General features: G+C 34.8%; 4 protein-coding genes, 2 long non-coding RNA genes and 2 other non-coding genes across 11 annotated transcripts; 3 read left to right on the forward strand and 5 right to left on the reverse strand.

Moving 5' to 3' along the window:
* Window positions 1-9,260: 9,260 nt before the first annotated feature.
* On the forward strand, window positions 9,261-16,178 carry LOC110804791 (uncharacterized). Its single transcript, XR_002537827.2, has 6 exons — window positions 9,261-9,547; window positions 10,156-10,512; window positions 10,615-10,825; window positions 11,849-11,928; window positions 13,262-13,350; window positions 15,949-16,178. It is a non-coding gene; the product is annotated as an uncharacterized lncRNA (long non-coding RNA).
* A 5,432-nt stretch (window positions 16,179-21,610) lies between these two features.
* LOC110804780 (uncharacterized protein At5g01610) lies at window positions 21,611-25,456 on the forward strand. Its single transcript, XM_022010389.2, has 3 exons — window positions 21,611-21,870; window positions 24,327-24,381; window positions 24,905-25,456. Exons 1-3 carry the CDS (start codon window positions 21,784-21,786, stop codon window positions 25,273-25,275), a joined length of 513 nt encoding a protein of 170 aa, XP_021866081.1. The 5' UTR covers window positions 21,611-21,783; the 3' UTR covers window positions 25,276-25,456.
* Window positions 25,457-28,315: 2,859 nt separating this feature from the next.
* Window positions 28,316-28,402, reverse strand: TRNAM-CAU (transfer RNA methionine (anticodon CAU)). Its single transcript is given in 2 exon segments — window positions 28,316-28,351; window positions 28,365-28,402. It is a non-coding gene; the product is annotated as a tRNA-Met (tRNA).
* Window positions 28,403-28,481: 79 nt separating this feature from the next.
* Window positions 28,482-28,552, reverse strand: TRNAG-GCC (transfer RNA glycine (anticodon GCC)). The gene has a single exon. It is a non-coding gene; the product is annotated as a tRNA-Gly (tRNA).
* A 576-nt stretch (window positions 28,553-29,128) lies between these two features.
* On the reverse strand, window positions 29,129-35,182 carry LOC110804782 (uncharacterized). Its single transcript, XM_022010392.2, has 3 exons — window positions 34,818-35,182; window positions 29,710-29,920; window positions 29,129-29,571 (listed from the first exon to the last, which is right to left on the reverse strand). The coding sequence occupies exons 1-2, from the start codon at window positions 35,013-35,015 to the stop codon at window positions 29,735-29,737; spliced, it is 384 nt and encodes a 127-aa protein (XP_021866084.1). The 5' UTR covers window positions 35,016-35,182; the 3' UTR covers window positions 29,129-29,571; window positions 29,710-29,734.
* Window positions 35,183-40,412: 5,230 nt separating this feature from the next.
* On the reverse strand, window positions 40,413-44,316 carry LOC110788422 (uncharacterized). 4 transcript variants are annotated; one of them, XR_008923676.1, is made up of 10 exons: window positions 43,424-44,313; window positions 43,000-43,192; window positions 42,400-42,493; window positions 42,158-42,222; window positions 41,988-42,035; window positions 41,649-41,802; window positions 41,305-41,532; window positions 41,155-41,229; window positions 40,987-41,065; window positions 40,413-40,795 (listed from the first exon to the last, which is right to left on the reverse strand). It is a non-coding gene; the product is annotated as an uncharacterized lncRNA (long non-coding RNA). The 4 variants fall into 4 exon arrangements; XR_008923675.1 differs by having other exon boundaries at window positions 41,305-41,379; window positions 43,424-44,310; XR_008923674.1 differs by having other exon boundaries at window positions 41,305-41,802; window positions 43,424-44,316.
* A 1,882-nt stretch (window positions 44,317-46,198) lies between these two features.
* On the reverse strand, window positions 46,199-47,434 carry LOC130463643 (uncharacterized). The gene has a single exon (XM_056832832.1). The coding sequence runs from the start codon at window positions 47,432-47,434 to the stop codon at window positions 46,199-46,201; it is 1,236 nt and encodes a 411-aa protein (XP_056688810.1).
* An 8,504-nt stretch (window positions 47,435-55,938) lies between these two features.
* On the forward strand, window positions 55,939-60,231 carry LOC110804775 (ferritin-4, chloroplastic). The gene is made up of 8 exons (XM_022010383.2): window positions 55,939-56,357; window positions 58,604-58,687; window positions 58,790-58,850; window positions 58,981-59,068; window positions 59,209-59,270; window positions 59,524-59,589; window positions 59,738-59,801; window positions 59,893-60,231. The coding sequence occupies exons 1-8, from the start codon at window positions 56,041-56,043 to the stop codon at window positions 59,925-59,927; spliced, it is 777 nt and encodes a 258-aa protein (XP_021866075.1). The 5' UTR covers window positions 55,939-56,040; the 3' UTR covers window positions 59,928-60,231.
* Window positions 60,232-60,948: the final 717 nt, after the last annotated feature.

Raw genomic sequence — 60,948 nt, forward strand, 5'->3', positions numbered from 1 at the left:
ACAAATCTTTTACATGGTTGACCCTGCCGATCGTAGTTGGTCAGTTGTTCTGGAAGGCAAAAGAAGAATACTTGGCGTTGGGGATGTAGATGATGAAGAAGAGTATGATGAGCAGTTTAATGAGATTCCACCTTCCTCCTGGCATATCCCTCAAATGATTGACGATGTTGACATGAGTTATACGCGCCGAGATCATGATGAAGGATTTTATGTTGAAAAAGAGAAATAGTGAGATAGGTACTATTTTGGCAACTATTTTTTTCACCAAGTTAATTTGTAGATTAGTTAAAAGTTGGGTTCGAAAATGTCATTTTTGCCTAAATATGTACTATAACGACCCAATTAGCCTTAAATGTGGAATAATAGATTAGTACGAGTCTTAGAAAGTTATAACTATGCATATGAGACATGTAGTAAGATTGAAAACATTCCTTAGGTTCTTTAGTTAAAAGTTGGGTTCGAAAATGTCATTTTTGCCTAAATATGTACTATAACGACCCAATTAGCCTTAAATGTGGAATAATAGATTAGTACGAGTCTTAGAAAGTTTATTATTTACCTAAGAAGCAAGTTTTTCAAAATTATAACATACAATGTGATAGAAATTTTACTTGTGTTATTTATTTTAATGCATTTAGTGTGCTCAACAACCGGGATCACTAGATTGTGGCTACTACGTCATGCGTTTTATGTACGACATAATAATGAATCATGGTAATAGTCAAGATCTTACTAAGGTATGTTCTCATAAACTACTTACTTTATATAATAAATTAAAGTACACAAAACTATTATATTGATCGATCGTTGATAAATTGAATTATTTACACTTTTTAGGAGTTTTCAAGAACATTGCCTTATTCACCGGAGGAGATTAATGAGGTGAAAGATTTTTGGGCAGATTACTTCATGAACAATGTCGAATTTTTAGCTTAATTTGTAATATGAACTTGATCTCTAGCTAGCTACGTACCTTTGTTGTAATAATTTTATGTTTGTTGTAACATGTTGGTTGATCTATGACGAATTTAATTGCCTTTTATTGGGAACGTTAATTACGTTGTAAACTTTTGTGACAGGTATTATTTATAAATGTATTCCCAGTATTGGGAATGAAGCGTCTAATTTCAAAGACGATCATGTCGGAATTTCCAACTAAAATATTAAAAAACGAATTTTTTTAAAAAAAAACATAAGTCATTTGCAACTCACGTTAGCTCAATGTGCGAGGCAATGACTTAATTTTTTGGCGCTAAAATTGTCATTTGCGTCGCACATTAAGCTAATGTGCGTGGCAAATGACTTTTTTTTTGGCGCCTAAAAGTCATTTGCGTCGCACATTTAGCTAATGTGCGTGGCAAATGACTTTTCAACATGGTGCCTGAAAAGTTATTTGCCACGCACATTTGCTAATTGTGCGACGCAAATAAGGGTCATTTGCGTCGAGAGCTTTTGCCACGCACGATGTGCGACGCAAATATGCTTAAAAGTGCGATGCAAATGACCCTTTTTCCACTAGTGCTTGATACATAGTTACATTTCTCACTCGTAAAATATGTTAGACTATGCATGTGGTCTTTTAGTATATACGTACAGAGTAGTAGTTATATTAATATTATAAATGTTTTATAATTATAACTAGTTTTTACCCCGTGCGATGCACGGGTTTCTTAATTTAAACATTATGTACATCTTTTATGTAATATAAAGTAGGATACACAAATTTTGAAGTAATAATTAAATTGTGAAGCATTTGGAGTATTAAGAAATTAAATTTATAATGTGAAACAAATAAAATTATTTTTGAAATAAAATGAATATTTAATTAAATAAGGAGGAGATTGAAAAGGATGAATATAAATGATCATTTAACAAAAAATGAATATCTAATTAATTAAGGAGGAGATTGAAAAGGATGAATATAAATGATGATTTGACCAAAAATAAAATAATATAAAAGAGATACCACGTGGCAGAGATGACACGTGGCATCACTTCATGCAAACATTGTGTTTTAAAATATTAGAATAGATATTCTTAGTCTTGTCATTAGTATTACGTAAATATTATTATTCTAGATTCCTGTCATAATATTTGTTATCCTATATAGCCTATATTATTACCATAATATTCTACATAGTATAAAGGCAAATTTGCTAAAAAGAACCTTTTATAGTACCAAATTGGTGAGAAGGAACCTTTTAAAAAAAACTTGTGAAAACACACCTAAAAGTAAAAATTATTTGCGAAAGACAAAAAAAAATAAAACTTTCTGACGTTGACTCATATTTTCCGGTGGTTGACTACCACGTGAGGCTCACGTGTTCCATCTGATTACTATGTACACCCCTTTCCCTCAATCCCTCCTCCAAAATTGGGCTTTAAACACCAAAGCCAAAAAAAAAGTCTCATATTAATTTCTTCCCCCCACTGTTGTTCTTCTACCCCAAACCCAACACTCGAAAAAAAAACTCATCAACAATGGCATTCTTGCTCTAAGATCAGGAGGAATATAAACCCCAGCATTGAAGCTTCGATCTGAATCTAGCTCCGAAAAAAGTCTTTAAACAATGCGTCCTGAATCCTATCAAAGAATGTGGCAACATGGAAATTCATAGCTAAAACCTTAAGCAACAATGTCTTAACCAACCACATCGATGTAGCCACCATAAAGCAGATCAAAATCTTGTTCACATAAGGCAACACTTCACTCTTGGTCTCCTTCTCAACTCTCTTATCCAAAATCAAAACCCAGGCTAATAAAACCCAACCTATCCACAAAAGCTTATGCACAGAACTTTGGTATTTGACCTTCGGAGACGCTCGTTGTCTTCGGAGAGAGAAGTGAGGGCGTCGGCGTAGGACTTTGAGGCTGACAGTGAAGGTAACGATGGCAGAGATCCGGAAGAGGAGTCGAATCACGGTGGTCGTCATCGCACTTACAGACGGGAAGTAATTAGGCGGCGGAAGGGTGGCCGAAGTTTAAATGAGTGGGTAATTGATGTTGTTGACCTGTTTTCCTCCGGTTGCAGAACGATTCAACCTCCTAGATCTTTTATCATTCTCTGGTGGGTCCATTAATCTTGACTTCGTCTTCATCCTCATCAACCCTTTCTTCTGCTGTTGAAAAGACGTGTTTGAGCCGCTATATTGAACCATCTGGCATTTTTTTCGATTATGATGGAGATAATTTGCAGAGGGAATCAAATTTTTTTTTTCTGGGTTTGGGGATGAAGAAAAACAGTAAGGGGGAAGAATTTAATCTAAGATGATTTTTTTTTAGTTTGGTGTTTAAAGCCTCCAATTTTGGAGGAGGGATTGAGGGAAAGGGGCGTAGATAGCAATCAAATGAACACGTGACCCTCACGTGGTAGTCAACCATCGGAAAATATGAGTCAACGCCGGAAAGCCTTATTTTTTTGTCTTTCGCAAATAATTTTTACTTTTAGGTGTGTTTTTACAAGTTTTTTTTAAAAGGCCCCTTCTCGCAAATTTGGGAGTATAAAAGGTCCCTTTTAGCAAATTTGCCTAGTATAAATGAAGGAAATAATTTTCCTTCGGGACAAAAAAAAATCAAGGAAGCACCCCGAGATAACACGTTTCATTTCTGGTGGGTCTTTTTATTATATATTAATAATTGATCATAAAAATAGCATTAGATATTATCTAAAGTAGCTGACATGATAGTAAATATCTCTTACATTAGCACGAGCACAGACTAGTTTTTTTTTGAACTAAAGTTACAGGTCAAGTATTCCGGGACGGAGGGAGTATCGATCATTTAAGCTTCATTCGACTTTCTACCACCATGCCTTTAACAATTAAAAGTAACCAAATTCATATTGATCTTAGCATGGTTGAAAACAACACCACCAACAACAACACCACCATCACAAAGGTTTAAACTGTATGCCCTAGCAATCAAAATCATAAGTTAAATGAATATTTGTGAGGTAAAATTTCAGTTTTTGAACTAAAGTTACAGTAGCAAATAGTACATAATACATGAAAGATTTAAACTTTATAATTTAATGTGGCCATATAACAATCTAAAATATTTTGTTGAAGAAGCATATACCCGTAAAAATGATGAATGTGTGGGAAAAGAATGTAACTGGAAAAGTGGCGACCACGTGTTGTCGGATATCCTCAACAGTAACAACAGGTTCCTGTTGCTTAGTAAAGTAAAGTAAGTAAGATACAATTGACGACATTGAATCTAAACCAAAAATACTCGTTGTTTATTTTATATGTTTATTTTGTGTAGTTATAGAAATACTAACTTATAACCCGTGCAACGCACAAATGTTACTAAATTTGTTTACGGATAATATTAATTAATCGTAAACAATAATTTATGAATTAGAAATATTTTTAATGAAATAAAATTTATTTGGATTTTGTTATGTTTGATTGAGAAAAATATGACAAACAAATGAAAAATAATGACATACTCCGTTGTAAAACTAAATATTTTGTATAAATGTAATTAGTTCAAGCTGACCAATTAAGCATGGTGTTATCTTCCGTACGTACAATAAAAATTTAGAACTTGTTGTTTTCACTATTTTTAGGGATTTTTTTTTACAGAAAATGAAAAATTGAAGCAATTTTAAAAAAAATACATACTACCTCCGTCCCAAAATATAGTTACCATTTGACTAAAAGAAAAGGAATTAAGGAAAAGGATAACATAGATAATAAACAATAAATATTTGTACTTTCAAGATAAAGTACATGTTAATTGGCTTCTAGATAGAGAGAAATTAGGGATTAAATGTGTGTACATAATTAGAGGTAGCAATCGGGCGGGTCGAGTTGGTTTAGGGTCGAGTCGTATTGTCTTCGGGTCGTCACGGATCTGGGTCATTCGGATACAAAATCTAGTCAAATCGGATCGGGTCGAGTCGAGTTAGAGTAATTATGTTGTGGTGTTGGGTTCCGGTTGCCAATTGTCGGGATACTCGGGTTTTTAATTAATCGGTTTCGGTTTATTTCGGATTTCGGTTCGTATCAGGTCGGATAAATTCAAGCTTTAATTTAAGTCCGACCCGAGACCCGACCCGAACCGACCCGAGACCCGACCCGGAACCGACCCGACCCGACTCATGCGCGTAGATTCACCCAATCGTGGAAAGATTTATGAATCGGAGCTAAACCCGAAATGACCTAAATCATGCGCGCAAATCATGACCCGACCCAAATCATGCGCGCAGATTGACCCAACTGTGAAAAGATTTATTTATCCGTTTATTAGTTCATTTTAGTTTTAGCTCAAAACAACTAATTTTTAATTAATTTTCAATTTTTTGATTCAGCTCAACTCATCTTAGGGGCTTATGAGGTCAAATATTTACATTGGAGGATGTGAAATTGAAAGAGTAAAATTAAATGGAAATATATTTAAAGAAATCGTATTATACAAGTAACTTTGAATTAGTTATCTTAACTTATTTTAATTTATCATAACTTACCTTAACTTATGAGAACTCATTTAAACTTATTTATCACAACTATTCAACTATTTTTTTGGACTTATTTTTCAGTTTTTCAATTCATTTGAGCTTAGGACAACTCATCTAAGCTAAGTTAGACTTTCTTTTTTGTCTTATCACGTTATCAGCTCATATCGTCGCATCGCTCACATCAGTTTAGCACAACACAACTCATCTCAACTCATCTCATCTTAGCGTACCAGCTCACCCTGGATCAGGGCCTCGCTGGTCAACTTTTAACATTAATAAATGTAAAATTGAAATCATAACAGTTTAATGAAATTGAAATACAAAATCGTATTATAAAAATAAATTTGACTTAGGCATCTCAACTTATCTAGTTTATGATAATTTATCTAAACTCATTTAAATTTATCTGACATCACTATCGAACTGTTCGTTTGACTAATGTTTCATCTTTTCAGTTCATTTAGTTTGGCCCAACTTATGATTTAGACCTATTTTTTTAGCATTTCAGTTCATCTTGTCTCATTTCGGCTCATCTTGACTTAACGAAACTCATCTTAGCTTAGCACAACAATTGAGCTCAACTCAGGGCCTTGATGGTCAAAGCTTAACATTTGCAAACATGAAATTGAAATCCCGACAATTAAATGGAAATAATATATTTAAATAAATCGTATTAAATAAGTAAATTTGACTTAGATATCTCAACTTATATTAATTGATCATAACTTATCCGAACTCGTTTAAGTTTATCTAGCATCACATTCATCAATCATCACTACTTAACTGTTCGTTTTTTAATTAGATCAACTCATATGATTTGGACTTATTTTTCATCTTTTTAGTTCATCTAGATCTCGTCTCATCTTAGTTCGTCGATCTCATCATATCTTGGCTTAGTGAAGCGCACATCTCATCTCATCTCATCTCAAGTCAGCTCAGCCTCAGCTCAGCTTAAGGCCTTAAGGCGTCAAATATTTACGTTTACGTATGTAAAATTAAACTCGTAATGATTAAAGGAAACCAAAAGGGTATATTAAAAGAAATCGTATTATTTAAGTACATTTTGACTTAGATATTTTAACGTATCTAATTTATTATAATTTATTATAACTATTTAAATGTATCTATCATCACTATTCAACTGTCTGTTTGGCATTTCCCAATTTTCAGTTCATTTGAGCTTAGCTTGATTAACTGATTTGATTTAACTTATTTTTTAGCTTTCCAGTTCATCTTTTCTTGTCTCATTTCAGCTCAACACAGCTCAGGTCATTGCCTTAGTGGTCGTTATTAGTTGACATCGTTATTGTATCATGTATGACATCATTGACAATTTAACACGAGGTCATTATTTTGAAAATAATCAGTACGAGTAGTTCACTAGTATTCTAATACTCCCTCCGTCCCTAAAAGATTGCCCCACGTGGCATTTGGATGTAAAATATTCACATGAGTTGTTAAAGTGAACCCTTGAGAGAGTGAAAAAGTTATTATATAAGGTATGAGCAATAAATAGGGACTCCCAAAAATGAAATATGGGACAATTTTTTAGGAAAGGGGGTGTATTTAATTTTTGGTAGTATAATACGGTCATACAAAGTACTCCCTCCGTCTCTTTATGTTTTTCACGTTTTTCTTTTCGGGTATTTCAAAATGTTCTTTACATTGTCTTTTATATTATCACATAAATGACTTAGTATTCTATCAAAATTTATGTCCAATTATTATTTTAACCAATTAAATTCATTGGGTCATTTAATTTCTCACACTTTTCCATTATGACATTAAATTTTTTTCATTTCCCAATATCAAAATTTTGATAAAAGTAAAAATATTATAAATAAAGAAGATACATAAGGCAGGATTTTGTTATCTTTAGATAAGAATCAGTTATAATATCTTTGTCTTCTCAAAGGCACTTTTTTTTAATATTTAGACTCTTAGTAGTTTTGTTGTTAGTTACTTGTTTTTAGAATTTTCTTAATCTGGGTGTGATTAGGATCTAGAACTCACTCTTGTTAGTGTTGTCACTTCCCCCCAAAATCTTCTACTTCATTTTTATGTTGTTTTTCATTTTCATTTTCATTTTCATTTTCATTTAATTTTATTAAGTTATGACTTATGTTTATGATTAATGAGAGTTGTTTATAATTTACATTTCTCAGAACTGATTGCCCCTTTCCTTTGTCTCTGCTTCCATTCATTTGATTTTCCTTTGATATATGACGGAAGGTGACAACAAAGAGAAATATGCTTCTCGGGGATGGTTATATTTTATGTCCCTCATATTCTTTGCTTTATCTGTATGGGTCAAAGTTGGAACATGCATCTATGCAAAGTGATAGATTATTCAGAAGAGTCAGCCAGACACTAAGAGGAGAGGAGTATGCTTTGGTTAATTTAATTCCATGAATTGAGATACCCTTAATTAATTTTTATTTACTTTGTCGTACTGTAGAGTGTAGAGTAAACATCAATACTGGATTGGTTATTCTATACACCTTGGATTTGGTTTGGTATCTTGGTAAATTTATTGTGAGTTGTTGTCAACTTGTCATGCGGTGAGCATTTGGGATATAAAATATGTCGTATAGCATAGTTCTAAATCTAATGATATATCAGCACAAATGATCAATATGTTTATGACTGTCACTCGATCTGTAATTTTAGTCTTTGTTTGTAAGTATTAAGTGACAAGTAGACCTGGTTATTGGACAGGGTAGTCCAATGGATATAGGGATAGGGTCAAGTTAATAGGGCTTTTATTGGGCAGGGCTCTTATTGGACAAGGCTTTTATTGGACAGGGTCATTATAGGGTCAAACTTATACTACAATTATTTTGAAAATTAAAATAGTAATGATACAAAAAATTACGTGTATAGCTTCGTATTTACTTGTACTTGCACATGGCTCTTTTGTTTTTCATTTTTCATTGCTCGTTTATTGACCCGCCCACTAATGACCCGCTATTGACCCGCGACCCGCTTTTGACCCGTCCATTATCGACCCGCTAAAAATGACCCTTTCAATACCCGACCCTCTTTTGACCCGCACCGACCCTGACCCGCCCCGCCCGATAACCAGGTGTAGTGACAAGTGACAGTAAGATGGCTCGGGCTGATGCGAAGAATAATATATTTGTGATTTTCCATTGATGCAACACCATATTTTTAGTTTTTTCCCCACCTTATGGATATGGAAAAGCCCCGAGGTTCAGAATGCCAATGCGATATGGCCCTTATTAGTAAATATATGGTTGACTTTGTTTAGAACATATATTATGATGCCCTCTTATCATCAATCTTCGTCAGACTTGGTGATTCTTTTGGTCTTTTAGGAACTCTCTAAGAAACTTTTAGATAGCAGCAACAATGAATTTGATGATCAATAATGTAATTATGCATTTGAGCTTTTGAGGATGATATAATTTATGATATTTATCCTAAAAAAACTCTTAGTATAAGATAAATCCACTACCACAAGACATTCCTAAGTCGTAACGTAGTTCATGTAATACAATAACTAACATGTTCTTTCAGACATTTAAACTAGTATATTATGACTATAATCCCAGACGAAAAAGTCAAGAAACACTAGAGGAAAAATCAGCATGTGCTTCCCTTCAAGTGCGGCTCATTTAGTAAATTGGCAGCACTTGAAAGTAGTAAAAAAAATAAAAAAAAATTACATTTTCACAAGTGCGGGTCATTTTAGAAAATTGGCAGCACTTGAGTTCAAGTGCGGGCCTTAAACTCAAGTGCGGCTCATTACACAAAGAGCCGCACAAAATATTTCTAAAAAAAGTTTCCCAAAAAAATCAGTTCCCGCTTCTCTCCTCCTTCCCCTTCTCTGGTTCTCTTTTCCCTAAAAATGAACATTTTTTTTTCCATTTTCCCTCTTCTCCCCCTTCCTCTGGTTCTCTGGTTTCTAATACATCCTTTGCCAGATACAATCCTCCAAAATCCACACTTTTCATCTCAGTTTCTACGGAAGACTTTCATATAATGCAACCCTAGATTTCTCTGGTTCTATGGTTTCCTGGATTCGTCAAATTTGCCGCCGTAATCCGGAGGTAATTGAGGTAAGCATTTTTCCGAATTTCAAAATTCAGATGCCCAATTGTGTTTTCGAAACTGCATCATTGGTAGACATGAAAATGTGTTATAATATCCAGATGCCCAATTGTGATGGAAATTCGTTTATTAATCTTCCTAACTTGAAGAAGCTTGACCTGTATCTTTATGATTCACATCGTTATTTGTTGGGTACCCTTTTTAAGTGTTTTCCTATATTGGAAGATTTGGATTTATCGTTGGATTTGACCGAGAATGACCACCGTATTGGTATATCTGCCCCCAATTTAAAGCGTTTGTTTATACTAATGAAGGATCATGCTCCGAAAAACTGTAGATTTTCGATTGATGCCCCTAAATTGGAGTACTTTGACACAGAGGGTTATTTTTATCATTTTGTTTATAGCCCAAGTTCTTTACAAGAAGTGGTACTTATCCTAAGTGACAACGATGAGTATTAGTATCTGGACCCGATACCAGGGCTGATTAATGGGATACCTTGTGTTAGGACCCTTCACTTAGCTGAGAATGTTGGTCATCTGTTGAGGTATCTTAATAATTTGGATAGAATCCACATGCCAGTCTTCCGTAATTTGACGCATCTTAGTTTTTGCAGTGATGTCGATGCTTTGAGGGACAAATTACCAGATTGTATGTTAGGCAACCTTAAGAGGCTAGAGATAGATAACCTGAAGCTGATTGACTACGATTGTGAAATGGAGTGGATAGAACACACTCTAAACAATGCTCCACTTTTGGAGGACCTTTATGTTACTATGGATATCAATGGCCAAGGTGATCCTGATTATGAACAGAAGGAATTCAATTTCTGTAAAACTTTCTTCAGGAGATCCTGGAGTTGTCGGATTGAGTTCTCCGGCCAGATGATCAATGCTTCAAGTTCTAACTTGAGAAAGGCCGACTTACTTGTGAAATGTTGCTTTGATATACCATTGGCAAGCTTCAAAATCAGGTACACTTTTTTGTCCGCTATATGTGTATCTAGGCTCTCATTTTGCTTACCTCTTATAGTCATATGTTAGTTACTTACTGTGTTTTTATCTCTTTCATCTAGTTTTAGGCCCTTGTGAGTATGTATGTGGGGGTAGGGATGAAAAATCACAGCACATACACCGTGACAAGCCGCGACGCCGCTGCTCTTAGGATTTCTGAGTGTGCGTTTCCGACGTCGAGTCATTCGTATTGTTGAGATGGGTTGGCCAATTGTCGAATCTTCCGATTTCAAGATTAGTGGAGAAGATGTGTTTCTCATTAACAAAGCTGATGTAATCTCTCTTTCTCTCAATCTCCATTGTTTCATTGGTTAAAATTGCTGGAATTTGAAATGGGTTTGCTCTATTCTTTTGATTTTGCTGGGTTTTTCTTTTGAATTTCGTCTGAACATTATGCACGTATTATTTTTGAACTATTAATTGGCCTGCTTACAGGTTGCAACTGCCTGCAATTTATTTCCTTTGTGTCTGTGTTAGGGTTTAATTGGATTTTACAAATTGTTGTTGAATAGTTAAATTGTTGGTTAAAATTGCTGAAATTTGAATTGGATTTTACTGTATTTTTTATAAGAAATTATGTTGGTGTTATTGAATTGAATCGGAATTTAATTCATGCCTGCTTACAACGGCTGCAATATGTTCAATGAATACTGTTAGGGTTTCTTCTATTGGGCTGAGTGATTGAAAACAATCTGTAAGATACTACTGATTTTCTAGTGAAATTGCTTCTCCACTACCTGCCGCGCTGCCATTGCATTTTAATTCTAGGTGTTGATAGCTGGATAAGTCTTGAATTAGCTCTTCAGTCGGGGTGTTCTGGGCACTAGATGGTTATCTCATTACTAATTAGCCTTTTCTTCAAATTATACTTCTGTATTTTAATTAAAAAGATTTGGGGTTTAGTCAATAATTATGATGAATTACTGATATTTGGTTTATAGCAAAACATGCTTAAATTAGGCAATATCCCGTATCAAATTGCTGCAAAATAGGAGAGATTCTCAGCTCAATCAGATGCGATAGGATCGAGATAGCTCAGTTTTTGCGGATTTTAACTCATGTATAGGGAGTATAAGGCTTCAGAGTAAAGATATATTGATGATTTTATATCTTCCCCAAGAAAATGTTTCCAACTCATCAGGAACAAATTTGAGATCTTCCTACATTGAAATGAGATCTTCCTAAAACTGTAATTTCCCCTTCAATAGTGCTAAACGGGTACTATGTTTCTTGGTCAAATGACTTATTCAATGGCCGCTAGATTTACATTCTACATTTTTTTGCTTGTAATTTCAGGTTTCACCTGTTACTTATCAACCTAGAATGTAAGATGCAGGCACTCTGGTGATTCAGATGATGATAAAGGCAGTGTCTTGGTGAGTAGCTTCCTTTTTTTCTTGGGGTTTCCGCTTCATTTGTTTCTTCTGCTTATATCTTGTATGTGAATATTTCTGATGTTTCTTGGAAGCGCAGTCTGGGGCTGGGTTCATTTTATCCTGTAGGACGTGCCTGAGAAGTTGCTACCACTTTAAAATTATTCAAAAAAGTGGTTCAATGCTTGATTGTTTTTGTTCGATTTGTTTGGGCAATTGATGCTGGTAATTAAATCAACATGTCTAGTCCTCTGTTTTGTTGGTTAAACATTTACAGTAAACATGTTAATTGTTGATGTAGACTTATTTTGCTGTCTGCTTTGTGTGTTGTGCGAATTCCATATGTCGGTCATAGAGACCCCCTCCCCCACGGGCCGTTTTAAAAATATCCTTGAAAGGATACCAGGCATATTGGCATATATTCTGTGTTAGATGTAATTCATATGCATTTAGTGTTCAACTTGGTAGTTATTTACAACTGGACCATTCAGCAATGTACAATTTCTCCCTCAATTTTATGATTAGTTCTCTCTCTACATTACTACTGGTGGTCTTAATCAAAAGCGGGTCGGGGTTTGTTCTCTCTCTCTCTTCACTCTCTCCCTCCCCCGGAACAGTTCTAATCATATCATTTATTTTGACTGAGTCTATAACAAACAAGTTATAAGAGTTTTCAGCATCTAGTAGAATATTTTATAGGGAAAATTTAAGGTTTACTGGGTACAGTCAGGTACCATCCAATTTCAATAGCTTATTCATATATTTATTTAATTCTTCAGATGTTCTGTGTTGATGGACAATTTGATCAACTAGCATATGTTTAGTCTTGAAATTCACAGTTCATCTGCTATATGTTTTCTTCTGTTGACCAACTGTTTTGCTTAACACTTAGTCGTCAGTCGTCACTTCTATTATAACAATGGTGGAACAAATCCTACAATCTGAAGTATATTTTATTCAGGATACTCTGTGATCCTATTGGAACTATGTCTCACAATATATCAAGTTATGTCTCCACTTATGATGGTTTTTTGCAAATAAATCTGAACATGTAGTCGTCTTGCTAACAATTACCATATTATACTACACTCCATAGAACATTTATTATATCTTTCACACCATCGCAATGGGGACCTTCGAGATGTTATGTTTGTAATATTGCTTATTCATTGGGATTCGGTTTGGTAAACATCTTTGCTCTATGATTTTACTATTTCTTCCGTGGAATGTTACACCTTGTTGTCACTAATAATGAGGATAGGTAAGTATGCCATTTTTACTTTTTGGGTTGGCAAAATGAATGATTGAAATCCACCACTTTCTGTTTTGAATGCAGATATGTGATATTGTGACTGTGGCCCGGATCATTAATGCGACTCTTGTGATCCCTGAACTTGACAAGAGGTTATTTTGGCAAGACTCAAGGTATACATTGTCTTTTCTTTTCACTTGACATGAAATAGGGTGACCTGAGATTGGAATTATCTATCTCTTATTCTAATCTCTCAGAAAATTGGTTGCAACAACTTTGCAGATGTTTTCGTAGTTGTCTGGGTAAAATCAAATGTGGGAATTAGAATAACATTAGGAATCTGTTTTGCTAACTACTCTTACCAAATTAGATGCATGTAAAAAAGCCATGAGTATGTAGGTTGGGTATCATTCGTATCAATGATTCAAAACTCTAGTTTTCTCTATTATGCCAATTTCTTGTTTTTGCTGTTAATTTTGCTTGATTTGATTTGGTTTACGGGGTTAAATTTATTTTATTAACATGTAAGAGTTTAAAACACTTATTTAGGTTTATTAGCTGAAAGCTAGGAGCGAAATAAGCCATTTTAGTCAAAATGTGACCTATAATGATCAAACAAGCATTAAATGTACATAACTTGAAAATGATTACTAATAAGCTATCTTGTTATTAGATAGGACTTTTTTATGCATTGTTGAGTCTTAATACAAAAGGTCTTGCGCGCACAAGGTGTACAATAAATTTATTGTACACCAAGATAACTTTTACCCATTTTTTTATAACTTTAACCTAGTTTTGATTAACTTTTATATTAGTAAAAAAAAAGTTGATAGATAAATATTTTAAAGGGTTAAATTATTAATTTTATACATTATTATTGATTTTGAAGAAATAAGTTTTACTAAAATGAAAAAAATTATCACTAATAAATAGATAACTTTTACCTATATAAGCTTAACTTTTAAACATTTTAAGTTAACTTTTACTACGGTGTACAATAAATATTGTATACCCTTTGTAAATAAGAATTTGTGGTCTTAATATCATAAAACTAAGAATATTAAACATGAATAGGTTCATTATTAAAAGTTAGGAGCGAAATAAGCATTTTTGGTCAAAATATAACCTACTATGATCAAACGAGCCTTAAATGTGTGTAACTTGACCAAAGTACGTGAGAATGAGTCTTAGAACATTAAACTAAGTCTAATAAACATATAGGGGTTTTAAAATAATTATTTATGTTCATTAGTTGAAAGTTGGTAGCGAAATAAGCCATTTTAGTGAAAAAGTGAACTATAATGACCAAACGAGCCTTATATGTGCATAACTTGACCAAAATAGGTGATAATGAGTCTTTGAAAAATAAAACTAAGTATATTAAACATGTAAAGGGTTTAAAATACTTATTTAGGTTCATTAGTTGAAAATTGGGAGCGAAATAAGCTATTTTAGTCAAAATATGACCTATAATGAACAAACTAGCCTTAAATGTGCATAACTTCACCAAAATGGGTGAGAATAAGACTTTGAAACACAAAACTAAGTGTATTAAACATGGAAAGACTTTAAAATACTCATTTAAGTTCATTAGTTGAAAGTTGGGACCGAAATTAGCCATTTTAGTCAAAATGTGACCGATAATGATCAAACGAGTCTTAAATGTGCATAACTTCACCAAAATGGGTGAGAATGAGACTTTAAAACATAAAGCTAAGTTTATTAAACGTGGAAAGACTTTAAAATACTCATTTAAGTTCATTAGTTGAAAGTTGGGGTCAAAATTAGCCATTTTAGTCAAAATGTGACCGATAATGAACTAACGAGGCTTAAATGTGCATAACTTCACCAAAATGGGTGAGAATGAGTCTTTGAAACATAAAACTAAGTGTATTAAACATGGAAGGACTTTAAAATACTCATTTAAGTTCATTAGATGAAAGTTGGGACCGAAATAAGCCATTTTAGTCAAAATGTGACCGATAATGATCAAATGAGTCTTAAATGTGCATAACTTCACCAAAATGGGGGAGAATGAGAATTTAAAACATAAAAATAAGTGTATAAAACATGGAAAAACTTTTAAATACTTATTTAAGTTTATTAGTTGAAAGTTGGGACCGAAATTAGTCATTTTAGTCAAAATGTGACCGATAATGAACTAACGAAGCTTAAATGTGCATAACTTCACCAAAATGGGTGAGAATGAGTCTTTGAAACATAAAACTAAGTGTATTAAACATGGAAAGACTTTAAAATACTCATGTAAGTTCATTAGTTGAAAGTTGGGACCGAAATTAGCCATTTTAGTCAAAATGTGACCGATAATGAACTAACGAGGCTTAAATGTGCATAACTTCACAAAATGGGTGAGAATGAGTGTTTGAAACATAAAACTAAGTGTATAAAACATGGAAAGACTTTAAAATACTCATTTAAGTTCATTAGATAAAAGTTGGGACCGAAATTAGCCATTTTAGTCAAAATGTGACCGATAATGAACTAACGAGGCTTAAATGTGCATAACTTCACCAATATGGGTGAGAATGAGTCTTTGAAACATAAAACTAAGTTTATTAAACATGGAAGGACTTTAAAATATTTATTTAAATTCATTAGATGAAAGTTGGGACCGAAATTAACCAATTTCATTATTATGCGGTTCATTATTTCTTTGTTATGAACTCTTTAAGTCTTAATTTATTGTACGATTCAATATTTATAATATAACTAAAGTGTATATATATTTTTTAATGGTCGATCTTTTTAAGGTATTCAATAATCCGAGGGGGCAGCCTTTCACTTTTGAGGAGATAGATGAAGTTCGAGAAATGGTTGCAAACTTCATTAACAATGATTGTCTTTGATATTTTCTTGTACTGAATTTTAAATTATGGATGCTAGCTAGTTTTTCATATGATTGTAATGTAATCAACTTTTATATTTACAATTATATACTATTTAATTTAATTATCTATATAATTGGATACTTTTTATATGACTTATGGAGGTTAATCAGCGGCGTGGTCCAATTGTAATATGTAGCAGGGAAATCGGTTATACAACAAATCTAGATCAAGTGCGGCTCATTTATAGGCCAAGTGCGGCTCATTTATATAACAAGTGCGACTTATTTTTATGCTTGTGCTGCCCATTTCTCTGTCAAGTGCGGGCTCATTTTCAAATTTGGCAGCACCAAATATGTCAAGTGCGGGCTCATTTTTAATATTGGCAGCACCAAATATTTCAAGTGCGGGCTCATTTTCAAAATTGGCAGCACCAAATATATCAAGTGCTGGCTCATATTCTAAAATTGGCAGCACAAAATTTGTCAAGTGCGGGCTCATTTTCCAAATTGGCAGCACTTGAAACATCAAGTGCTGCCAATATTTTGGCAGCACTTGAGAAACATCAAGTGCGGGCAGGCCATGTGCTGCACATGTAAAAGCCCCCACTAAACCCCTTAAAATGAGCCCGCACTTGAGGTTTTTTCCTCTAGTGAAACAACGAGGTTTTTTAATTTACTTAAGGTTTGAAAATCCATTTCTTTTTAATTTACTTAAAGTTTATATTTCAAATAGGTCGGGTCGGAGTTGGGAATTAGGTCGGTACGAATTATCGAATTACTTCGGGTCGGAGTTTTTCGGGTGTCGGGTAGGTTTTGGTTCAAATGTAGTCGGGTTTCGGGCACTACAACTCGGGCTTTAATGGATCCGGGTCAAATTAATTATCGGGTATATTCGAGCTTCAGGTGGTATTCGGGCGGATCGGGTTCGTCACAGATAACACCATTTGTATAATTTTTCGGTGTCGGACGGGTTAACAATTGGTCGGGTCGGGTCGATTTCTCGGGTCGGGTCGGTTTTTGCCAGGTCTATACATAATAAATGGGATTCAAAAAGACAAAAATCAAACAAATGTGTTGAACAAAAGTCAGAAAGTAGAATTTTCAAAGTAAAAATTCTGACTTTTTTTAGGACAATATTGGAATTATAATTTGTGCATTAGGGTATTACGGGTAAAAATTAATGGTTTAAAATAGGAAATAGGCACGTAATTTAGGGACTCCATTATAGGAAAATAGACACTATATTTTGGGACGGAGCTAGAGAGTACTTTTTTTGTTAAAGATTAAGCATACCTACCCGCATAAAATTAGTTTTTGTAAACATTTTCAAATTTGTTTTCTAATAAATTAGTTATGTAACTACTCCCTTTGTGTTGTTTTTTTAAATGCAACACTTGATTGACACACTTGCCAATGCATTATTTGACCATTAAATATCTGCAATTTTTCTATTTGTAAAAATTACCAAAAATTGATATTTATGAAAACAAATACTCCCTCTGTCCTTAAATATTAGTCCATTTTGGAATCTATGACAATCCAACAAGTACAATTCTCACATGAATTTCAATATAATATAACGCATGTGGGTATGAGAGAAAAATAATTGGAGGGTTTAATGAGAATAAAAATTTACTTGAGAGTAAAAAAGTGGACATTTAGGATATTTATAAGGGTGTAAAGGGGAAAAATATTAGACAAATAAGGAAAGATTCCAAAAGGGAATAGTAAAAAGCACAATTGAATTAAGAAAGAGGATTAACATTCAAGAATGGAGGGAGTATTGTAATTTATAACTAATTCAACATCATTTACATAATAACATTTGAATTTATATATTGATAAAAATAAAAAAAATCAAGTCAAACTTAGTATATGAATAATGCTAAATTCAAAATAATGCATTAAAAAATGGAGGAAGTAATTAATTTTTAATATTTGTATAATTTTACTAGTAAAAAATGCGCGAGAAAACTTCTCCTAAAAAAGTGGAACATATCATTTTTTATTTGTTTTTGAAGGGAAGGGGCATATCATTCTTAGTGTTATTTTAAAATGAACTAGATTTTAGCTTGTGCGGCGCACAGATTCTATTAAATTGTTAAGTTAAAATAAAACTTCTATATATACCAATTGCTATATTTTATGTACGAAGTATCAAATTAAATTAGTGTTTGATTTTGGATTGATTTTCATATTTTAGATTTATTTTTTAATTATTAGAGTGTGATTTTGGATGGAGTTGTATATATGTAGCATTTAATTACGGAGTAATTACTAAAAATATATACGTGACACCTAATTATTTATCTACGTGGCACTCGACTTTTCTAATTCATAAATAATTTCAAAATCTTATTTTTCATTGGCCAAAACTATTTTTGGATTGATTTTTTTTTATTAGTGTTTGATTTTGGATTGAATTTTATTTTAGATTGAATTTTATTTTGATTTTGGATTGACTTTTAATTTAGATTTTTTTTAATTATTACAAATTTTGATTTTGGATAGAGTTGTATATAGTAGTAATTAATGAATTAAAATATCTATGTGGCACTTAATTAATTATCTACGTGACACTCGATTTTTTTAAATTCAAAAATAAATTAGAAATCTTATTTTCATTGGCCGAAAACATTACATTTTACGTGGCGCTCTAATAATTCAGCAAATATGCCTCATTTATATATATAGATTAGATTATGTAGATAGGTACAACGATATAGATTTACTAGCATTTTATGCACGCGATGCGTACATGAATTTTTAGAATGCATGAAAGCCAACCTTAAGAAATTAATATTTATTATCGTAAAATGACTACCTCTTTTTTTATTTTTTTGAAAACATCTTAACCAATTTCTTAATACCCATTTCAAGACATCGTTACAAATAACGAATCAAAATTTTAAGAAAATGGTTTAAAATGTCTAACATTAATAAAAGGCATAGGTTGAAAACTTAAAAAACAAAAAAAATAGATTGATATCCACCAAATGTATGATGCATAATTGTAAGATAATTAATATTATATTTGTATAATTAGTAGCCACTCAATTACAATAAACAATAATACACAATACTCTATAAAGTAAATGTATAACATGGATATGCATAAGAGATCAAATAAACGGAGAGAGAAATATAGATTGTGGTTTGAGTGGTTAGGATGAGGAGGGAGGTTAGCTAGTCAGGTGCTTTATATAGTAGACAAATGTTAATTATTTTTGGCTAACTTCTTGAGAGGTGATTGATGTGAATTATGAGTTAAGTAATGTTATCCCCAGCGTTAGCTTAGTCATAAATTATGATTGCAATAATCATTAAGATAATTGAATTTGTCTAACTAATTTGTTTTTGAATTCAAAATCATGATTTATTTAATTTGGGCCACTATAGGTTTTTTTTTTTTTTTTTTTTGTTTCTAATTCGCAATTACTCATTCCGTTCCATAATGTTCTTCACCTTTCCATTATGCTCGGTCTCCAATGCACTACTTTGACCGTTAATAATTTTAATTTCGTATTAGTAAAAATTATAAAAAATTTATATTTAGAAATTTTATATTGAAACGAATCCAATGATATACCACATTAACATTTATACTCTTAATCATACTATTAATTACGGTTAAAGTTTTTAAACTTTGATCATATGAATAGTAAACATGACGAACATTATAGAACAGAGGGAGTATGCTTTGATTCGTGCTTATTTTGCAGCAATTACCTTATGTGCAACCAAGTTTGAGGCACTATTTTTTTGATTTAGTATTGATTTTTGCTTGATTTGTGCCACTTTCCAATCAAATTGATTTCAAATGATTATTCTAATAAATTTTAGCTAAACTATTTTAGTTGATTGTATTATTTTTAATGGATTGTATTTTTATACAATTATTTAATTAATGGTGAAAGTGGGTTTTATAACCTATTGTAAGGGGGCACCAAAAGGTCATTTACTATAATAACATCAGGAGTTCCCTGATAAAATACGGATACTAATGTTACCATTACGGCATTACTTTTAATTAAATAATACCCACACCAATTTTTTAAACAATTGAACGTAATTATAAGAGAGTGATTTCAACTTTAATACTCTCTTTTGCCTCTTATAATTAATCTAGCAGTAATTTAAACTTTATAATTAGTAGTGGCAATAATTAATTAAATTGTAAATTAATTGAGGGTATTATGGACTATTCTATAGGTGATACCAAAAGACCAATTGCTAAAATAACCTCATGGGTTCCCTTATGTAATAGAGATAATAATGCTACTACCTAAATGTATCTCTTTTTTTTGTACTTTTTAGAAGTCATTACTCAGGTTAAAGTTTTAGGATTATTTTTTTATATAAACATTTTGTAAATCATACTACTTCCTATGTTCGTTAAATATTGTACCATGGTTACGTTTTACTCCTCCAATACATTAGGACCTCAAATTATATATAAGTAAAAATTATAAAAAAATTGAAAATTAAAAAAATATATATCACGAATCTAACATGATCGCATATGACTACATTTTTTTTTTTACTTATGAATCTCAAAAATGGCTAAAATCATAGTGTAAATAGAGTAAGAATCAAAATGGGTGCGATATTTAAATAAGAAAAGTAAAACGAGACAGAAGGGAATAATGTTTTAAAAACTCTAGGGCTTATTCGGTACCACTGTCAGTTTATCATGTTGATTTTAAAACCTGATTAAACCGAAAACTACTTTAGAGCATGTACAAGTTAGTGTACAAATTTGGGGAACGAAATTTATTTTCAAAAGGTCTTTTATGCATCTGTCCCACAATAAATTTATTGTAAACTTTTATCATACTAGTTGTTGGATCGTGCGCTAGCGCGCACGATCCCCCAAGGTATACAAAATTATTTTTGTAAATTGTTACTTAAAAGCTAGGAACTTACAAGTTGGATGTTGGATTTACATGTAACAGGAAATAGAAACCATATGCGTTTTAATTGATAGTTCGAAGGTACAATATATAGGAAATTATACCCAAAGAAAACAATACATTTTGTATAACAATGGAAGGGTGTAACCGTAAATGCTCTATTGTTAAGAATAAGATAAAATAAAACAAAGAAGGAAATGAGGGGCATGCACGTAAATGCACTATTGGATGAAGAGTAATCAAAGTATGAAGCTTTATAAGTGTTAGGATTTTGATTAAAATTTTTATCACTAAAACAATACTTCCTCCCTTCTTTATTAAATGACACAATTTTTTTGTCACGTTTGCCAATGCAATATTTCAACCATTAATACCTTTAATTATCAATGGTTAAAAATTATAAAAGTTTGATATTATAAAACTATAGGATGAGAGGATTATAACAAGACCCCACATGACTATATTTTTTGTTAAGTATAAATCACAATTGATTGTCAAAGTATATTATATGAATAGTGCCAAAAGTACAATTGTGTCATTTAAAAAAGAATAGAGGAAGTATATCGGATAACTTTTATGTACGGAGAATCGGATAACTTTTATATATCCGATAATTTAAGTATTTGAAGTTAACTTTAATTCCGAAACTCCAGTATTTATTGTACGCCGTCGTTGAATAAGAATCTGTGTTTGTTTAAAGATCGTGTTACGCAGATAAGTCAGCTTCTCTCTCCTCTTCACCCTTTCTCGCACAACAATCAGAATTTTGCAGAGCCCCAAATTGGAGCTCCAGAAATTGAAAAGGGGTTCTTTTGGTCGAATTAGGAGGGTAGAATTTATTAATTATGGACCAGATTTTCAATAAGGTTGGATCTTACTGGTTGGGTCAAAAGGCTAACAAAGAGTTCAATTCCGTCGGCGATGACATTAATGTAAGCCTCCTTTTTCTTCCTTGTTTGAAATTTACACCAATTTTCGGAAGTTTCAATTTTAGGGTTCTTCTCTGCTGTCAATTGTTGGTGTCCTCTGAAATTAATCTCTCAATCTGACATATCATGTGCTTTTGTTGCTCAATTATGTGTTTGTTGATGTATTTATATACTCCATACATTAATTTTGAATTTCATTGATGGTGCATTTTGTTTCTCTGAATTTATAATTGATATGATTAATTAGTGGGTTTTAGAGTAATAGGTTAATAGAATTTTAAGATGTTGAACAGTTGAAGTGATTTTATGAACCTTGATTTTACGCTGTTCTCTAGATGTCGAAGAGCTTTTTTATTTATTTGGTAGGTGTAATTTGAGTGAAGGTCTTATCCTGTTCCTTCTTATGTTTTCGTACTGTTGGTATCGTAAATATTAAGACACACAACATAATGAGAAATTGATAAGCATAGATTATGAAGATTTGAAGCTTTTCGTAATACTATATTCTCTGTCTTGAAGGCAATCTATTACGCAATTGTCAATAATTATGGAAATTGTATGATATCTGGACTTGTGTAGGATAATGTGAAATTTTATAGAAGTTTAGTTTAGTTTATTTATGAGAAATTATAGATCATTGATTACTTGGAAAAAAATTCTATGGTATAATCCTTGCACTTAAAAGGGTTATAAACCATTGTATCCTTAATGTAGTGGTAATAGCGCGGGGTATGCCCATAATTTGTAGTTTTAGGCTTCTGCAAATGGTTTTTGTAGGATTTTCGTTGTACAAAATTGGGTGTGTTACACAATTTCAGTAGGAGTTCTTATAATAAGCTTGCCGTCTGGGCTATGACTCTGTGAGCTAGTATTGTTGCATCTAGAGCAGAGATTATTGATCTATTTCTTTAAGAAATTGTCGAATATTCCTGCGTATCTTATCTTTTGATTGCAAATTTGCAATCTGCCAGTCTTAGATGATCTATTTTGGATAGTTCTACTGGAGGTTGATTATAGTGCATTTAATTTATGTATTGATATAACTTTAACACTAAGAAGGGAAGCAAGGAACAACTAGATTACGAATTTCTTATAATTTAATATAGGTGATTCTTGATTTCACTGATGTGTATGCTTAGATTCTTTCTAGTCAAACGTATTTATTGGCCGAATTGTATTGATTGCAATATATGCCAGTATTTTCCTAGTAGTATATTACTAAATCACTGTGATACAAAGAAGAAAAACAGGTGAATTGTTCACTGGCTGCTGTTGTAGTGCTAATAGGCTTTTAAAGCAAAATATTAATAATTTGGAGGTGCACAACTATCTTGCCGAAGTTTTCACTATAAGGTATGGACGTTTTTTATTAGAAAGAAGGATTTGGTTAACTTTTAGTATCAATTTTACAACTCCAACATTACCTAAATACCTTTTAAGAGGATTACATCGGGCTAAGGGGAATTCAGGAGTACGTTGTCTCACCTAGGCAATAACTGATAGCTGCTTTTCATTAGACCCTTATCTGATCCATTTGCTACTTCACAATAAGTAAGAAACACTGATGGCTAATTGGTCTATTTTGATCTAGTCCAGTGTGGAAAATTCAATTGGAGATTTGAAGATCATATAGATACAGATTTATATATTATAAGAACACCATGCTAAACAGCTGTCTTAAGGAGTCTAGCAGCAAATTTCAAGGAAGGAAAGAAATTATACAGTCATCTCTTGAATATGACTCTCTCTCTCTCTATCAACCTTGACTTGAAATATGTTGATGGGCGGAGCTAAAATAGGAAACTTTAATATGTGGGATTTCATCATCAGGACATTGAATAAAACCAAACTTATTTCAGGGTAATAGAATAAGTGTGGATTAAGATCACATTTGGCATTAGAATCAAACTTTCAGATACTGAGAAGTTATGCTGACATCTTTTCTATCTCTTTGCATGAGGGTATCACAAATTAGTATTGTTTATAACGTGTTCTGTAGCAAGTGTCAACTAAATCTTATCTTGATGCGATGATTGTTTTTTGATATATGTTTCGTGTTAGATGTTTGCAATACTATGTTACTCCGTCTCTTCATTTGACCTCAAATACCCAAGTTGGATCTTTTACATTCTTATTTTTGACTTGTGTATGGACACTTGACATTTCATTGCGGATCAAAATTCAGGATATCTTTCATTAATTACCCAAGTCTTGTTTTTGGACACATACCCTCGAGTCCATGTAATATACTTCGTAGTTGCATTGCCAGCATGGCTGCATGTATAGTTTAACTGGAATCTGTTAGGTCATAATTTAGGTTTTTCACTACAGTGTTTGTACTGTTTTTTCAGTTCCTTTCTGATGATGATTTTTTATAGATTGTTTTTTGTATCAAAGTGGTGTGATTATGTTTTTATTTGCCACCGATCTAATACTACTAATTACCTTTCTGTAATTAGTCACTAGGAAGCAGCATTGGGGACAGCACCAAATGGTTGGTCAACAAATTTAAAGGTTTGGAATGCCTTCACATCCTCAATTTTGTTTCTTGCTGCTCAAGTTTTCGAATCTGCTTCAGTTTGAGGCCTTTGTGTGCCGGGCACTTGTTTCCCTTGTATGCCTTTGTTGTTTAAATTGAATAGTTTTTGCAGCTTCATGCACTGCAGATGCACAAGTTGTAAAAATGAAAAAATGAAAAAATCTACACCTGATACATGAGTGCTCTATGCTATCTTCAATTTAAGTGTGATATCGCTTTAATGTTTTCCTTTCTCTTTTTTATTTAAAAATTTGTGTTGGTTTATGCTTTCATGTTGGTTGATTACTGAGGAGTTAGGAGGCTAACAGGAGCACTGTGAGATGATATACCTATATGTGGTGTTCTGTTTTACCAAGCATATCCCGCATGCTTAGTTTTTCCTTGTGAATTACTCCGTATGAGGGAGCTGAATTATGTATTCCACTTAATTAACTGTTGCTATTTAGATATTGTGAGGTGTCAGTTGTTCATTTAAAGATTAACGAGGTAAACTTGCAGGGAAGATGCAGAAGCCCTTACCAGAGTTGCTAAAGGAATATGATTTGGCCGAGGGAATCTTCCCAAGGGATGCCACACACTACGAGTTTGATGAGAGGACGGGAAAACTTACAGTATATGTACCTCAAATATGTGAAGTGGGCTACAAGGATTCATCAGTGTTGCGATTTTTTACCACTGTAACTGGGTACCTTGAAAAGGGAAAGCTGGCTGATATAGAGGGGTTAAAGACAAAAGTAATGATCTGGGTCAAAGTTACTGCCATTACTTCTGAAGGTTCGAAGCTTTATTTTTCAGCTGGGGTGAAGAAAACCCGAAGCAGGGAGGCGTATCAGGTTCTTCGGGATGGAGTTGTTATAGAAAAGTTCTGACCTCATCTTAAACTATACGACATATGTTTGCTTGACAATGTATGTTTATCCTCGGTAATGTAATTGTGAATTTGCGAAATTTAACCTAAACTATAAGATCGATGTTTGTAACTGATACGTTACCTAATTAAGCTCAGGATATTATGATTTCATAAACGGGTATACAGTGCTTTTTCCGTCATGACATGTTCACCATTATTTTGCACATGAATCCAGAATCATCAAGGTAGTGTAAAGCAGGAGATAATGTAGTGGCGTTTACCCGGATGACTAATTCAAATCTATTTGGTTTACTACTACTATTTTCCACCATAAATATAGGTTTTTCGCCAATTTGGAGCAAAGGTGATGGGGGGAATTGAGGGAATCAATGAAAGTTTACTTTGAATAATTTGAAACATCCCATAAAGAAAAACCCGAAACTAATTTAAGGATGAAAGAGGCATATTTACACCATCATTGTTTGTGTGTTTTAGAACTGACAAGTTTGTCGTGGTCTGTTCGTCTTGTTCTAAAATTTTATCTATTAAAATTAATAATGTAGAATTGCATAATACTCCCTCCGTTCCGGAATACTAGACCCCGTTTGACCGGCATAGAGTTTAAAGGACTTGAATCGACTTATTTAATTTAATAGGTAGTAGTTGATAGTGGGGTATTATTTTAATGTAGTTAGTGAGAAATGTGTAAAGAGTAGGGTTGGGGCACTGGCGGACCTAGTGCAGGGCCAGGGGGTGCACGTGCCCCCCTCTCCTCCCCAAAAAAAAAATAAAAAATAATTGTTTCAGTTTTAAAATAAGAAAACCCGCGGGTTTATAATATATATAATAAAGTTCATAAAACATCATAAACATTCCTTTGCTCTAGTGGTTATTGGAATATGCATGTGATTTATCCTTAGAGTCTGAAACTGATCAGGGGTGTTCGACTCCTCATCACAATAGAAATTTTTGCTTTTTTTTTTGTCCCTTTTTGTGAGAATTTTAAAATATTAATATAGGGTAATCAATAGCATCCTGGTTTTGGATTTCTTTTGTATATTATTCAGTTTTAGTATCAAATTTTGATTGCTTTAGTTTTATTTTATTTCCATTTATTTTTTTTATTGATGTTTTTTTGTGCTTTTTTGAACTAAATCATATTATTAATATGTGGCTCTGAACTACAAAATAGTCTATTATTGATTTTTTAATTTGTTGCACCAAATTTAGGTTAAGTCTTGCTCCATAACTTATTTATTATTTTATATTTTTTGGCAATTACCCCATACGAAGTACATAAGTGGTTCTACTTTCTAGGTATCTAGACGAGGAACATTAATTATTCCTTTATAATATTGTATTTAATTTTTTTTACGGACCTTTGATGATATTATAACCTTTAAAGAAATAAGAGGATTATGTCAAAAAAAAAAAAAAAAAAAACGACGTGCTAATGTGTTACTAAAAAAAAATTCTCCACAGAGTATTGTTTGCTTTAACATTGTTTACCCTCTGAGAGTGAGGGATAGCTCAGTTGGTTACAGATTCCTTCCCGGTGATCATGAGATCGATTCTCACCCCGCCATTGCGGCTCATTTGCACAATTTTTTTTTTTTTTTTTTTTTTGATTTTTGCTGTCTAGTTAGTTGATGGGTGCCCCCCCTGATTGAAAATCCTGGGTCCGCCACTGGTTGGGGGAGAGTAGGGGTTGAATTTTTAATTATTTTTTGTATGGAGTAGGGGGTAGGTGGGTTAATAGGGGTGGAGTGAGAAATAATATAATATTGTTAGAATATTTCCATTTTTAGAAACAGGTCAAGTATTAAGGGACGACCCGATAAGGAAAACAGATCAAGTATTCCGGGGCAGAGGGAGTATGACAAATTGATCCTGATCATTCGAAGACGGTCTCAATTGTGTTTCGTATTGATTAGAGACAGTGACAGGTAGCTCTACTTTGTTTTCCAGAGTTAGGCTAATGTTTGGGGACTCACCTTTTGAGCTTTTCACCCTTTGGGACCTGTACTTTCTTTTTTTCACTTTTTGGGACCTCAACTTTATTTTCCGGCAAGTTAACTCACCTTTAACTCAACTTTAACCATAGCACAATTAAATTATATATAAAAAAATTAAAGCATTTAATTAAAATTTGAAAATTTACATTGATTTAAAATGTCCAAAAAAATAAACTTTGCCTACTGCTTCCTCGGCTAAGTCCAACACACATCATTTTTTGTGTACTAGCTTCACAGTCATCAATCTATTTATCCTAAATATATTGTTAATTTTTATCCTGGACAGAAGGCATCATCAACATATTTTTGTATGACTTAATAACTAACAAATTGCAGAACTGCAATTCAAAGGCACCAACATACATGAAATGGTTTTCTCAAACCGAAAGTGCTGCACTATGTTTTTCTACCCCAGATTTGTATCCCATGAAATGATTTGTCAAGCCGAAAACAGAATTATGGAGCAAAAGGAAAAATAAGCAAAAACATAACTAAAACTAGAACTAGAAAAGAAAGCAGAAATAAAGAACGTAAATATGGAGAATTGATCAATTAGATAATAAAATTGATGTATTTTATTTAGCTTAGCAAATTTCAACGACACGGTTTGCATTTTTTCCACCTATTTGTTGTGACACATGTAAGGGCTTGATTGGTTTATGTTTATTGCACCGCGAATAATACGTCGACACGTGTAAGGGACTAACCTTTTAACCATGGGGATTAATCTTTTAACCATGGAGACTAAACTTTCAAGTTTATTAGTTAGTTTTGGCCGGAATATTCTCTACGGGTCCTTAACGGTGAAAAAAAAAGGTACGGGTCCTTAACGGTGAAAAAAAAAGGTACGGATCCTTAACGGTGAAAAAAAAAGGTACGGGTCCTTAACTGTGAAAAATTGCAAAGGTGAGACCCCATTATTTATCTTAACTCTTGTTTTCCATATCTAGAAGTACAGGTTATTGTTAAACAGTATCATTAAGAACTTAAGATGAAATTAATAACTTGAGATAAGTGGCATAATAAGGAAAAGGAAAAAAAGTATGGGGTGAGAGAGGCTCGAACTCTCGACCTCAGGATCACTCAATTTAGCTATGAGACCTACGCGCTAGCCAACTGCGCCACCACCCCATTGCTGTTCATTTTTCTTTATAACTATCTTTAATTATGCACAACAACGTGTAAAGTATGGAATCTAAAAAAGGATATCTGCACCAGCCGGGAATCGAACCCGGGTCTGTACCGTGGCAGGGTACTATTCTACCACTAGACCACTGGTGCTGCTTGTTAACAAACATGTTCATTTTTGTATATACACTTGTAATAATAACGGCCATATTTGATTTTTGGTTTTAAAATAAATTACGTTTTGGTTTGAGGGTCGTTACTAAACAGTCAAATAAGTTGAATGGAGTGAATTGAAAGCATCATTGTTAACGTTCGATATTTTTGGCTTTATAATATCTGGAATGTTCTTGTAAAACCAATCCAATATTATGTAATTAGTACCCTAAACTCCACCATCAATTGGATTAGTTGGATCAGAAAATTCATGACCCCATGAGATAGTTCATGTTCAAGAAGATTCACGAGTTTATCTTCTTAGGCTTTATTCTCTTCACCTGATTTAGTCTCATTTTTCTAATTTCTGGTCTAACCTAATTATATTTCGAGTGCCTTTTATTTTTCTAGTTTGATCTTAAGTTTTCTAGTATGGTCTGTTTTTCTAGTCTGATCTAATAAACAATAAGAATAAGGTAAAAGAACATAACCTCAATCTTCTTTTTTTTCTATTGATTAACACATTTAGAGACACAGAATTTGAGATACTACCCTCCAAATCTCCAATGTACGGAATAATACAAACAAATCAATGCGTTAAAATCATCTATATAATGATACAAGGTTAATGCAAATTTGTTGGCGCGTTTGTACACCATATTACAAACTTTAGTATATTCAACTCCGAGAGTAGTAAATCACTAAAAATCAACATTTGCAAACAATTCGATTAGTAGTTGTGGAGCTTAACTTAAGAAGGGAAATTAAATTTCGTTGCATCTGAGAAAAATGGTACAGGAATAAAATTTCTGAAAGGGAAATCTGGCTTCAATGCCGTAGTGAGTGTTGCAATGCCTCTTGTTTTTACTATTTGAAAGGAGGAGGAGAGGGAGTTATTAATAAGAACACCGGGTAAAAATTCATGCCCTGAGCTTCAAACACAACCTCCAAAGGATTCGCAAGTACACATATACTGATTTCTTCAAAGATTCAAGTAACAGTCCTCCAGACAATATCAGCTGAGACATATGAAAAACAGAAGATCCACAGATTTATGTCAGTAAACTCCTCTGATGCACAAATATCAACATCAAAAAGATTCGATCTAGTTAGTTTCAACGGGGCATTGTTCTATACTATCATCATGTAAAAGGTACCTGATAGCTGGACTGGTTCACTTCTCTATTCTTTCTTAGGTTCAGTAACTTCAGTTGGATTTTGCTTAGGAATTGGTTGAATTCTCACATATGGATTTCTAGTTAACGTTTCACCTCTCAAAGCAGCCACATACCGGTCATTTGTGTCTTCCTTCCGCTGCAGCTCTGCTAGATATTCAGCTAACCTATCTTTATTCACTTGTCCCATCATCTGAATCACAACAACAAGCAGTATATCTACAGTTAAATTCCGTCTTACAGAATACAAGTAATATGTTATAGTTGAAGAAAATTAACAAGGGATACAAGACAAACTCATGAACTAATTTGAGATGGAATTTTGCTTGTAAAGGAAACGGGGGTGTAAAACTGTAGGAGCTTATATTACCAAAAAAGAAAAAACATACAAATTTTTATTAGTTAAAAGAGGCACCTAATAGACTAATAGGCAGGTTTCTCTCTTCCCCAACCCCTCTCCAACAGTAAATCACTGTCTCATCTAACTGCCTTGCATCTCAACCCTAATCTTTTCAGCAAAAGTACCTTAATGACAATTACATGCTTAAACAGAATTTTCCAGAGCTACCCCATATTTCAACAGATTCCATGAAACGCATTCCTACATAAAAACCATTTACATCCATCCTCCGTGCTTTGTATTACCATAATAAGGATGGAAAAAAATAAAACAATTCAAATTTTGCCCAATACCTTTTGATTTGAAGGAAGATACATGGGCTCCATATTATGGTATGATCAAAATCTTCAGCTTTTAAATTTCATCGTTTGAGTGTTATCATCAAAATCTAATGTCATGTCGGGTGACAAGAAAACATCTAAAATATAATATGCCTCGACTCTATTCCTAGTTTCAGTTTTATTACAAATCAAAGTTAGTTAACATCCCCCCCCCCCCCCCTCCCCAACCTTCCCTCCCCATCTTTCTGGTAGGCCTAATTTTGTTTAATAAATAACAATAAAAAGAAGAGTCCTGTTAATAACACTCAAGCAAAAAAGCAACAAAATCAAACAACACAACTCCTCAACAAGCTTAGGTAGACCCTTTAAAAGTCTCTCCCCCTTACCCCTCTCTACATTAGAATAAGATTGTTCGAGTAAGGGGTAGCACTTCAAACTATTAACGAATTAAAACAAAGGAAATATTATTGTCATAATGTGCCATTGAAGGATGAAAGAAGATAAGAGGATGGTGGAGGTTAAATCAAATTAGCACTCCTCCCATAAGTCCAGCCGTCGTCCAATAGAGTGAATTCCCTACCTTTTGAGTTGAACTCTTGACTTCAACTGAGAATGGTTCCATCAGATCAGAGAATTTACTTTCATCACAAGTAATTTAATGGCCTCTTAACAAAAGGCATCAATTCTTTTAGATAAAAGCAATACAGAATAATTGAGTCGGTAGCAATATATCCATTCATAACATAACCCTTGCTTACATGATAAATTCAAACTCATCAAATATTTGCCAACTCGACATATATCTTAAATATCTCTATGTCCCATAAATAAGAGTTCCTTGTAACGCTTCGGTATTGACTATTGAATATTGTCCAATCCTATTGCTTCTCTGTGCACTGTTAATTCATACTCCCTTCGTCCTTGAAGATTTCCCCATATACTATTTTGGGATGTCCCTTTGAGTTTGCCTCATACCACTTTTGATATGTTTTTCCACTTTCTCTTTCTATCTCTCTCCTCATGTGCAAAACTTACCAACATGTGCATAACTTTGCACAATCCTTAACAAAGTGAAAGTTGTGATATGGGAAAATCTTTTAAGGGATGGAGGGAGGAACATTCTCCTGTTTGCAGTCTTTACTAGCATAATGTAATTGCATTCTGCAGCGTAAGCAGAACTAGGTCAGACATTAGCAGGGACAGGTAGGTAAAATTATTTCATCGTATTCTCATTTTCCTGCATCATCAACAACACGCATATTCAAGGTTCACTCTATTGGACCATCTTCGATGTTGAAACACATTTCACTGCACCACATAAGGCAAAACTTTAAATTGATAGATCGAAATGCACCAAACATGGTTGAAAATTTGAAATGTCCCCTCAGAAAGAAGAAGAGTAGAGAAGAGAAACAATGTCTACGTGTACTTCCCAAAAAAAGATACAACTCATACAAGTACTTCCTCAAACATAAGCCAACAAGAGCTGAAAAAAATCCCACACTGAAGCAGTTGATGCAACTGTTGCACAAATCCTCCAATCAAATAAGCCAGAAGATTAATCATCAGACAAAGCCAAAGAATTTCGCTATAGCTGCTACACCACGGGATAAGAAACAAAGATGTGGACTTTGCCAAATTTGAGGCGTTCAATATTTAACTAAGCAACAAACAATGACCTCTGCGATCTGCATGTCCTTCAAAACATTCTGTCATCTAATATTTGGATCCATACAACGAATGATCATATCTATGCCCCAAGTTAAGAATCCCTATGTATCTAGTGATCTTCAAGACCAACATTCAACCAACTACCTCTCAGTTCATTTCTATCAAAGATTACAAATCACTACGTTTACAAGACCATTACAGTCAAACACTGGACCTCAAAAGTCAAACAACACTATTAATGGGGACAGAGAGTGTACATGAAAAGGACTATTTATCCCTTACCACAATATAATTCTCTAGACAATTTCCCAGAACACCCTCATTCCCTCAACATGCATAAAGTCAATTCTGCCAATAGTGAAGTGGAGTATATATTTACTTCACTTGAGTCCTCTCTATTCCTCAATTCTATAGTACAAAGAAGAAATACTCCCAAGCCCAACTCCCGAGCAAAGCAATAGCAGCATTAAACATTGTAACTTAGAAAAATCTTTTGTTATCACCATACAAGTTAACTAATAAAACATATACAAGTGAATCCATGCTTCATATTTTAGAAATCAACCAAAAAGCAAACCAAGGGAGTATTACTCTACCAAAGAGAAGGTTCCATTGACTCTCCCCTGCCAAAAAAAGAGCAAAAGGCATCTAAAATTCTCGAAAACCTCAGAAGGGTTTCTACACAGAATTTCTTCTCGAGCTTAAAATACTGAAGAAGAAAGAAACATAAAATATTTTATCCTACACCACGAAATTTTTTATTTGTCAAGAGGTCTGGCAGAAGGTCTTCAACCTATTACAAGTCGGCAGATCAGCCGGTTATTTTATGCACAGTTGTTAAATGCAGCCAGGGTGGCTAAAAAAATCAGCTAAATGCAGAGTTCAGCTTATTGCTTTTTCTGAAGCAGTTTACAGCATATGGCAGCAAAGAAATTGCAGGATTTTGGCAAGCCTCAGAAGTCTATAGAGCAAACTTTCAAGGAGACCTCTTGCCGCTGCTGTTCAGATAGTGATAAGAATTTATTGTTGATACAATTGTGATGTGTTGCTTTCTCGTTTCTACACCCTTATAGAAGGTGGGAGGAAGTGATACTGATCATATTTAGTAGTTTGGGTTGCCGCTCCTGTGAGTTTTTGTGAATTTTTGGTCTGTTGGCTTTGTATTTTTGTAGTCTGTTGATTACCCCTTTTGGCAATAAAAGATTTTTACTTGTTGAAAAAAACTTTGTTTTGTCATATCACTATGTGTCGGTTGTTTCCTTTTGTCATTACTCTCGACAATTAAGAAAAGGTAACTAGTGTATCTAAAACAATTAAGTGGAAGGGCTATAATCACAGTTCTTTCAAGGAAGAGATAGAGAAACTAGAGAATGAGGAATACAAGAATGAATTTGCCATTTGAAGAGTGCTAGATTAATCTTTAAGGATCTAGCCAACTAGCTTGGGAAAGCTAATGCAACTATGCAAGGAAGAGAGCACTAAATTTGACAGTTCTACCTCTATGCCTCTAAGATTAGAGTTCCACAAATTCACAGAAGCAGCAGCCCTGCACATCTTTACTGCAAGGAAACAAATACAGGCACAAAGCTGATACTATATGGACATGGATTTAGCTTATCTGGCAAATTTCTCTTATCTAGATCTTTCCAATATTAAACCAAGTCACCCCGAGCACATATTATAATTTAAAAGGCTGAGTCAGTGCTCGACATTTTATCTTCAGCAAGTACTAGGTTCCAACATAAATCACGCTTAAGGGTCTTCGCATGAGTCAATTTCCTCACAAGCCATGTTACTCGGACTCGAATACTTAGACTCTGTTATTTTGTAAAAGATAGCCATGTTTCGATCCAAAATATGGTGTCAGGTGTCCAGTTGTCCACACCCATGTCGGAGTGCTAAGGATCCAGCATGTGTACTTAAGGTTAAACAACGAGTTTTAGAAACATAGGTCTGTAGACAAGCTTTTAAAACATGCCAGTAAAAGCTCCCTAAATGATTCTGGTCTTGCAGGCAACTCACTGACTACAAATGGAAAATCACTCCATATACACTTATTGATGAAAGCCCTCTGAAATGGAAGGCACGCTTTAATTCTAAGTGGTTGTTTGGTTGCACATAGGTCGCTACACTTCCATGACATTATATTTCCCAGGGAACTCCGCCTCCTAATAAGTTCAACTAACCTAGGGCGGGACTAGGTAAGCAACCTCCCCCATTCTAGGACATACAACTTCCTATGTTTCCAATCAACCAAATAACCACATTATTTCAAAGTCTCACTAACAAATAGCTTTCAAAACTCAGTGTTCTCATAAACCTTGCCATGACAATGAGATCTCTAACTATGCAATAAAATTAAAAGTTGATATTCCACCATACTTAAAGTTAGCCTTGAGTTTTTCAATCCACAAAAACTAACTTGTATTCCATCATACTGTCCCAATTGTAAAAAAATACCCAATCAACAGCATTCATACATCATTCCCCAGATAAAATTGCATTTCCTTGTCTGATTAACTGTGAAGTTATGTTGCAAACAATTCAATTGAATATCACTAATCATGCAGCAAAATAAACCCCAACTCATTTCTAACAAAAAGAACTCATCAAAATCCCATCATATTCAATCAAAAGGGCACACAAAAAATTGATAAATGAAAATCAAAACCCGATGATTTTATACTATGAATAAAATTAGCAGATTAAAAAATTGGAGAAGAAGAAGAGCAACAAACCCGAGTTTCAGGGCGAGACTTGTTGCGAAGATGGGACTCGAGCTTTTCGTTACGAGAGTTGGTGACTTGCATAACACCATAGCCGACGCACCCAGGTATAACCCCACAAACCATTGCAAATGTGAAGAAGAAAGGCTTTGAATCCCGAGTTTTTGCAACGATTCTCCTCCATGACTCGCTCTTCCACAGTATGTTCATTTCTCTCTCTCGCTTCTTTGCTTGTTTGATCTCTCTTCCCCTTCGACTCCTCAGCTCTGGTTAACAGTTTTTTCTTTTGGGGGAAATTTCTGGAATTTGGGCTGAGTTTTTTGGATTAAGGCAACATTTCTCTGTTTAACTTGGATTTGATTTTTTGTTTGATTAAATCTGAACTGAAGAAGTATGAAGGCCCAACACATAATTCATCAGGGGAATACAAAAGGCGGAAATTTGTACACGACGGGTGTACTCAGTACGGAGTATTGGTTACGGAGTACTTCTTCCGTCCCGGAATACTTGACTTGTTTTTCTAATCGGGTCGTCCCTTAATACTTGACCTGATTCTAAAAATGGAAATATTCTAACAATATTATATTATTTCTCACTCCAGCCCTATTAACCCACCTACCCCTACTCCATACAAAAAATAATTAAAAATTCAACTCCTACTCTCCCCCAACCCCACCTCTTAAACCATCTCCCACTAACTACATTAAAATAATACCCCACTATCAACTACTACCTATTAAATTAAATAAGTCAATTCAATTCCCTTAAACTTTGTGTCGGTCAAACCGGGTCGAGTATTCCGGGACGGATGGAGTATGAATTTTTTTTGTTTTTGTTTTTGTGTTAGTACCCGGTTTTAAGGCTAATTCGGATTCGGGGCGAGTTCTGGGTGGATAGGTTCCAGTTCCCTTCCAATCGTTATTGCGGGGGATCGAACACGAGTTCTCCCTACCAAGTTCAGCCTCAACCACCACTGAACCAACAAGCAATTGGTCCCATATATCACAAAGATATGTCCAGTGTCCTTATTTGGTTTGTGAGATGTCTCTCCACAATCCTCACACTGTCACACACTATTTACTTGAATTTATCTAACTTTTAATTACTCCGTAATAAAGTGAAGAAAATCAATTAGGGGTGGAGGAAGTATTGTAATACACTAATATGTTCAGTCTCCTAATTCTCAAGCTTACTCGGGACAAGTTAGACAACATGTCTTCTGCGTTCGGTATTCAATAAATTTATTGTATATCGTGATAACTTTACCTAACTTTTTGGTAACTTTTAACGTGTACAAAGTATTGATTAACTTTTTATATTATGAGGCAATTTTTTGATGGGTGTTAGGTTACATAAATAACTTTTACATTATATCTGGATAACTTTTAACTATTTTGAGATAATTTACATCCGTCTTACATTGTTTATTGCATATCGAGTGTAATTAAGAGTTTGTGTAAGTTAGAATATGACCTCGCAACCTAAAGACTATTTTTTAAAGCTTGCCAAATCACAACTAAAGGTGATTAGGGATATGGTTCCCTTTTCTAGTTACATTGAGCTAGGAGCAATCTAGACAGTAGGGTCTTGAGCCCCTGACTAAGGTTTGTTTCATTACTTACCAAAACAATCACGTAAATGTCAATTTTATAAAGGATTGATTTTTGTATGGTTTATATATGTTTGTTGAATACTACGTTCATTATAGCTTAATTTGATGGCCATGAATGTTTAATGCATCGGTATATGGTGGTGGTTGAAAAATGATGTAATATACTACTCCCTCCGTTTTCATATGTTAGTAACTCCGTATTGTTTAGAATCTACCCATTTTAAAGCCATTTGTCAAAAATCTCATAAGAATCTTACTCGTGCGCTCATTTATGTGGGGAAGGGAGAAAAAAGATTAAGGTCATAAAAAGAATTTATTTGGAACGGAATTGGAATTACAATTTTGATATGAAGGCACAATGGGGATAAATATTGTTAAAAAGGAAAAAAAAAATGATCAACATTCAAGAACGAAGAAAGTCTATGTTTAAAATTAATAGTCATCTAAATAGTGATAAGTTTAAACTTAATACGAGTATATGTCGGAAGAAGCATAGTGTATTACTCCGTACAATTGATCAGAAGAATTTAAACATACTAAAGCTATGTTCTGTTCACCTTATTTCCACTTATTTTAGGAAAAGTAAGTTCAGATAAGTTCATTTTAGTTCAGATAAAATAAGTTCAGGAAAAATAAGAGTTGACCAAGTATAATTTATAACTAATTAAAATAAATTTTGATAAATTCATATAAGTTCATGAAAAATAAGTGAAAATCAGGTGAATAAAACGTACCATAAAAGAAATGGAAATAGAGCACGGAATATGTTGATCACAACAGATTGAGAAATGACCACGAGAATCTTGGAAGTTGTAGGCGTTCACACTATCTACTGTCTAGCGAGCAAATGAAAGGGATTTGATGATAAGTTGATAACCATACGATTTGTTGATCAACATCATTACAATGAAATGAGTAGATCAAGTCAAATATACGGACTAGTTGCGTTGACTAGTACTACTCGGTTGTGAACAAATTTCTATTTGCCGTTGCTTCCTGTTTTAAAAGGAATTTTTATGGTGAATTCACGAATTTATCTCATTTTTTCGTGCTCTCCAATTTCATCACTCATTCACATATGTGATCCATCATCATATATAATCTATACTTTATTGTCCAAAAAGCCATTGTTACCAAAGTTTTTATAATTTTGGTATACGGATCGATAAACGAATCTAATTAAAAGTCTAGTATTATATCACGTACCACTGATTTAGGTCGTGATTTTTGGAGGATTAATATATAGATTACTTCCATAATATTATTATTTTCCTATATTCATTTCGGGTATCTTAAAATAATCTTCTTATTTATTTAATTTTCATTAGTTTCCCGCTCTCATTTGGTGAATAGCCCGAACTATTTCTCACATTTGCCAAAAAAATAAATATATGTGGTGATTTTCATTTGTCGTCGAATCTTCAGCTTGTGATTTGGTGAATTGATGGGGTTCTCTCTCTCTCTTCCTTTTTGGTTTACTTAGTTTTATTATTACTGTTTTCTGCTTTACAAAATGGTTCATTTTATCATGTCTTCAATGGACTAGAGTTATGGTTAGACAAGATTTTCCTGGAGTATATTATTAAAACACAATGGCAAGTTCAACCATAATGTCATGAGCTACTCTTAAGTCATTCAATGGCTTAAATCCCATTCGCTTCACATTTAATTAAAAAAAGTTGTCTGTAACAAGATTTGGATATGTATCCTCTTACGAGGAGCGTGAACAACTTACCATATAATAAGTCATGTAGAACATTGTTGTGTTCATTAATTCACATTAACATTAATATTACATAATTTTCATCTCAAATTTATGATGGAGTGACGAATCCACACGTAGTAAGAGCATGCTAGACTTGAGTTGTACTAATATGACCGTCATATGACTCATATAGTCTTAAGGCCAGACGAAGAAATTTGTAATATCGAAGTTGATGAGTCTTGGCAAAATCTTAAATTGAGTATTGAAAATCCAAGACTCAATTTATGAGTTAAATAAAATAATAAAATGATAAGGAATGTAATTTACAAGTTTTGAATGAATTTGTAGAGCTAAATATGCTTGAATCTTAAGGATTTTTAATAATAAATTATTAAGCATGAAGTATTAGTGGAATGCTGACATGACATGTGAAAAAATTGTTAAGACAAGATCCCTTTAATTTTGCTCTTTTGCACTGTTGGATTCTTAGTTCTTTCACCGAAGTATTTTGTTTGATTTGGAAAGATCAATTTAGTTGTTATTGAATATCTAGATCCCATGTGGCTTTTATTAATGAAATTTAAGTACCCCTTGGGACTTCATTCAAATTAAAAACAAAACTAATCTGAACAATGAGTAACATACACAACAACTAGCTAGTAATTTTTTTCATTACATTTACTTTGTATTCCCAATTTTATATGAAAAAAATTCTTATCAACATTGTGTCAAGTTAGCAATATTAGTCATTTAACTTCATATATATATATACTAGTCTTATATGCACGCGATGCGTGCGAATATAAGAACAAATTTGTGTTATTACATATAAACCTGAAATAACATGTAAAGAATATAATATAAATGCGATGCGTGCGAATATAAGAAACATATAAGTTAGATATAATCGAACACATATAAACAGATTGATTAAAATGATAAGAATTTATTTAAGGGGCTAAGATTGATTAAAATGCTTCTTTGGTTGTCATTATATTCTCTATTGTATAAGAGTGGAGGGTATTTTAGTAATCCAAGGAGAACACGAAAAGTGGATTTACCAAAAATAACCTCACCTCTTCATCCTTACTTACAGACATCAATTTCATCCTCCATACTATTGAATTTTTTCACATCTTCATTATTCAGCTTCATTTTCTTCAAATTCCGAGGAGCTTTCTTCTGATTATTTCCACGCTTTCCCATTTTCTCAAAAACAAATTGCAGAAACCTCAGCAAACTAAAAATTAACTAAAATCCTGATAAAAATTCACAAAACCAAATTAAATTATTAACACCTAATTAAAAAAGGAAATAAAATTATTGCTTGAAAATAATCACAAAATGAAATTAAATTACAAACACCTAATTAAAATCCTAATAATTACAAAATAACTAAAAAAATCCCCAGAAAAAGAAATCTAATTTAAACAAAACAGAAAAGCAAATGAAGAACTTTTACCCGATAATTGAAGAAGATCGATCAAACCCAGGAATTTCACCCAAATTTATAGAACCATAATTGGAGCGCACTAAAATTCAATTGGAGCAACAGCAGGATTCAATTCCAGATTTGCAATTCTGAGAAGATTAAGTTAGTCAGAAAATTGAAATCAAATGAATCCATCATCTGAATCCCTCTTTTATTTGAATAAATCAATCAGAAAATTGAAATCAAATTGAAAAAGGGTAAATTACGATTGGAATTGTAAAATACTCACCATTATTGTTTTGGAAACTTCTACTTTCTGGATTCGCAGCCGGAGTACCCTGGAAAGGAAAAATCGACCGAGCTTGAGTCACGTTGTGTTGAATTTCTGAGTAGGCGGAAGCCATTGAAGAGCAGATTCGAAAGGATTGAGAGAGAAAGGGCGATGGAGTTGAGAGTGAACGGACGTGTGTTCTGGGTAATTTTAGGGCTTGGAATCAAAGTGGTTTAATTAGGGGGAAGGTATTACCGTCTTTTTCTTTGGGGACACGAAAAGTTAATTTACTATTTTAACCTCAGCTAGTCTTATATGCACGCGATCCGTGCGAGATTATATAAAAAATTAAAATTGTATTACTACCACTAAATATACATACTTCGTATTAGATTAAAAAAATATTCGCAAAGTTCATATTTTAAAAAATTAAGGTTATAGTATACAATCATACATCTAAATAGTGTAACGGAGTAATCATGTGTTTACTTTAATGAACAACATGACGACCTAAAAGCAGTTGTTCAAGAGATCACAACAATTCATCTTCAATTCATTGTCATACACAAAAATAAACCTCACAACCATGACTCAAGAACGTCTCCATAAAATTAACAAAATTTACAAAATGTTCACACTTGAAATCATGTCTATATACAAATAGTTCAGCCACGGTTCGACAACAGCATAAGCACTTATGAACCCTCTTCTAAAGGGATATCAAAATACATCAAACCACTAACACAATATCAAATTCAATTGTAAATTTGTTGATACATGCATTTTCACAAATAGGGTACTTTTAAGCAACTATAGCTCTCCTCTAAAACCTGCACTTGACAAATACTGATTCAAGATCATTTCTTTGCTTAGGATATCGTCCCCTCTCCAGAAACAGCCCTTCAAGTGACCGATTTGTGACCATCTCCTTGCTTAGGATCTCGACCTCTCTCGTGGTGGAGGAGATCGACTGCGATAATAGTTAAGATGCAATGGAGTAATTAAGTACACAGTTGAGTTGAAGAGAGAACTGAATGTTCTTTAAGTTCACAACAGATATTTTGTATAAAAGAACAACATGGGCATGGGGACTCACATCTATACCTAGTACCTCATTAGTCGGAAAAGCTCAAGGGAATTAGGATGGAAATGAACACAAACCTGTGGTATCTTCCTCCATTAGCAAGGCCTTCATCTTTAGCATAATCAGGAGTTCCCCTGAGTTTCAGGTCTAGAACGACTGCATCAATATTCAACAACATAGAATCTATAAATTAAGTCTTAAATTGAGTCTGAGGAGAAATTGAGGTGTTCAGTTTAGAGATTAACTGAACATGTGATATCTTCCATTAGAAGTTCATCTTTAGGATAATCAGGCGTTCCTCGACCTCAAGTCTAAAGCGACTGCATCGACAGTATAGGTTTCAGTCCCAAAATGGTAGAGAGATGAAGATAGTCAGGTTGGATATGAACACAAACCTGTGGTATCTTCCATTAGCAGGGCTTTCATCTTTAACAAATTCAGGACTACCCCGAGCTTCGGGTCTAGAGCGACTGCATAAACAATAAATGTTCTAAAATTAATAGAGATGCACGCGATGTACGAAGCTCAAAGTTAAATAAATACATTAGAAAAAAATAATTTCCCTAGTTTTATAAGACTCCATAATTTCCCTTCCCGTTATAGTCTCCTTCATTTCCGTAGAGCTGTCATATGTCCAGTAACACCATTAACAATTCTCCCATCATCATCATAATCATCATCTAATCATCAAATCAAAAATCATCAAATCACAAAGAAATATACAGTCGATAATACTAACCCCTTCTTTCTGATCCAGACTCCACCTTGCCGTCACTCGTCCTCGAACCTTGCACCGTCGAATCCCCACCCTGTTTCTGATTAAAATTACCTCCATAGTAATTCTGATCTTTATAAACTTCTGGTCTAGGCTCTTTCACACCCTCTCTTGCTTCCTATTTTAGTAAAAAAAATCAAAAAATCAAAAAACTTTCACTAAAATCAGTTTCTAATGCAGGCTGAACTCAAATCAGTTTCTGATGCAGGCTGAACTCAAATCAGTTTCTGATGCAGGCTCAACTTAAATCATAAATAACAGTAACAACGAAATTAAACAATATAATTAATTGCACTTAAATACCTGTCCAACTGCACTTAGTAGTATTACATCTGAGTTATATTGCTGCATCTATAACAAAAACAAAAAGAACAAATCATCAATTTCTCAACAAAAATGGAAATAAATTCAATTAATTGGAAATAAACCAAATATCAAAATCAATAATCAATCCGTAAATTATGTGGCGTTACCTAATTCATAGTCCATCCAGCAGTATTCAACACTTTCTGTGACGTTAAATTGCAATTTCCTATTCCTATACCCAACCAAACACATCACTGAACTACTAAAGACAATAAAATTACACTAACAATAGTCATTCATACTACACTAATTTAATTAAGACAGACATAAACATGTTTTCATCTACCAAACGCAAAGAACCTTAAAAATAACAAAATCAATTGAAAATAATTGGGGGAAAGAAGCTCACGTTTGGAAAGGAACCACTCCTGCCAGTAGGATCTGCAACATCTTCTTTCTTAAAATCACCATCTTCAAAGTGAGATCAGTAGAGAAATTCGAACCTGAATGACGAAGAATTCCAAGTTGATGTTGTAATTAAGTTACACTTCAGTCAACTAAAAAAATTCAATCAATATGCCAAATTTCCGAAAATTATACAAAAATAACCTCAAGTGTTTCCTTATTGAATAGGGATCAACAAATTATACCCTTGAGCTTGGCATATTTTTTTATCAACAAATTCTATATATTTATTTATTTTAATTTTACTATCACTGTCCTCAAAGGGGTTGGTACAACAACTTGGTAGTTATATTAATTAAATTAATGCAAAAACACAAAACTAATAAAATATCTTAATCATGCATAACAGTCATTAATTCAATTATGTGATCACATAATCACCAGACCAAAGGGGGAAAAATTCAATTGACAAATACTATACTCTCCCATTAATCCATTTCATATTATTTGACCAAGATCCTAATTAGTCCATTCGATATGTACGTACATAACCTTAAAAAAACGATGATATGGAAGGGAGTAAAAATAAGGGGAAGAAATTTACAGCTAGGGTTTTCCAGAGGGTGAATTTGTCCAAATAGTAAGAAGGACAGCTGCTGCTGCATTCTCCTTGTTCTCGGATTAGCTCGTTTTACCCATTATTATGCTTATCATTCTCTAACCTGATTTCTTCCAATGTCATAAAACTATGATTTATGTCTCCTTCACTCCTCTCTAATTCAACCATTGCAATGCGTCTGAAACCCAAAAACAAAAACAACCAAAAAGCAAATATTTTGTCAAATAATTACGTTTCGTAATAGAAAAAACCATAATCAACATCAAGATGAAGTAAAAGGGAGAAAGAATACTGCCAAAACTGCTAATTTATTCTAGATCGTCAACGAAACCTTGAATTTGAATGAAATTCAGATCCCGAAATCTGCAAAATTAAAAATAAAAATCGAATTGACAATCACTCACATCACCTTTCTCACGCAGCGGCAGCTTTTGCCCATTCATTAAGAGAGAAATCAAATTCTCGAAGAGTTTCGAAGTCAAATTTGGGGAAAACAAATCAGTTGATTTTGGAGAGAGAGAGATTCAAAGGTTTTCTGAGAAAATTTTCTCTCTTTGTGATTGTGTTTTCTGAGTGTGTTTTGATTTGTGGAGATTCAAAGGTTTTGGGTTATGTAAATTGAATTAGGTTTGCCGTTTCTGTTTCTTTTTGCCATTAAACAAAAATAATCCGATCTCAGGGGTAGAAGACGAAGATGAATCGAAGAATAGAAGATAGAGAAAGGGAGAAGATGAAGACTTACCATAGTTGCTGCTGAGGTTTCACGCATCGAAAGAAAGGGAGATGGAGTTGAGATGGAGGGAGGGAGGGAGGGAGGGAGAGAGAGAGAGAGGGGGAGGAGAGTGTGCGGTAAGAGACCGCGACATTTTAGGGTTTGTAACTGTGATTAACGGTTAAACGGGGGAGGGCATTATTGTATTTTCTCAAGTGGACACGAAAAGTTAATTTACCAAAAAAACCCTCAGGAGTTGGCTTATATAATAGAGATGTAGGGTGAGGTTCCTGTGAGAACCACCTTAAAGTGAGAACTTCTTTTATCGTGAGAACCTTTATGCATATTTTTTTAACTATATGTGCATATCTTTTGAACAATATGTGCATATTTTTTAAGCTAAATTTATATTTAGTTCAAAAAATATGCATATTTAGTTTAAAAAATATGCACATTCATAATTAATCCAAAGATCTATACGCGTATGTACAAACCAATTACTCCGACTACCCACACCGCCACACGAGCAAAACAATTGAAGAGCTTAAAAGATAATAAAAAAAACCATCATCTTCTTTCTTTCTCTCTCCTCCCTCCCTCCCTCCCTCATCTCTCACAGAAGATTTGAATGAATAATATAATCTGTAAAAATGTGAAAATTAAAGAGACAGGGAGGGGGATTGTACAATCGTTACGTATTCCTAGCCGGAAAAGGCGTGGAGAAGATCAAATTTGAAGATTTGAAAATCGTGACGTTTCTGAACCCAGTATTATTTATTATTTGTAATGTTAGTATTTGATCTTACAGACAATTCCACCGAGATTGATTTATGGGGATTATGATACTTTCCCCTGTATATATTTTGCTTTCTAAAAAATGGCATAAAGATTAGTGATTTCTGGATTCTGAGATTTTGAATGTTATAGCTTTTGGTTAAGACTGCCATTGTTGAGGATAGAGAAACAGAGATGATGGAATTGGCGAAGGCGGTGGTGGCTGTGGTGGCGTGAAACTTCAAATCAATTTTCATTTTACGAAAATGACGATGATTCAATTTGACAGTTAAGAGACCGAAGAAAGGGGAAGGGTGACAGGGATAAACCCGTAAAAATAACGAATGGCCCAGATTTAATTAAATTAACGTTTAGATTGTGGTTCTCACCTTAAGATAGGTTCTCACCTTAAGGTGGTTTTGGTTCTCATGTGAACCTAAATCTATATAGATACTAGAATCATGTTAAGATAATTTTCACAATACCTAAACATGGACAACTAAAAATCAATACAATGAGATTTGAACACCAGACCTTAAGTGTGGATGGTAACTCTCATCAGTCATCACCATCTCAACCAACCACCAACGTAGTTTCCTCTCTTCACAATAATTTATAAATAAATGTTACCATGAAGTCTAAGGCCCTGTTCGGCAACATTAGCGGTAGCGGGTAGCGTTTAGCGATTACAGTAGCGGCGAATAGTAGGAGTGAATAGTAGCGGATAACGGTTAGTTATCAAAGTAGTGGATAATTAATATTAATGTTAGGTAAAAATAGCGGTTGATATTGTAAAATAAAATAAAAGCTACAATATTATTTAAAACATTACTATAAATTTGTCAAACGCTACCCGGTCGCTACCTTAAATGCTACTAATTTTAACATTTGGCAAAAGCTATTCAACCGCTACCTCTATCGCTAACCGCTATCTAAAACGATACCTTGTCAAAAAATTTACAAGTAGCGTCTTGAATAGGTCAAAACGCTACCTCAAAAGCTACTGCCGAACACGCCCGACCTAAAACAACTCAAATTTTATGTGACTTTTTAATTTCTATGGACGATTTTGGAACAAATAATAATAATTAAAGCATTAAGACAACCATTAAGAAACATGATGTAGCATCAACTATAGTATTGCCCTGCATAGATGCATATATATCTAATTTGGTGTTTATTAATTTGAAGTACTTAGTTCCACAAGATAACAAATAATACGGATTACAAATTATAAGATAATCTAATTGAAAAATTATTTGACATGATAAATGACGTAGTGTACATTTATAGTTGAAGAACTTAATAAATGCTTTTCAATCTATGGGATACAAATATTTTGGTCAAATATTCTATGTAGCAATCAAAACATTACCCAGACCAGACACTAGTTAATGGTTTAAAACCAGTTTTGTAGAGCAAGAAAAGTTAAGGAGATAAACCTCTTAAAAGTGGAGGGATTACTAGATAAGTGACATTTGCCATGCCTTGATTCGTCCGATGACATTACTCACTTGGTACTAGACAAGTGCCATTTGGCACATCTTAACCCGCCAAATGAAAAAACTAAATATTTCAATTTCTCATGAATGGAATGCTTTCTCCTTGCACTCTTTTTGTTGGGTATCGTTTATGGTGAACTAGATTAGGTTTCGTTTTTTTTTTTTTTTTTTGACAGCTGAGACAGAAGAAAACAGACTACTTGCCCTTCCTCTCACGTTGAGCGAGGATATGGGCTTTACTAACTTGAGTTCTGCTTACCTTAATGCATACAAAATAATCAAGGTTCTTCGCTACTAGTCTAATGTCCTCTATAATAGGTACTATATTAACGACTGCTTTGGAAGGGTTCTTGATTGCTTGAACTGCCTCCAAACAATCCGATTTGACCACAACATTACTTGCGAAAGAAGCTGCAAGACGAGTGCCCCAAAGGATGGCTTGACACTCTGCTTGGAGAGGTGAAAGGGCAAATATTTTGGTTGCACCACTCAGTCGAGGCTCTTGATCTGTGTCCTCCTCCCACCCTACTGCCGCTTGCCATTGATTGCAGTTACCCTTACTGGAGGCCTTCCACGCTGCATCAACAACTAGACATATGAATCCTTCCGTTGAACATCGACCATATTTGAAGATAGTGATTCCCTTAGTAATTGCAGGCAATGACACCTCCCTTTCATCCTTCTGTCTTGCTGCTAGCAGTTTCTGGGCTTGGGTCCATTGATGAACGTGTGACTGTGCAAGGTGAAGAATCCTCTCCGGGCTTACACTCACGTTTCTAAAGATGATTTCATTTCTGTGTAGCCAAATTGACCACAAAATTGAGATAAATTGAAGGAGTCTTGAGTCCTCCTCACCATCTTGGTTGAAAAACAAATTCAGAAAATTCATTATCCAATCTTCCACACCTATATCCATTTGGGTATACGAGATTATACCCAACCAGCTACTTTTCCAGACCATTTGTGACACTGGGCATAGTCGAAAAATGTGGTTTTGCGTCTCAACCTCAGCATGACACATACTGCAAGTTTCTTCACCTTCCATACCTCGTTTCCTCAGGTTCTCCTTCGTAGGAATGGCGCGATGAATCACACGCCAGATGAAGTGTTTCCATTTAGGGAGGAGATTGCTTTTCCAAAGGGCCTTCCAGAATTTCGAGTGAGTACCGATGCTCGGTTGCTGTTGCCTGTGTAGGAACCAGTACCCCGACTTGAATGTGTATTTTCCTGTTTTTGTATGGGCCCAAATCATCTCGTCCTCCTTATCTGCAGCTGGGATATGAGTAGCAAGGATTTTCCTTGCATCAACAGCAGTGAAACTCTTCCAGATCAGGCCCGCATTCCAATTTCTCTCCGTTGTCATTATATCCATTACCTTGGCTCCAGCTTGAAACCATGGAGGGATATGGTTTCTGAAGTGAACTTTCTCCATGCCTACCCAAGAGTCCCTAGTGATTTTCGTGCAATGGCCGTTACCAACTCTGAATTGGATTCCTCCTTTCAACGAGGAGGCAGCCTTGATGAGGCTTCTTGCTGCCCAAGAGGGAGCATAAGGGCTTCTACCCTGATAGCCCACTGAAATCGGATCATTCCCGTATTTTCCTTTAAACAATTTGCTAACCAACAGGTTAGGGTTATCGCGCATTCTCCAGCTTTGCCTTGCTATTCAGAGCGTTGTTAAGGATAGCCACATTTTTTAGGCCCAACCCTCCATCTGTTTTGTGAGCAAACAACAGTTCAGACTTTCTCCAGTAGATTGGCCGTTTTGAGGAAGAGCTTGCCCACCAGAATTTTGTCAATGAAGATGAAATTTTTGCTAGAACACGCTTTGGACAGGAATAGATAGATAAGATGTGAGAAGCCATAGCTATAAGGACGCTATTGATGAGAATAAGTTTACCCGGGGCCGAGAGGTTAGCAAATTTCCATGAACCAATCTTCGAATTTATTCTTTCCAGAAGCTCATTAAACCTTGAAGAAGAACGGCCGTCTACGTCCATAGGGCAGCCAAGGTAGGTACCCATGACGGAAGTACTACTAACGCCAAGGGGTTGACGGAGAATGCGAACAAATCTAGAGGGTGTGTTTGGGCTGAACAGGACTGCCGATTTCCCGAAGTTAATCATCTCACCCGAGACCGCACAAAAGCCATCAATAATGCCCCTGATTGCTCTACACGAGGAAGGAGTTGCCTTGAAGCAAAAAAGGGCGTCGTCGGCGAAAAACAAATGACTCACTGGCGGCGCCTTACGAGCCACTTTAATCCCTTGGACAAAGCCAGCACTTTCAGCACGTTGGACACCTTTAGCAAGAACCTCCATAAGGAGGATGAATAAGTACGGGGAGAGCGGGTCTCCCTGTCGAAGGCCCTTCTTGGGGGTAATACGCTGAGATTGTTCGCCATTTACCAGAACCGAATAAGTGACCGTTGATATGCATTGAAAGATCCAGTGTATCCATGAATCAGGGAACTCCATACCGCGTAGAATCTTGATCAGGAAATCCCATCTTACTCTATCGTATGCTTTGCTAAGATCAACCTTCAAAATCCCTTCGAATCTGCCTCCTTTTTTCCTCTTCTTAACATGGTTGACAATCTCATGGGCAATAAAGCAGTTGTCGGACATCATACGTCCTGGAATGAACGCATTTTGTGTGTCTCCCACAATGTCTGGTAATACTAACTTCAATCTATTGACCATGCATTTTGAGATAATTTTGTAGAGTGAATTGCACAGGCTAATTGGGCGGAATTCTCCCACTGTCGAAGGGCGTTGTACCTTTGGGATAAGAGCGATAAAAGTTATGTTTGCTTCTTTAAGCATGTGTCCTTTGTCGAAAAAGGCATGTACCCCTTTGCAATCTTCTTCCCCCACCACATCCCAATATTTTTGAAAGAAGATAGGAGGAACACCATCCGGGCCAGGCGACTTGAGAGGTTTGGAGGCAAAAGCTGCTCCTTTGATTTCTAAGTCTGTGAAAGGGGATGACAGCAACTGTTTGTGAGTATGGGAAAGAGTGGTGAGATCCTGCAGCCATGAATCTGTTTCCACGTTGGTTGGGTCTTCTGTACCTGAAAAAAGGTTAGTATAAAAGTTATGAAATTCATGTTTAATCTCCGTGCTTTCTGAAGTCCAAGATTCATCTCCCCTTTTTATTGCACGGATCTCATTAGCACTGCCTCTTGTCTTGACACTTTTATAGAAGAAAGAAGTAGATTGGTCTCCGTAAGCATCCCATTTTGATTTTGCCCACTGTTTCCAGTAGAGCCATTGTTGTTCCAACTGAATTTTCAGTTTCTTACGCTGCTCTGCTTCTTGAATAATCGAACTTTCGTCCCCAATTTTCGACTGAAGAGTAGATAACTCCTCCTCGAATTTATTCCAAGTAATACCCGAATGCTTCTTATAGTCAAGGCACCATCTTCTTGTATGACCCACTATGGTTTCAAGCTTCCTGTGAATTTTGAATAGATGAGAGCCCTCAAACCTGTCCTTCCAGTCATTGATAATAATGCCCTCAATTTCCTTATTAGAGAGACACCAAGCTTCCATCTTATATGGTGATTTTCTCCTTAAAGAGGCTGGGTTTGTGTCGAGGATAATAGGGCTGTGATCCGAAAGGAGTATGGGCAAGTTCCATATGGACGCATCAGGAAATTGTAATCTCCAAGGATCATTAGCACAAGCCCTGTCGAGCCTTTCAAAAGTCGCCTTTTTTCCTTGTCTATTGTTCGTCCAGGTGTAGGTAACTCCATGAAAAGGGAGTTCAGTTATATCACAGTCCATTTTCCAGTTTGCGAAAGAGTCCAAGCCACGGATATGCTTGCTACCACCCAACTTGTGGTTAGTCTCCCCTACTTGATTAATGTCCCCAATGAGAACTATGCTTCCTGGATGTTGGTGGAGCAGGCCTGCTATGGTATTCCAAACAGCAGTACGGCCATCGAAGTAAGGACAGCCATAAACAAACATTACATAGTAGTTATCATTCAGTTCAGAAGTAACATTACAAAGGATTACATTGGCATCTACGAAAATAATATTAACCACCACCCGTTTTGACCAAGCAAGGAACAACCCCCCGGAGTTGGATTGGGCATCCCAGCCTGTAAAATCAAAGAACCCCATTCTAGCAAAAGGTTTTTCTAGAGAAGCTACATCAGACTTAGTTTCAGACAAGAAAATAAAATCTACGCTATACTTAGCCGATAAGTTGGACAGGAACGGAAAAATTGGGGATTCAGAGTTTTTAGCCCCCCTACAATTCCAACTAATGCATTTCATTTAACCACCGAAGACTGTTCTTGGCCAGCCGCGCCCTTGATTTTCAGAATGTTGATCGACACCTTTTTGTTGTAACTCGCTTTTTCCTCAGCTTGCTCCATCTTTTCCCAAATGTCATCGTCTGCACTCAGACCGAACATGAGCTTGCCTCTGCCGGCGTAATTCACCTGCTTTTTCACTTTCTTAGAAGGGGTACAGGAGCTCGATTCAGACTCATAATTAGCCATTCCCAGATGATCATCTATGGCAATACCTAGCACATTCCTCTTCAGTCCTTCTACACCTACTTCGCCTACATCCCTTCCCTGGATGTCTCTTAGAACTCCTTCCCTCCACTTCTTCCTTCTAGGGCCCTCTGCTTCTAGTCTCATACCCTGTCTTTTGTTGTAGATCTTCTTTTTCTCCTCATGAGTGTAATATTCTGGTTCAATTTCCGCCCCATAAGAGTGGGAGGATTCAGAGTCAAGGGCCAACATGTCTATCAACATGAGAGAGTCCACTTCTTCGGCTTGGAGTGATGAGCAAGCCGTGGCAAATGAGTTAACTGACACAGGAGAGTTGGGTGGAGCGCTGGTTTCTGATGGGGGAGGGGAGTTTGAGTTTGAGGGGTTCGGGCTAGGAGTGGCTTCTTTTGGTATAGTGAGTGTGAGAGTTTTCTGAGTGGCGGGTCGAAGGAGAGTTGAGAGTGGTTGGTGTTCTTCTTTGGACGTTCCAGCTTGGGGCAAGACAACAGGAAGTGGGGTGTGGTTTTGGAAGATTGATTTTGGGATAGAGCCAAATTGAAGTTCCACAACACAGTTCCAGTGGGCATTTGGCTTGAATGGGTCAGAGGAAGGATTTTTTGGTACTACAATTCTATCCTTACTTCCCAACAGGACAGAAATATCTGGGTTAAATTCACTTGAAAAAGAAAGACTGGCAGAAGATTCCTTAATTGAAGTTTCCATAATTGTTGTTTCCATAATTGTTTGAGTATAGTTGGGGAAATGCTGGATTTTAGAGGGTAGGAAGGGAAAGGGACACTGGTGGGGCTTTGGCTTAGAAAGATGAGACAGGAATGTTTGATGAGGACCACACTGGGAGTTCAGGTATATAAGGGTGGATTTTGAATTTGAGTTCAAACAGTCAAGGGAGAAAGTGGTTGGGCAGTTACCATAAATGGGTGTTGCAGAGAGATGGGTGGGTGGAGAAAGAGATAACTGGCAGTTGAAGTTCATTTCCTTTAATAGCAGCTGAAGAGATATTAATGTTGCTTTGGTTCAAAGGGTTAGAGAGAGAAAAATTCGTCTGTTCATAGGAAGTTTTACAGCTATGGTTCACAAATTCAACTTGTTCAATGCTAGGGTCATTAATATTTGGCAGAGAGATAATCAACTTGGGATTAAATTGGTTTGGGATGCTGACCTTTTTTGGAAAATAGGTTGAGACTGCACAGTACTCTTGACCAGGAGTTGGAGGGAGGAAATTTGGAGGCACAACTACGCCTGGGTCCCCGACGGTGGCTACCGTCAGTGGAGCAACCCCCAATGCAAGGTCCCCCTGAGCTAGGTTACCCAATTGTTTTGTCGGAATAGAAACGTGAAGGCGGGTCAGAATTCCACGTCGAGAAAGGATCGGCACCCTACGACTTGGACCGTCACCCAAGTTTCTTGATTTCTTATTATTAGGGGAGTTTGAATCTTCATTTTCCCCACTTCGCGGCCGTTTTCCACTGTTTACCTGATTTAGATGGAGACCCCCATATGTGTTCGGGTTTGGTGGTTGGTGGCCTGAGCTACCATCTGAGCTGTTTCCACTCGTCGACGGCGACTGAGCACGCGGTGGGTAGGAGCGCAAGTTGATTCTTGACGTCCTGAATCTTTCCCCATCTTCTAATCCCATGATTTTTTTGGTATAGAGAGGTGGCGCCGGTTGTTCTTCCATAAAATCAAAATTCAACCCACATATTCCCTTCAAGCGAGACCTGATTTCATACTTACCCCGGTTTTCCGGAGTTTGGCAATTTGGTTTACGGTGCCCCACCTGACCACAGTTCTGGCAGAAATTGAAGATGCCTTCGTACCTGAAGTAGACCCATTTGTAATGGTCTGGCCTGTATTCATAGTAATAACCTGGGACTATCACTTTATCAATTGGGATGATCATTTTGACTCGAATGTGGTTCTTTGGACCTTCCGTCATCGAACTTTCGTCAATCTTAATGATCCTTCCGATTCTTTCTAGAGCTCTTCTTGCGACTTGGAGATGATTTTCCGGGACAGGGATGCCTTCAACTCTTACCCAGAAGTAGGCCTCACTAAAATCAATGTTGGATATCGATGCTCCGATCGACCATCCTTTGAAGACCAGAAGGGCCCCTTTGAAGGATGCCGTGCCCAAGGACAGCAGGTTATCCCTGTCAACTATGTTATTACAGAAGAAGAAGAATGTGTCCTTCAGTTGATTTGCCTTTTGGACTTCAATGGGTCCATTTGTGGTCCAGAATTGATTGACCCACAATTGGAGTTGGGTATGAGAAAATGATCTGTAGTCAAAAATCTTGCACACAACAGCCAAATGATATTTGTTGGAGTTTGGAGGTGTGTCTTCCGACTTATATGGGATTATAATCCCCATTCTGAGAGGTGAATTAGACATTTTTGGTGGAGAAGAAGGAATAGAAAGAGAAGAAAAGATAGAAGAGAGGCGAAATAAGGCTCTAGAAATCTAGAGATAGAGGCTCTCAACTTTTAGAGAGAGAGTTACGGCATGACCCGAAAAGGGTGTATTAGGGGGAAATGGAGTGCAGGCACGAATTTTGATAATTTTTTTCACAAAATATTTAACTGAATATTTTCCCAATTACTGTATACTTACAACATTTTTTAACATACTCATTTAAATTTATTCATCTAATACGCATATTAAAATGCTAATATGGTAATTTGACCAAAATATTGAGTGATATATTTTCCATTATTAATATAGCGATTTGACTAAAATATTACCGAATAGAATAATTATTATTATGTCGTATCTATTATTGCCATAATTTATAAACTAAATTTTGTTTCCATACATAAATAGTTTATAAAAAAAGATAGAGAATAAAAATAAAATAAAACAGATACATTTTTTTTGGAAATTGGTTTTTTGCGGGAAAAAATCGCACAAGGAATTGACATGTGTCATACCTGGTGTCCCTTTTAGTATATAGTAATAGATTCCATAGATTCTTTCCCTATAATTAAATACGGAGTACAAACAGTTGTAAAAGATAGTTTACCGTCAGATCATATCTCATCTCACCAATCTGTTACACATTTGTCATAGTTTACCGTCAGATGACTTCATTTGTCATCTCACCAACCTAAAATTAAGTAAATATAAGACGGTCTAACTAGTAAAAAAATTACTGGTAATTAAATTGACACCAATAGTATTTATTCTTTCTTGGATAATCACTCACTAAGGCCCTGTTCGGCAAAATTAGCGGTGACAGGTAGCGGTTAGCAGTTGAGTAGCGGGTAGCGGTTAGAGTAGCGAGTAGCGATGAATAGTAGTGGGTAACAATTAGCTGTCAAAGTAGCGGGTAACTAATATGAGTGTACGGTAAAAGTAGCGGTTGATATTATAAAATAAAAATAAAGCTAGAATATTATTTAAAACTTTATTACTCCGTATAGATTTGTCAAACGCTATCCGCTACCTTAAACACTACTAATTTTAACGTTTTACCAAACACTTAGGCCCTGTTCGGCAAAATTAGCGGTTGCGGGTAGCGGTTAGCGGTTGAGTAGCGGACTAGCGGGTAGCGGTTAATAGTAGCGGGTAACAGTTAGCTGTCAAAGTAGCGGGTAACTAATATGAGTGTTCGGTAAAAGTAGCGGTTGATATTATAAAATAAAAATAAAAGCTAGAATATTATTTAAAACTTTATTCTAAATTTGTCAAACGCTACCCGCTACCTTAAACGCTACTAATTTTAACGTTTGACAAAAGCTACCCAACCGCCACCTCAACCGCTAACCGCTACCTAAATCGCTACTTTACCAAACACTTACAAATTTTACAACCCGCTACCTGATCAAACACTATCGCCGAACTCATTTATTCGTTGTGTTTGTCATAAAACTCATTTATTCATCAGTCATTATTATTGCATATTTTTGTGTCAAAAAACAAATTATCTCAGGTTTGAAGGTATTTTTATTTGTTTAAACCAAAAGCAAAAATAAAATAAAATGACGATGGAACAAATCCAGTTAGCTTAAGTATGGGGAGTATGGAGTAGGTTGAAAAGACTAGAAAGATGAAATAAAGGACATAGACATAGTCCATGTCATTCCAGGCTGTTACCTCCACTAAGTGCTAAGCATCTTCCCGCCATTAGACCCGTCCTCATGTAATTCTTGTTCCAAACACTTCCCCCACTCTCATTTTATTTACTTCCCCAACATTTTTCACCATCACATAATAATTTACTACAATATTTCACCAAAGTATTTTCCTTCGGAATCCAATAAGTTTTGAGGTAAGACTTATCAAATTAACGAGTATTATTCGTGTTTGGTTTCATGCCAATTTTGATTTTATTTCACTAAATATGTAAAAAATTAGGTGAAAAATAGAATAATTGAAAAAAAAAACTACTCCCTCCATTCCTAAATGATCTTCCTATTTGGTGTTTGATGTGGAAAATAAGAAAATGGAATCTTGTAATGATTGGGTGTAAGAGAAAATAATAAATAAATGAAGAAAAGTAATAAAGAAATGAAGGAGAGAGAAGATATTTTTATTAAAGTAATAAAAAATCATAAAAGTGGAGTTGAGTGGGTGAATAGGAAATGTGAATGAATTAAATAAGGGATGATGGGGAAATTTATGGTAAAAAGTCATGTCCAAAAATAGAAATAGGAAGATCAAATAGGAACGACATTTATAGAAACAGGAAGATAAAAAAGGAATGGAGGGAGTAATATAAACAGGTCGAATTCGATCCTAATTCATGTTCTGTCGTGTTGATCAAGCAATTTCAATGCCTGGAAAGCACCTTGCCTTTCAAAGCCCAACGTTATCATCAACCACCTTGACGCACCACCACACCACTAAATTCTTTTAGATGTTCATAACGAACTTGAATATTTGTTTCTCTCAATAACTTGAGATAGTGATGCAACACGACGCCACCCCCTCGTTATTTTTAGAGGTTCTTAATGAACTTGAATAATGATTTCTCTCAATAACTCAAGTTAACGAAATATTATACATATTTTATAATATATCGTGTTATCTTGTGAGGTAAGAGATCGCCAGCTCTAACTTTGAAAAAATATCCAAAATTTAGGTGACATGAGAATTCAACATCAATTTGTCCACAAATTAGAAAATTTCCTCCAAAGAAGGCAGTGAATGAAGGCGAGTAGAATAACGATCCACAATCTAGCGAGTAACAAGAAACGACAAAAGCATTCTCAAAGAGATAAAATAAAGGACAACGTGGATTGGATATTTCCAAGATTCTCCATCTGACACAAGCTCACCACACGCCCTTTCCAACTTTTTAATCACGACCATCCACTCCACCTCTTCATCCAACGGTCCAAATCAACAGCCAATGCCACTCATACACTTGTCCTCCTCTTATATAACCCCTCTCCTCCCTTTTCTCACCTCCTCATCTCTTCCCTCATTTTCCACTCTTCCCATTTTACATTTGTACCCCTCCGCCATTTTTAATACCTTCATTTCCAATCAATTTTGTGATAAAAACATGATGCTAAGAGCAGTTTCATCAGGCGGGTCACCCCTGTTTAGCTCCTCCCCTGTTGTTTCAGGGAAGGAGAATGGTAGTGGCTTGTTTTTGCCGAGTTCCGTGGTGTTTGGAGGAGAGAAAGAGAGGAGAAACAATGGGTGTGGGAGAATCTCCATGGCTGCTTTTAAAGAAGGTGGGCCAATGACTGGGATTGTGTTTCAGCCGTTTGAGGAGGTTAAGAGTGATAATTTCTTGGTCCCCACTTCTCCTCAGGCGTCCCTTGCTAGACAGAGCTTTGTTGATGATTGTGAATCTGCCATTAACGAGCAGATCAAGTAATCTTTCAATCCCTCATTCCGTTTCTATGTTTATTTTTATTTTTAATTCCGTGTTATGAATCTTATGATATTCCGCTCTAAAGGCCAAGTATAAAATGATACGGAATTATTAATTAATTTTTTTGTTAAAATTAGGCTTCAATCAGTGTTATTAATGTTTATTTTGTTGCTTAATGAATTTACTTTTAGCCTATATTGCCTTTTCCCCTTGGATTTTTCTTTTATTAGGAAAAGTTGATGTGTTTTTGATGGTGGAATGAGTTTTATTTTAAATAGTTGATGGGTAAAAACTAGAAAGTACGATGCCTGAAAAAGCTGATTAAAGGTGGAAATAATTAATAAATTAGCTTTATTGGTCCGTATAAGTCTGTGCGCTATGATTTTTGACATAAAGGAGATGGCTACCAACTGTTTGTTAAAATGTCTCAATGAAAAAGGTCTTCATTTTATGAAAGTTTTGTTTTCTTCGTGGATGTTATGTTATGCACTTATGCATCATGTTTGTGCTTCATTCAGTTTTGTATGCTTCTTTTTTGTTTGCTTGTGTTTGTAAATGAGCCACTAAGAGCAATAAAAGTTACAAAAGGAGAGGGGGAATTCGAATATTAGATCGTTCTAACTTGTTACCTATGGTACACAGTCCCTTAGTCTTAAAAAGTCACGGCATCCTTATTTCTGTTTTGTATGATTTAACTTGCGGATTCATAACATATAGTGTGTAATTGCTGCATATATCCCCTATAAGATCTTTTGTTTTGTTTCTTAATATGTTATCATCTAGCATAGTTGTGTATATACGATTAGTACGGAGTATTTTTCTTTGAAGATATTGCATGTAAAGTTTAGCCAAAGTTGGTGCTGTCCTCGTCTTTTTTATTGTGAGTTGTTCAAGGGTATTGTCAATTTGTCATAACTCATAAGGCATAACACAAACTTGTTATTAGCCCTTGGATTATATTAGTGAGTTATAATTGATCAACTAGCGAAGTATTTAATTGAATAAGGCGATAATTCGGTAAAAGGCTTACAAAATGTGAAGTGAGGTGGGTTTACCGTAACTTGTTGTGAGACATTAGAAGTTAACTTACAGAAAGTAAAAAGTAACCCTCGTATCCCCAATAGAACGGCGGTGGGGAACTATTAGACTATTATTACAATAGTCTATTAGAGATCCTCTATCTCATTACGTGTCTAATGTCTCATCTTATGCCCTATTATTATATTTATTTACAGTCATTTAAAATAAACCAATAACATTAAATAAATAACCAGTGTAATTGCGTTGGTGATGTGTCCAAATTAGATAGTGGTGTGACACAAGATGAGACATATTGAACCCACTATTGGGTGGATCTCGGTCCTGTAACCTTCCTCTCACAAATAACAAATTTATGGGTCCTAGAAAAATAAGGAATAACAGTTTTATTTAAGAATGTTTGAGAGGGTATCTCTATTTGCTTTTCTTGCTATAATAACTTGTGTAATAAAAGAAGATGGAATGTCTCTAAGGTTTTACTTCTCTGTTCCAATAACCAAGGATAGAATTTAGGGACTTTTAATGAGGAAGATATGGCATTATGGAACATTGAGGTTGAGTGAGGTATTTAGGTTGACTAGTGGTTACTTTGGGTAAAAGGTAATTGGGTTTTGAAATCTTAAATATTCAGTAGAAGATTCTATCTAGTTTTATTGTTTTTGGTTCAAGCTGTGTTACCTTGATGGTCCATCAGTGTTGAGCATTTCAAGCTTCAGACCACCTTATTCCAGGTCATTGATAAGGGATTTACTTTATTGTGATGGTCTGGTTTGTTGCACAGCCAAGTTGCTTGGGTTTTGATTTCTGTACCAGTCAGAATTATATCAGTTGTGTTTTGATCCATAAGTAGTCAAGTTACAATCTGCTAGGCTCATTTGAAACTTGGTTTACAAACTTGTTTATAAGTTGTTTTCTTGCTCTGTTGGATTTAAAATCTTCTCAAGTACTGATTCATATGTATCATACTTGTACCAGAATAAGTTCGACTTCCAACAGTTAGCCCTTTCTCGTTAACATAACTTTATTGTTATCAATCACATACTGTACATTGAAGAAATCTCTTAAAAAGAACGAAAGAAAAGGCTAAATTTCAATTATAATTAAGCATCTGTTGCAAATATGATTTGTAAGTTGTAACAGACAATCTCATTTATTGTTTGTTTGAGGCTTGTTCAATGCTAACTGGGTTTCTTGGTATGATTCACAGTGTGGAGTACAGTGCATCCTATGTGTACCACTCGCTGTTTGCCTACTTTGACAGGGACAATGTTGCTCTGAAAGGCTTAGCCAAGTAAGTACACTTAAACGATTCTTATGCAACTCCTGGGAATACATTTGCATTAGTTGAAGGGATGTAAATTTTTACCATATCCTGTCGTTTTGGCTTTATCAGATTTTTCCGGGAGTCAAGTGAAGAAGAAAGGGGTCATGCTGAGAAGTTAATGAAGTATCAGGTAATTAGCAACTTGTTATACAGTTATAGTGTCTTTTGTCTGTTGAAGTTTTGAAAGCTTTTAAAATGGTACTGATGATCGCCATCAAGTGGTTAATAATAGTATACTTTGTATTTCTTATCTTTTTCAGAACATGAGAGGAGGAAGGGTGAAGCTGTTTTCAATTCTTATGCCGCCATCAGACTTTGAGCAGGTTGAAAAGGGTGATGCACTATATGGTATGCTTTATCTTCTTTTATTTCTAGAGTTGATGATGCTGATATACATACATGTGTTTTGAAATATACATTTTTCTGAATGGTTTTGATCAACATCTTATTTTTCCAGTGCTAATTTTTTTAATGTAATGTTGTGACAGCAATGGAGCTGGCGCTGTCATTGGAGAAGCTTGTGAATGAGAAATTGCTGAACTTGCATGGTGTAAGTTATTGACCTCCTTCCCACTGACTTCTAAAATAAGGGATAATTATCGATTCCTTTTAATATTGTGGAACTTTTGTCGCACCATCTTATCGTTGTACAAAATGAGTAAAGGGATTAACTAGCCAGCTTTATCTTTGAAATATTATACGGAGTACTTCGTATGATTCTTTATCACAAAATTTAAGTATATTGTATTTTTTGTAGATAAGATTTTGTTTGTGATTCATTATTTTATGATATCGACTAACAGGTTGCTGCGAAAAACAATGATGTCCAGTTACAAGAATTTGTTGAAGGCGAATTTCTGAGTGAGCAGGTAATTTATACGAATTATTATTAACTACTGAGCAATAGCACACACAAACAGTAACTCCTAGAAAAAAAGAGAAGCTTCTTTTGAGAAATTTCTTTCATGGAAGGTTTTTCTTTGCGGCTAATAAATCCTTGTTTGCTGTCTTACTTAGGTTGAGGCAATTAAGCAGATTGCAGATTATGTCACTCAGTTAAGAATGGTTGGCAAGGGACATGGTAAGAATCACTCTTCTTATTCGTTGTATAATCTACACATTTATGATTTTTAGAGATTTAGGTTCTAAAAGCAATCTATATATATTTGCAGGAGTTTGGCACTTTGATCAAATGCTCCTTAACTAAGGAGATCCTCTTCACTGATATGAACTTGAAGATTTCCTGTAGCTCTAGGTATCAACTTTCTGTCGTCCAGAAAATTCCGTCTTTTAGTTTGGGATGGAATGGCTATAATTTAGGGAAGCTTGTATAAAAGTATGTATCTCCATTGATGTATTAAGAAGATGATTGTAGGTAGCCACTTTGTATTTCGTCCGATACCTGGAGCTTTAATAATGAGAATTGTAGCTGATGTTTGAAGTTATCTTGCTCAAATTATGATGTATTATATTAGCCATTAATAAATCCTTTGGTTTGAATTGAGCTTTCATTTATACTCTGATTTTGGTGGTTCTCAGTAAGAAACTAAGAACTAAGAAAGTAATGCAGGGTTATTTTAAACATATTTGTTACTCCCTCCGTCCCATAATATAGTGCCTGTTTTCTTAAAATGGTGTCCCTAAATGATGTGCCTATTTCTATTTTAAACCATTAATTTTTACTTTGAAAATTGTATTTTTTGACTTTTATTCAACCCATGTGCTTGATTTTTGTCTTTTTTAGGCCTATTTATTATGTACACACCTTTAATCTCTAATTTCTCTCTCCATAAAAGCCAACTAACATGTACTTTATCTTGAAAAAACAAATAATTATTGTTTTTATTATCAATGTTATACTTTACCTTAATAACCGTAATTTTGGTCAAACGGGCACTATATTATGGGACGGAGGGAGTACTAATTACTGCAACAAATTACTTAAAACTGCGGCATCTGACACGTGGTCAGCAAGATATTCGTTTACTGTCAATAATGGCAGACATCTTTAGTACTGTGTTCTGCAACTGTAATGTTAGAATATCAACTATTTTAGTTTTTAAATGTGATCTTTTGAATGTGAAGATGATAATGCATTTCATCCACTTCCTTCATCACACAGTATGTAGGTTGATGCAGTTGCAGTCCTTGCAGAAATGCAGATCTTACAGTTGCAGTTTTTTTTTTTAACTTCACTCATCTTTGGTCCCTCCTGTCTGAATTTGAAA

This window comes from Spinacia oleracea, chromosome 6 (genome assembly GCF_020520425.1).
Source record: "Spinacia oleracea cultivar Varoflay chromosome 6, BTI_SOV_V1, whole genome shotgun sequence".
Lineage (NCBI taxonomy): Eukaryota > Viridiplantae > Streptophyta > Magnoliopsida > Caryophyllales > Amaranthaceae > Spinacia > Spinacia oleracea.

What these genes read in the sequence shown, in the direction of transcription:
- LOC110804780 (XM_022010389.2), top strand. Translation starts at nt 21,784, where the DNA reads ATGGACCAGATTTTCAATAAGGTTGGATCTTACTGGTTGGGTCAAAAG. An exon ending in CCGTCGGCGATGACATTAAT is followed by an intron (nt 21,871 to 24,326) that starts GTAAGCCTCCTT and finishes TTCTGTAATTAG; the next exon opens with TCACTAGGAAGCAGCATTGG. An exon ending in GTTGGTCAACAAATTTAAAG is followed by an intron (nt 24,382 to 24,904) that starts GTTTGGAATGCC and finishes GTAAACTTGCAG; the next exon opens with GGAAGATGCAGAAGCCCTTA.
- LOC110804782 (XM_022010392.2), bottom strand. Translation starts at nt 35,015, where the DNA reads ATGAACATACTGTGGAAGAGCGAGTCATGGAGGAGAATCGTTGCAAAA. An exon ending in AGTCTCGCCCTGAAACTCGG is followed by an intron (nt 29,921 to 34,817) that starts GTTTGTTGCTCT and finishes GTTGTGATTCAG; the next exon opens with ATGATGGGACAAGTGAATAA.
- LOC130463643 (XM_056832832.1), bottom strand. Translation starts at nt 47,434, where the DNA reads ATGGAGAAAGTTCACTTCAGAAACCATATCCCTCCATGGTTTCAAGCT.
- LOC110804775 (XM_022010383.2), top strand. Translation starts at nt 56,041, where the DNA reads ATGATGCTAAGAGCAGTTTCATCAGGCGGGTCACCCCTGTTTAGCTCC. An exon ending in AGAAGTTAATGAAGTATCAG is followed by an intron (nt 58,851 to 58,980) that starts GTAATTAGCAAC and finishes TATCTTTTTCAG; the next exon opens with AACATGAGAGGAGGAAGGGT. An exon ending in GCGAATTTCTGAGTGAGCAG is followed by an intron (nt 59,590 to 59,737) that starts GTAATTTATACG and finishes TGTCTTACTTAG; the next exon opens with GTTGAGGCAATTAAGCAGAT.